General features: G+C 49.1%; 2 protein-coding genes across 4 annotated transcripts; both read left to right on the plus strand.

Annotated features, from left to right (window-relative positions):
- Nucleotides 1–1487: 1487 nt before the first annotated feature.
- On the plus strand, nucleotides 1488–9880 carry GJB6 (gap junction protein beta 6). Of its 3 annotated transcripts, XM_070800314.1 has the most exons (3): nucleotides 2232–2394; nucleotides 3203–3247; nucleotides 8509–9880. In XM_070800314.1, exon 3 carries the CDS (start codon nucleotides 8523–8525, stop codon nucleotides 9306–9308), a length of 786 nt encoding a protein of 261 aa, XP_070656415.1. In that variant the 5' UTR covers nucleotides 2232–2394; nucleotides 3203–3247; nucleotides 8509–8522; the 3' UTR covers nucleotides 9309–9880. The 3 variants fall into 3 exon arrangements, with proteins under 3 accessions (XP_019827087.1, XP_070656415.1, XP_070656414.1); XM_019971528.2 differs by lacking the exons at nucleotides 2232–2394; nucleotides 3203–3247 and adding an exon at nucleotides 1488–1821; XM_070800313.1 differs by lacking the exon at nucleotides 3203–3247 and having other exon boundaries at nucleotides 2233–2394.
- Nucleotides 9881–26725: 16845 nt separating this feature from the next.
- GJB2 (gap junction protein beta 2) lies at nucleotides 26726–31823 on the plus strand. Its single transcript, XM_019971529.2, has 2 exons — nucleotides 26726–26896; nucleotides 29685–31823. The coding sequence occupies exon 2, from the start codon at nucleotides 29707–29709 to the stop codon at nucleotides 30385–30387; it is 681 nt and encodes a 226-aa protein (XP_019827088.1). The 5' UTR covers nucleotides 26726–26896; nucleotides 29685–29706; the 3' UTR covers nucleotides 30388–31823.
- Nucleotides 31824–50495: the final 18672 nt, after the last annotated feature.

Genomic DNA, 50495 nt, shown 5'->3' on the forward strand with positions numbered 1-50495 from the left:
CCTTCCTGACCCAGGGATCAAACGAAAGTCTCCTGAATTGCAGGCAGACTCTTTACTAGATGAGCCACCAGGGAAGCCCAGAAAAGGTCTTGAAATGCTTATAATCCCCAAAGATGTTTACAGCCTGCTTATAAAGTTGAGGTATTTTACTACACTAATGCTGTGCCTGGCTGGAACATTTGTCTGGTGGGGAGGCGGGGAAGGAGACTGGAAAAGGGCCTGTTGGAGGAGGGTGGAGGGTGATAGAGGACCCGCCAAACCTTCAAAGCCACAAACGCATGATGGCAGCAGGTCTGTCTCCTGGAAAAGCCCTGGAACAGATTTTTATCTCTCTCCACCCCTACCTACAAGACATTCCAGGGGCCCAACTGTGTTCTCTCTCTGTCTCCAAAGCAATTTTCAGAGAACTTCCTTCTCTTCAAATACAGTATTTAGGAAGAAGGGTTTTTAATATAGAGTCTTGGTTCAGCTTCCACCACCCCAGAGAGACATCTCAGGCCTCACCACCAACCCTCTGCCTTGGAGAAGTGCAGATGACAGCCCCTGGTTTGGGGAAGAGGGTAGGACTCAGTTACCAGTTCATTGAAATAAGCAAGACATGTCCCCTGTCTGCAGTGGGACAGGTTTGAACCTGTAAAGCCTGGTCTCTAAGTGGCTTCCACCATTCCCACCGCACTGGACCCTGTGGCCACTACCTGGGGCGCCCCTGGGGCTCCAAGGTGACCTGCTGGAGGTGGTGCGGGGGTGGCGGAGAAGGCCCTCTCTGCTTCCTCCGGAGGAGGTGGCAAAGGGTGGAAGTGACCAGTAAAACAACCGCTTTAATTCTTTTTTTTTTTAATTGGAGGCTAATCACTTTACAATATTTTATTGGTTTTGCCATACATCAACATGAATCCGCCACGGGTGTACACGTGTTCCCCATCCTGAACCCCTCTCCCACATCCCTCCCCATACCATCCCTCTGGATCATCCCAGTGCACCAGCCCCAAGCATCCTGTATAATTCTAACAAGCCGTCAGTAATGAATGAAGACCCACAGTCTCTGTGCCTCCAGGCTGCTCTCGGAGAGAGGGCCCTGCAGGCACCTGGCAAAGCGGGGGTGCGTCGGGCAAAGACACCGCCTCCCTCACGCTGAGCGCAACCCGTTCGGCCTCGGAAGCCTCGCTGCGGGCCCACCAGCCCGGGAGGTCCCTGGGGGACCCCAGTCAGGCCCCCAGGTTCTCAGTCGAGAAGCCGCCCTGCCCCAGGGCGGGCTCTGGCCCCCCAGTCCCCGGTGTTGCGGGGAGACCTGAGCCGCTTCACTAGTCCGGGACCAGACTGAGCCAGGCCGCGCGCCCCGCGACCCCAAATGGAGGAAGAAGAGGAGGCCTGCCCCGCACCCCGAGCCCCGCACCCCCGTGCGCCCCACACCCCGTGAGCCCCGCACCTCCATGCGCCCTCGTGAGCCCCGCACCCCCGTGCATCCCCGTGAGCCCCGCGCCCCCAACCCCCGTGTGCCCCGGGGCGGGCGCTCTCTGATCCCCGCGCGCTGGCCTCTCGCCTCCCGCCAGAGAAGCGTCAGGACAGAGGCGGGGTGGGGCGCGGTTAAAAGGCGCTGCAGGTGGGAGCCGGGCCATCCCCAAGAGGAGCGGGCGGAGGGCCCTGCAGACGCCCCATACCGCCGAGCCCGCGGCGCCCGGCCCTTCCTGCCAGTCCGGCTGCGACCGAGGCGGGGGCGCCGCCCTGGGACCCCGCGCCCAGAGCGCGCGCAGTAGGCGAGCGGCGGGAGCGGGGCGCGCCATCCATCTCGGCCGCAGAAATTGCATCCAGAAGCCGGAGCAGGTAGGTCGGCGCCCGCGGTCCCCTGGCCCTCAGCAACCCCCCTCCGCGCCCCTGTCGGCGACCCTGTTCCGGCGTACAGTCGGCCAGATCCTCCTGCGCCCCGCATCCTCCCGCCCGCCGCCGGCTTGCTCGCAGGAACGAGGATGGACTGGTTTGACTTTTCCCCGGGTCCCCCCGTACTTGCACAGCAGGTTTTATAGAAGCCTCACGCCGAGTGTGTTCAAGGGCCCCTTTTCCCCACTTCCTCTGCTGCGGTTTGGTGTGTCTTGGCTTTCACGGGTCACTGGCAAGGTCGGGCTCGCGTTTGGGGCCGCGGGACTAACCAACAAGCCCAGGGAGAACTGGCGGGAGTGGCCCGTGATGTCAGCCGGAGCGCCTGTGGGCCACACGTGACAAGAAAACAGTCACTGGACAACAGTAATTAAGTGTCACTGGTGACACATCTCAGTTAAAAGGCAGAGGCACCAAAGACCTCTTCCCTCTGGTGGGGGAGACGGGCCGGGTATCACCTGGCACAGGTGTGTGGTTGTGACCGGTTTGGCCGCCCTTCCTGGAGAGTGGACAGAGTGTGAGGTGAGTGCGGACGGAGTGTAAGATGAGTGTGAGCTGGACACATCTGTGGACCCCGAGGGGCTGGGGGCCTGCAACCACACAGGCAGGGGCCAGCGACCCTGGCATCGCCTCCCCAGGTGGCATTTCACTGTCAGTTGAGTGCCTGGTTGAATTCATCCAGGCGCCCTTGCTCTCTTTCTCAGGCAGACTTGATGCCACAGAAGCCTTTTCTTGCCCCAGCTCTGGCCAGTGTTCTAGAAGAGACTCCTGCCCCAGCCAGGCTCCTTAGAATTGCAGGACTCACAGAGCCTTGTGTGCTGCTCGTCCGGAGACTCTGGGGTGACATGGGAACCCTGCCAGGCAGGGGAGATGGGTTATGAAGAGAGGAGCCTGCGACATAACTGGGGGGGTCCCACTTGCCGTCACCCCGTTGACCCAACCCGGAAGATGCCAGTCGGTTCAGCTGCTCCACTGTATGAAAACAAAGTCTGATACCGGAAACGGGCACTTCATTCTCCTTTTCTGACTTTTCTGAATTATGAGAGCTTTAAGAAGGAAAAGAACCAGCAGAGGTTCTGACTGAACAATTTCAATAGGGTGTGAGGAGACTCACCACACTCCCCAGCTAGTTCTCAGTGTCCCAGGAGCTGTGAGTGGTTTGTATACTTTTGTTAAAATGTTAGAATGAAATTGTGGGAAAATAATTTCCAGCCCAGGGTTCCAAGTCTGCAAAGGTGACTCCATTGTCATGTTAAGATTTCTGTTTGACACACTTGATCCGTGAGAATGAAACTGGGTCCCTGAGGGCTTTTTCTGTTTTTATTCCCAGGATCATTTAACTCCAGCTGGACCTAAATGTTTGGAAGGCACACAGGTTTGCTTGAATGAACAGAAACGGCTAAATGGGAAAAAAAAAATTTTTTTTTTTAACTCTTTGAATTCTTAAATGGATTAAGAAGTACATATAATTCTATGAAGTATCCACTTTTATATTTAGACTCCATAGACTGGATTTTTTTTTTTTTCATTTTTACTGAGTTAATTTTGAAGAAGTATATGAGTCCTAAATCCATTTTATTTTTACTGGTCATTACTTTGAATGGACAGTTGATGAATTTTTGAGTACTAAAATTTAAAAATCAGCTATCACATTGTCCCCTTGGATGACTTGAGATTTCTAGAGACAAAAGGAAAAGACTCTTTTTGATTAAGGAGAGAGTTTAAGGTTGTTTTTTTTTTTCAGGCTGCTGACCTGGGGCTGAGGGAGTATATTTGATTCCTCAAATTCCATCTTCTTTTTCTTAAAGAAGGGAATGGGCTTGAGGTTCAGCATTGGGCATTCTTATCATTATTGTTTTTTTGTTATTATTATTTTGATAAGCAAAAGAATCCACACTAAAAATTTTATTTTTATTTTATTGTGTATTTGAAGTACGCAGCATCAGGAAACTGGCAGGGGCTAGACAACCCCCATAACAGTTCTGGGGATGAAGGAAAACTGGCACACCAGGGTCGTGCAGTGGACACCCAGGGAGGAGCCGAAGGGCTGTGCACAGCTACTCTTTCTCCCTCTTGGGTCACATACTCATTGCCCTCGAAAGGTGCACTGGGTTCCTGTTCCTGGGGGATGCTGAGTGCCACTGGAGGCGGGGTGATGGGTGATCGGTAATTGATGGTGCAGGAAAACAATGGCCTGGAAGAGGGACCCTCACCTGGAGTCCTCTCTGGCCGAAGAGCCGTGAGTCCTTGACCGGAGCCCAGGGTGCTGGTTTTGCATTGGCCTGATTGCCTCTTATCAGCACAGGCTTTTCCATCATCCAGAGCTGATGCAGACGCAGTGAGGAGTGTCCTGTCCTCAGGTCCATCAGAGACTCGGGGATGAGTCATTGGAGGGAGTCCTGCCCTAGGAAATCTTCGCCTGGAGGCGGGTGCTGAAGGATGCGGTCGTTCCTGGGCCTTTAGTTTAGCTTCTGTTACCAGTGACACTGGAACAGCTTTGTCAGCCAAACTAGTTGTGAATAAATAAGTTTTAAAACAAAAAACTATTGCTGAGGCGGAATGTTAATGGACCTAAACTATTTGAATTGTAAGAGGGAAGCACAGTCTCTCTTCCTAGCACTGTCTCTTCATAAGTCAGGTCCCTGGTTCCCTATTTTCAGAGCAAAGCACTTGGGCTGCAGCCATGTGTCCAGTGAATACAGACACCACACAGCCCAGTGGTCTTTGCCTCCAGGAGGTTGAGCGTCACCATCTTCCTACAGCTGGAGACTGGGGCCGAGCAAACCTACTCTTTCCTTAAAGGAGAGTCAGGAAGGCGCCAGTTGAAAGAAACCAATCTGGGCCACAAGGAAAGAGTTAATATTGTACTTTTTATTGAAAAAGCTCCTCCCGTTGGCTGCAGCCTGCTTGAAGCCTGAAAGGAAAGAGGCGCTTTGTTTAATACTAATTGTGGTGGTTCCGAGGCAGGCAGTTATTATGGAAAGTAATTTCCCCTGCAGGTCTCCTGCAACCAAAATGTTTCCAACAGGCTCAGCCCTGGCTCTCCTTCAGGGGATGGGGGGCTGCCCTCGGTCCTGGCGTGGAAGAGGCCTGGGGGCAGCAGCTACTGCCCAGCTGCTGGGTCCACACCCCCAGCTAGTCCCCTAGTGCTCCTAGTACAGAAGCCTCCAGGATGACAGACACCAGGAAGGGTGCGGACAGCCTAGGAAGATACTCTTTCTTTATTTAAAGGCAAATTGCTGATTTTAGTCAAAGTCCCCAGAGAAGTTGAAAGAAATAAAGCTGCCGCCAGGATAATTGTCCCTGTTTCTTAAGGAGATGCTCCAGGGGCAGGAGTGAAGGAATCTGCTCTAGAAAGTGGGGTCCTTACTTGGGGGGTGACCTCCTGACCTCTCCCTTGACGTCAGCCTCTCTGAATCCCTCCTAACCAGTGTGGCCTCTGGCTCTTGGGTTGGGGGGTGGGTGGGGGCTGTGCCTTTCTCAGGCAGCTGTGAAGAGAGAACTCAGGGAGGAAAGAGCCTTCTTACCAGTGGGAGAGTTTAAATTCTCTACACTTCGAAGAGTTTGAGAAACTGTGACCTTTATTTGATCAATCAAAAGCTTGCTGGTTGGGCATTGAGTCCACCCCACTTTTGTGGGAGAGGTCTTCTGGTTAACCGGAGAACATCTCCACCTTGTGAACAGACAGAAGGGACTTTCCGGGTGAGCGGCCACCGTGAAGTATGTCCAGACATCAGACGACCACGTTTCTTCCTCCCACTGGGCGTATCCCAGTGCTTCCAGAGGGCGAGGATGATGGCTGGGAGGATTTATTCTGACAACTTTCACCAGGAGCTGAGTCAATCCTACAGTCCACATCGTCTCCAACAAGGCTTTTAGATCAAAGACTCATTACCGTGGACTTGGAAATTCATCAGCCCATGGGGTCAGTGGTCTGAGCCTGGGACCAGTGTTCCCCACCAAGGTCCCCATGTCCCCACCCTCTGGGCACTCATACCGACTCCAATCAAAACTTTAAGGACCAGAAACTGCAACTTTAAAGAGTAGAAACTGCAACTTTAAAGAGTGTGCTTTTAAAGAGGTGTGCTTGTTTTTCCTCAGCTCTTTTTTCCAAAAAAGCAAAAACCTGGCTTTCTGACTGCAGATCTGCCTTTGGGTCCTGTCCTGGATCCACATAGGAGTCAAGCCTCTGGCTGCGAGCACCCACGGGGCTCCTTCCAGCTCTGCCCCACCTCCAGGTCGATGCCCCTCTGCGTACAGGTCTTTCCGGGAACATGAGTGAAGAGCTGCCTGGGGAAACTGGGCTCCACTGTCCTCACCAGCCTGAGCTCTCGAACCTTTCCAACACCTTGTCATGCGGGTGTCCCTCATGAGGGACACGAGAACACTGGCTGCAGCAGTTGGCACACCCTGGACACACAGCCAGCTTCTCACAGTGTGAGAGCCCCCTTGGCCGGGACCCTGCTGGGCCCGGGGATTAAAGGGTGATGGCTGATGTCTGCATCCAGCAGATGCTCAATGAGTGCTGACCAGCGCTTAGGGTCTGTCGTTTGGTTGGCCCTGGTGACGGAAGGGAGGGAGGGAGGGCTTTCCCTGTACTTGGCTCTGACTGTTCTGGACAAAGAAAAAGACAGAAGAGGATGCTTCCAGCACTCTGTGCTCCATCCCCCTGCCCAGTGAGCGCCCATCTCACCCCCACCAGACAGTAGAGGAGGGTCCCATGCAGGGTGACGTGGATGGAGGCACGGCCTCCTGAGACCTTGAGTCTTCCCAAGAACATGTGCTCTAAAAGTCAAACCAAGGGCAAAAGACGAATTTCTCAGACTGCCAACCAAAATGGGGGCATCCTTTCACAGTATAGGATGTGAGAGAGCTGGCTTCTGAACACACCTGGGTATACCTGGGCTCAACTGGATACACTTGGACTCACCTGGGCTCACCTGAGTGCAACTGGGCACCACCTCCACCTCCCCAGTTGCCTCCTAGTATTAGCCAGTATGATGCCAAGGAAGCAGGTGGTGGACAGAGTGGGGGACCCTAAAGAGACTGTGGGGAGTCAGCCTGAAAGAGAGGAGCCTGACCCACATTCAAGTGCAAGAAAGTCTCCTGGGGTGGTGGACAAAAGGTTTTTGGGGGCATCTCCCTGTAAATGGGCATGAGAACCTGGTGAGCATGTTTTTTCTGAGGAGATGGTCTTTCCCTTTTAGAAGATTCTCAAAGGGTCCATTCTCCTCTGTTCTGAGTAGATGCTGACCAGCTCTCAGGTCTGCTTTTGGCGGTGCGGAGGCATCCACCATGTGAACTGTGCAGGTTCACAGTGGAGGCTCTACCTCAGGATACTGGATCAGGGTGTTGTCGGGGGGAACCCCACTGCAGGAGGGGCTGGCCCTCCACTTGTAGCTCTCGGTGTGAACTTGGAGCCCATCAGCATGGACCGGCACTTCCAGTGACGGGAGAGCAAAGTCAGCCTGTTTGTAGAAGCCTGTGGTTCTCTTCTGGAAGAGGGTCTTGGAGTAGCTATGGTACTAGGCTTCCTGAGAGCACGTGATTATGACAAATAATGTTGTTCGAGTCCCTTCTTAGTTTGCTGGGTAAAATGAATGATTTTTTTCCCCTCGGATAAGCCATTTAATGCATAAAATCTACTGAGAAACCTGTGATCCCTTGACCAGAGTGAAACGAGAATTAAAAGGGAGCTTATAAACGAATGTGTTTGCCTGTGTTCCTGGGTCAGTGTCAGGCAGCAACCTAACTTATAATTCGACTTCAGCTGAATCAAGATGAAGTCAGAAGGAGAAAAACAAAAATATCCTGTGTTAATGCATGTATGTGGAATCTAGAAAAATGGTACAGATGAACCTATTTCCAGGGCGGCAATAGAGACACAGACGTAGAGAACGGATTTGTGGACACAGAGTAGGAAGAGAGGGAGGGACGAACTTGGAGATTAGAATTGACGTCTATATACTGCTGCTGCTGCTGCTAGGTCGCTTGAGTCGTGTCCGACTCTGTGAGACGGCAGCCCACCAGGCTTCCCTGTCCCTGGGATTCTCCAGGCAAGAACACTGGAGTGGGTTGCCATTTCCTTCTCCAATGCATGAAAGTGAAAAGTGAAAGTGAAGTCGCTCAGTTGTGTCCGACTCTATCGACCCCATGGACTGCAGCCTACCAGGCTCCTCTGTCCATGGGATTTTCCAGGCAAAAGTACTGGAGTGGGGTGCCATCGCCTTCTCCAGATGTCTATACACTACCATGTGTAAAATAGATATTAATAGCTAGCAGGCAGCTATTGTATAACACGGAGCACTCAGCTCTGCTCTGTGATGACTAGACAGGTAGAATGGAGGGTGGGAGAGAAGGGATTTATGTATACATATAGCTGATTCACTTTGTTGTACAGCAGAAACTAACACAGCATTGTAAAGCAATTATATTCCTTTTTTTTTAAAAAAAGATGATCCTAAACCCTTATGAGAACTTGAGAGTGTTCTCAGGGTGGGTATTCCCCGCCACCAGAGACCTGCCTACTCGCAGGCAAGAGGGTGATGTCAAGAGAAAGGCTCCCGTCTGTGACATTAGAGCTGTTTTACACGGAGGGACCATCCCACTCACAACGCTTTGTTCTCACCTGAGCAGGGTGAAGCGGCAGCATGGACTGGGGCACTCTGCACACGTTCGTCGGGGGCGTGAACAAGCACTCCACCAGCATCGGGAAGGTGTGGGTCACCGTCCTCTTTGTCTTCCGCGTCATGATCCTGGTGGTGGCCGCCCAGGAGGTCTGGGGGGACGAGCAGGAGGACTTCGTGTGCAACACCCTGCAGCCCGGGTGCAGGAACGTGTGCTACGACCACTTCTTCCCCGTCTCGCACATCCGGCTCTGGGCGCTGCAGCTCATCTTCGTGTCCACGCCTGCCCTGCTGGTGGCCATGCACGTGGCCTACTACAGGCACGAGGCTGCCCGGCGATTCAGGCGGGGCGAGACGAGGAGTGAGTTCAAGGACCTGGAGGACATCAAGCGGCAGAAGGTCCGGATCGAGGGCTCGCTGTGGTGGACCTACACCAGCAGCATCTTCTTCCGCATCGTCTTCGAGGCTGCTTTCATGTATGTCTTCTACTTCCTGTACAATGGGTACCACCTGCCCTGGGTGCTGAAGTGCGGCATTCAACCCTGCCCCAACCTGGTGGATTGCTTCATCTCCCGGCCCACCGAGAAGACGGTCTTCACCATCTTCATGATCTCCGCATCCGTCATCTGCATGCTGCTCAACGTGGCCGAGCTGTGCTACCTGCTGCTCAAAGTGTGTTTCAGGAGGTCCAAGCGAGCGCAGACGCAGAAAGCACCCCCCAACCACGCCCTCAAGGAGAGTAAACAGAACGAGATGAACGAGCTGATTTCCGAGGGCGGGCAGAACGCCATCACCGGGTTTCCCAGTTAAACAGTGGAAGGCACCGCATAACTGGCTTTCCTAATTCATAGACACCTGAGTTAACTTCCTGTAGAATAACCGGGACGGGACCATGTGGTCCGTTCTTGACAACCAGGCCATGGTGTGACTTTACATGTGGGTTTCAATGGACAGTCTGACATGGGGGTATTTCCTGAAAACTTAAGGACATAACTGATGTCGATAAAGGACATTCATCTAGAAATCGATACTTTTATTAGGAGAAGATATTTTTATAGGATTGAATGTTTTAGTTCTGAATTTATATAAAGTATTTTTATAATGACTGGTCTTCTTTACCTGGAAAAACACAGTTAGTTTTCGAATCATCCCATAAGTGTCTAATATTTGAACTTACTCTGTCCTGTTGTAGATATCTGCATTGTCGTGAGCTGTCGTGGCTGTTAGGGTGGAAAGTGTTTGCTGTACAATGTATTTTCACTGCTTTCTGGGCATGGCCAGAGCTATATGGAAGGGGGAAGCTTTTCAAATGGGTGATTTGCAATCCTTATGAACAGCTGATGCAAGAATACACTCTCAATAAAGATGAGTCCGTTGCTGAAGCCATCTGGCTCAGGGTTTCTGTTCCATCTGGGGTGTCACATCCCTGGCGACCTGATCAGTGGGTTGGAGCAGTTGCCGGGGAGGCTGCGGGCTTGAGGCCGGAGTGGCTGGAGTCCATGGACTCCTGCTCTCTCTTCACGTCCCTTGAGGAGGGGAGGGTTAGGGTCAGTTGCTCCAGGACAAGGAAAGTGTCCTCAGGGTCAGCCCAGCCTTGACGGAGGCGGATGGGGAGGTTACACCCTTCTGTTGGGGGAGGGGCCCCTTCGGTCCATGGTGACCAGCAAGCACCCAGCTCTATGCCCACAGGTGGTATTGGGGTTCATGGGTGGACACAGATGCTCTTAGTGAGGGCATTGGGGCACCACCCAGGACCGGTCACTCCGCAGATGTCGCACACTAGGGCCACCCCTGTGAAAGCATGCAGTTGGCACACGGGCTAAGTGTAGAGACACCTAGAAAGCAAGGGATGGTCTCCAGGGTTCCAGACCCTGGAGTAGACCCCAGAAAAACAAAACGGTAAGTCTCATTTCCTTCAGAGTCTGAATTTCAGACATACTCTCTCATCCATAAATATTTAAGTAGTGATCCACAAAAATCAAGATCTAACCTATAAAAACAAAGCCACAAGGACTTCCCTGGCAGTCCAGTGGTCAGCACTCTGAGCTTCCGCTGCAGGGGACTTGGGTTAGATCCTGGATTGGGGAGCTAAGATCCCACAGGCCACATGGCACAGCCAATAAAAGCAAAACTACAATCTCCACGTGCAAAATCCAGCCGGCATCCGTAATCCCGGTGACGGTTTTTCTGGATAAACGGCTGTTTGCACAGGTCTCCGGAAAAGCCCACAGACAGGAAGGGGGAGCATTGGGAGGTGGGTGAGACGGCCCTGGTGGCACCCCTCCGCGTGGGAGAGGTATTTCCTCTCGGGGCTCTCAGCCGGCCCCTGCCTCTTCCATTTTCCATCTCTTCTCTGCTCCTTCACCATCCTCAATGCTCCTGCTCCCAGAGCCGTCTCTGGCCACCCATCAGGGTCTGAGGCGGTGGTTACACTGCCTACCTCCCCCCGCCCCCCACCTCCCAGCGCCTCCCCCCAGCCCGGAGGGCCTGTGACGCTCTGACACCAGCGCAGTGGCTTCTCCTTGAGGCACTGCCCCAACCCTGCACTGGCTCCTCCCCTCCTCTGAGGGAGACCTTTCCTTCCCTTCCTGCACCCTTCCTTATGAGATGTTATCCCCACTTGACAGATGAGGCCACTGCGGTCAAAGAGGTCAAATAACTTGTCCAAGCTCACCCAGCTAATAAGCAGCAGAGCCAAGGTTCAAAGCAGGCTGACGGTGTCCGGGGTCGGTGCCCTCACTGCGGGCTCCCAAAGCTCCTTGCTTGGGGACCATGACACCACGAGGCCATCCCCTCCCACCTGGCTCCAGCAACCACCTGGATGACTCTAAAGCAAATCCCAGACAGATGATTTCATCTGGAGATATTTTTGTATGGATCTTTAAGGAGTATAGACTAAACTTTTAAAACAAAAACACAATGCCACCTTCACACTAAAAAGCCAGTCTATGTTCATAATTCCCAAATTGTCCTATTGATGCTCTTTTCTTTTTTAAATTAAACTTATTATTTTGAGGTAATTATAGACTCACATGTAGACATAGGGCTTCCCTGGTGGCTCAGTGGTAAAGAATCTGCCTACAATGCAGGAGACCCCAGTTCAATCCCTGGGTCAGGAAAATCCCCTGGAGAAGGGAAAGGCAACCCACACCAGTATTCTTACCTGGAAAATCCCATGGACAGAGGAGCCTGGTGGGCTACATCCATGGGGTCTCAAAGAGTCAGACACAACTGGTGTGCTCCTTTCCTGAGTGTTCAGTCATGTCTGACTCTTTGCAATCCTGTGGACTGTAGCCTGCCAGGCTCCTCTGTCCAGGGGATTTCCCAGGCAAGAATGCTGGAGTGGGTTGCCATTTCCTCCTCCAGGGGATCTTCCCCACCCAGGAATGGAGCCTGCATCTCCTGTACTGCAGGCGGATTCTTTACCACTGAACCAGTGGGGAAGCCCGTGGCCCTTTTATACCCACACCCAGTAACCCCCTCTTCCGATCCCACCCACTCCTAGAAACCACTAATCTGCTCACCATTTCTCTGATTTCATCATTCCAAAAGTTGCATGGAAGGAATCATGCAGTGTGCAAGGACTGGGACTGGACTTTTTTTCCTCAGTGTTATTCTCTGGAGGTTTACACGGGCCTGACACCAAGAGCTTGTCCCCATGGCTGGACTGCATGGTGGTTGCACATTTCAGTTTTTAAAAATCACCAAGATGTTTTCCAGAGTAACTGCATCATTACACATCCCCACCAGCAACATCTGAGTCACCAGGTCTTTCTTGAGCTTCTTTAGCATTTGGTGTGGTCACTACGTTCCATTTATATTTCATTTAGCCTTTTTTTTTAGTAACCATTTTTCTAATTGAAGTATAGTTAACAGTTAATTTACAGTGATGTGTTAGTTAGCTTCAGGTGAACAGCAAAGTGATTCAGTTTATATATATAAACTGAATATATGTATATTCTTTATCAGATTGCTTCACATTATAGGTTATTACAAGACACTGAATATAGCTTCCATGTCATTTTGTCATTGTGATAGGCATGTTTCATGTGCATTTCCTAAATGGCTATTGAACTTGACCACATTTTGGTGTTTATTTGCCATCTCTCTGTCCTCTTCATGTCTTTCACTCATTCTCTAACTGGGTTGTTTTTCTACTGTTGAAGTTTTGAGAGATTTGGACTGTGAAGAAGGCTGAGCACCGAAGAATTGATGCTTTTGAACTGTGGTGTTGGAGAAGACTCTTGAGAGTCCCTTGGCTGCAAGGAGATCCAACCAGTCCATTCTGAAGATCAGCCCTGGGATTTCTTTGGAAGGAATGATGCTAAAGCTGAAACTCCAGTACTTTGGCCACCTCATGCAAAGAGCTGACTCATTGGAAAAGACTCTGATGCTGAGAGGGATTGGGGACAGGAGGAGAAGGGGACGACAGAGGATGAGATGACTGGATGGCATCACTGACTCGATGGACATGAGTCTGGGTGAACTCCGGGAGTTGGTGATGGACAGGGAGGCCTGGCATGCCGCGATTCATGGGGTCACAAAGAGTCAGACACGACTGAGCGACTGAATGAACTGATATACTGTAAATATGAGTCCTTGGACAGAGATAGTGGTTTGTAAATATTTTTCACTCTGTGACTTTTCTTTTTGTCTTTTTAATAGGGTCTTCTGAAAAGCAACAGATTTTCGTTTTAATGAAGTTGAAAGTTCTTTTCACTTTATGGGTTGTGGCTTTGGTGTCAAGTCTAAGAACTCTTTGCCTAGTCCTAGAGTCCAAAGTTTTTTCCTATGATTTTGCTAAAAGCCGTCTAGTTTTATGCTCTACATTGAAGTCTGTGGTCATTTTTTTTGTTAATTTTTATAAAAGGTCTGAGACTTTTTAACAGATGAGGTTCATTTGTAGCCTGCCGGCATCCAGCTGCCCAGCATTACGTGATGAAAGGTGCTCTTCCCCTATTGAGTGGCTTTTGCATTTTGTTAAAAATCAACAGGGCACTTTTTGTGTGGGGCTACTTCTCGGTTCTCTGTTCCTCTGACCCCTGTTCTCTCACCAGCACCACGGACCAGATTCTTGTGCTACATAAATAAGTCATGAATGCCAGAGCGATTCCTCCCTCTCTATTCTCCTTTTTCAAACTTTCTCAGCTATTCTATTTCCTTTGTCTTTCCATATAAACTTTATAATAATTTTGTCTGTATTTACAAAAAAATTTGCTGCATTTTTTATTGCTGTGTTTTTTTATTAAAAAACATTAAACTTGTATATCAATTTGGAGAGAAATTGACATCTTTATTTTGTCAAATCTTATCCGTAAACACAGCATGTTTGTTTATTTACATCATCTTTGATTTCTTTCATCAGCATCTCATAGTTTTCAGCATAGGAGTCACAAACATTTTATTTTATGTAAAAAGTAAAAAGATTTACTTTTAAGTATTTCATTTCCTTTGAGTGATCATGAATAGCATTATAATCTCAGTGTTCACATGTTCATTGCCGGTATATAGAAATAAATGTACTTCTTGGTTTATTTGCTGTATCCTGTGATCTTGCTGAATTCATGTATCAGTTCTGGAGTTTTACAGTTTCCCCAGGATTTATGTATAGACAGTCATATCATCTGCAAATAGGGGTAGTTTGTGTTTTTGTTTTTATTTTGGCTGCGCTGAGTCTTTGCTGCTGGGCGTGGGCCTTCTCTAGTTGCGGAGAGTAGGGGTTACTCTTCATTGTGGTGGGTGGGCTTCTTGCTGCAGAGGCTTCTCTTGTTGCAGAGCACAAGCTCTGGGTGCCGGGGCTTCCGTAGTTCTGGTGAATAGGCTTTGTTGCCCCATAGCACATAGTCACGAAGAGTTGGACACAACTGAGTGACTTCACTTTCACTTTTCACTTTCATGCATTGGAGAAGGAAATGGCAACCCACTCCAGTGTTCTTGCCTGGAGAATCCCAGGGACGGGGAAGCCTGGTGGGCTGCCGTCTATGGGGTCGCACAGAGTCGGACACGACTGAAGCGACGCAGCAGCAGCAGCAGCAGCAGCAGCACGTAGGATCTTCCTGGACCAGGGATGGAACGCACGTCCCTTGCGTTGGCAGGTGGATTCTCATCCACCAGGGAAGTCCTCGAGATAGTTTTATCTCTTCCATTATGGTTTGTGTATCTTATATTAATTTTTCCTGCCATGTAGCCCTGGCTAGAACCTCAGGCACTGTGTTGAATAGGAATGGTAAAAGCAGAAATTCTTGCTCCTGATCTCAAGGGGGAAGGTTCATTCTTTCACCACTAAGTATGATGTTAACTGTAGGGTTTTTGTTGATGCTTGCTATCAAGTTGAGAGAGTTCTCCTCTGTTCCTATTTTTCTGAGAGTTTGTATCATGAATAGGTGTGGAATTTTGTGGAAAAAACTTTTGCACTGCATGATATGATTGTGTGACTTTTTCTTTAGCCCATTAACATGATGGATTACCTTATCTTCATACAGAAACAACCTTGCATCCTTGAAATGAACCTCTTTGGTCACGGTGTGTGATCCTCTTTATATATTCAATGAAAAATTCATTTGCTAATATTTTATTAAGCCTTTTTACATCAACATTTGTGGGGGATACTTGTCTGTAGCTTCCCCCTCCCTTTTTTTTTCTGTCATTGTCTGGTTTGGTGTCCAGGTAACACCAGCAATACAAAACGAACTGGGAATGTTCTCGCCTCTTCTGTCTTCGCAAAGAGGTCATGCAGAACAGGTGTGATCCTTCTTTAAACGTTTGGTGGAATTTCCCAGTAAAACTATCTGGGTCTGGACATTTCTTGAGAGTTTTAAGAAACTCTCAAGAAATGTAATTAAGATTACACATTCAAAATCCTTAATAGTTAAAAGGATCTTCATATAATCTATTTCATATTTGGTGAGTGTTTTTTGAGAGAATGACCCAGTTCATCTAACTTGCAAGTCTATAAGTATAGAATTGTTTACAGTACTCCTTGTTATCCTTTTCATGTCCTTATGGTCTATACTGATGTGCCCTCTTGATGCCTGTTACTGGTAATTTGTCTTCTCTCTCTTTCCCCCTTTGTCAGTCTTGCTAGTTCATCAATTCTATTGATATTTCTGGCTCTTTGTTTATTCAATTTGCTCTATTCTTTTTCTGTTTCAGTTTAATTGATTTCTGCTCTTTCCTTTATTATTTTCTTTCATTTTCCTTGGGCTTATTTTTCACTTTTCCATTTATTGAAATGGGAGCATAGATGGTTGAGTCTTTCCTTCTTCACTCCTGTTTGCATTAATCTCCTCTCAACACACTTGTACTGTATCCCCAAAATTTTGATACAATCAATTTTTAATTTTCATTCAATACACTGTATCAACCCATGGTTTATTTAGAAGAGTGTTTTAGTTTCCAAGTGTTCAGAGATTTTTCTGTTTTCTTTCTTTCCATTTTTTATTGATTAATAATTGTTGATTTACACTTTGATTCCACTGTGATCAGAGAACACACTACCGTTTCAATTATTTTAAATGTTCTGAGATTTTTCAGTGGCCCTGTATTAAGCCCACCTTTTCCTTCTGATGTTTTGGTGCCTGTGGCCTCCCTAACTCTGGGGAGATGGCCCCTCCCAGGGCTGGGGAATTCCTAGAGACAGCAGACAACTCTTCTGTGATGTGCACTTTTCATGAGCCACTGACCAACCCCAAACCCTCTCCCACTCCTGCAACCTCCTCCCTCAGGCTGTCACTTGCCCGGCCAGTGCCCCCCTGCCCTCACACCCACCCCCCCTGCCCTCATCACCCCAGGCCAGGCCCCAGCTGAGCCACCAGAACACTTCACATTGACCCACCCTCAGCCAGGCTGTCACCTGCCCTCCCCAGGACCACAGGCCAGGGCCTGCCTGGACTTCTATCCAGCATTTACAGCTATTGCTTTTTTTTTTGGAGTAAAGTACATTTATTTTTTATCTGATTTCCAGGATTTAAGTTTTACTTGGCTAGAAGAATTGGAAAAGTACATCAAGCACCTTCCTGGAAGTGAAAATTCCCTTTTGAAACAGCAGCCAACCCGAGGTCACTGAAGCCCGGGCAGCAACTTGTTCCTGCGCCTCTTTATGCTGCTCATTACCCTCCCCTTCTGTTTTCCTGCGAGTTTTTTTTCCTCAGAATCTGGGTCATTTGTCTCCCAGAGTTTCTCACAGGCTGGACTTTGTGGCTTGCATATTCATGGTGGTGTACATGGTCTTCCATCCTCGTGTTTTCTACAATATAAACCAAGAGTCGATGTGACATTGGGATTATTCCAGAGTCTCTCTTACTGGTGTCTCGGTGCTCCCGTATGGAGCATTCCTGAGGGCCATTTATGCCACCCCACCCCTCCATCAGCCCCCCAGCCCCCACCCCCCTCCACTCCTCATCCTTCCCTCAGCCCCCTCCACCCCCACCCCTCACCCTCCACCCCCCACCCCTCACCCCCCTCCACCCCCCACCTCCCGGGCATCATGCCAGCTCCCTCCTCCCATCTGTCCTCCTCCTTCCCAGGACACCCCCACCACAGGGTCACTGTGGGCTTTGTGCTCCAGGGTCCTTGCTTCTCCACTAGGGTGGGGGCTCTGTGCAGGGCAGAGCCAACCCTGCTCCCTGTACCCCCAAGACACAGTCCTTCACACCGCAAGCACTGGCACTGGGCACCGAGCACTGAGCATGAGCACCAGGCACCAAGCAATAAGCACAAGCACCAAGTACCAAGCACGAGCACTAGCACTGAGCACGAGCACCGGTGGGGGTGTGTGTGCAATCCGCTGGGGTCTTGCTCACAACCCTCTCTCCCCAGCTTGGGGGCCAGGGCTGTGGGAAGCTTATCCCCCACCCTCCCAAGGGGGACTAAAGTCTCAGAGAAGACCTCCCAGCCGAGGCTGCCTCAGCACCCAGGACACCTATCTGCAGACAGCCTCAGCACCCAGGACACCTATCTGCAGACACGGCTGCCCAAGGCCTTTTCAGGTCACTGTCAGAGGGGACATAGGAGAAGTGACAGAATGCCTTGGAGCCATTCAGATGTAAGAGCACAACAGGAAACTCTCCACCGTGAGGAACTAAAGTTAACGGTGAAACCAAAGCCAAGAGTCTTTGTAAAGATGACATTGCAGACCTCATAGACTCCATCATTAATCAACCTCAGAAATGTGAAGCTTCTTGTTAACCTAAATCATTTCTGGGTGTGATTTATTAGACAGACACGAAAATAATTTATTTCTAGCTTTTCTGCTATCATACCTGGATTTGGGGTTAAGGTGGTTTAAAATGTAGTTAGCACTCAGCTGTAAGTGAGGTTTCTTTGTATGCGGTTACCCTTACTCACCTCATTAGCTAAGAGATTAGTTTCTACCCAAAACATGAATACAACCAGAGACAGTGTTGACATTCAGAAAGAGGAAGACCTAAGTCAAGAAGGGAATTGGTTTTCTCTGGATGAACTTCAGCCCCGAAAGGACCTGGAACGGCCTGGATTCTGTTCTGGGGGCCAGGGGCAGGGGCGCCCAGCAGTCGTCAGGAGCCAACATCTGTGTTCAGTGCTCACACCACAGAGATGATCCTGGCCACCTGCCAGGCTCCTCCTCACCAGACGCTGGGGTCTGGGGCTTTATCCCATTGCGCCTTTGCCCTGGACGCCATGGTTCCGATCCAAACAGGAGGCAGACACTGTGCAGGCAGAGTGGACATCGTAGGGTCAGGATCCGAGTTTCTCTGAAGCACGTCTGTCAAGACAATGCCAAGTTCAGGCACAAAACCATGAGGACAAACTAACGTGGATCACAGACCACGGTTCCCACCTCTACTGGGACAGCCTCTCCGGCCCCACAGCCCGGGAATCTGCATGTTTAACAAGCTCTTGAGCTGGTTTTTACATGGCCAGCCTGGTTCCACCTTCCCACAGAGCAGTCAGATCTCAGTGTCATTCATAGCACCTGTCCCAGGGTCACTCCAGGGTCAAGTTCAGCCAGCCCAGGGTGGGGGGTCCTACATTCCCACCTCCCCTGCATGGGGAGCCTCATGCTAGACTCACAGACACGTGGAATTTCAGGCAGGAACAATTTCAAAAACAATTGTATCCCATACCTCTGAGACCCTGGCACGCAGGATGATAAAACCTGCACCTACCCGAGGGCCTGACTCTTCCCTTTGCAGCCCCATGGACAGAAGATGAGTCTGTCCTCCCAGCGGCTTAAGCAGCCAGTCCCACTTGTGGGGAGTGTCTTGGCTGTCCTGTCTCTGCCCTGGGAGGGCGTCCGGTGTGGTCACTCAGCACATACCCTGCGGACGGCCGGGCCCTCACTCTCTGCATAGATGAAACCGCACTAAAGCTGCTGAGAAGCGCTCTTGGGGACCTGCCGTCCTTCTTCATTCCTCGGAACCAGACCTCAGCCGCCCTTTCCTGCCAGCTCCTTTGCTTTGTTCTCTGACTGCTATCTGCTTTCTCCTCCCTTTCAAAGGGTTCTCCTTATCTTCCCCGACATAGGCAGGAGGTCAGGAGCCAAGTCCATCATGCGGTGACAGCCCGTTGTCCTAGTTTGCCCTGGGTCAGGGGGCTGCGGCTCTGGCAGGTCCAGAGCCGGGGCCTGGTGGCAGGTGAGCCTGGGCCCGCGGTTTCAACCACAGTGGATGTCTGGACCACATCTTCCCTCGAGGATGGAGGCAGATGTCTCCCACAGCTGTCTCTTCCCCAACACTTATTCCCTCCTTTATCAAATCGAATCCCTTTAAACCCAGGAGGACTCTAATTTCTCTAGCTTCTCCTGCAAGCCGGGTGCTAGGCTGGACTAGAAATACCCTCTTGGAGTTGTGTGATGAGGTAAATCTAAAGCACTGAGCACAGTTCAGGAAATCCAGCCACGTGTCAGTGGCTCACCCGTTCGCACTGGATATACCCAGGGAGTCCTCCCTTTGTGTCTGTGCGTTCTGTATGTCAGTCACACAACCTAGTTAGTCATTCAGATCCATTACCTCTGCAACAGTCTATCTTTTCCTTTGGTAAACTGTAGGCAGGGACTATGTTGTTCCAAAGCCTAGCAACCTAATAACCTCGTGTGCAATGTCATGGAGCCTGTGAGGAAAGATGGATGTTTCCCACCAGATGATGCTCAGATCCTCCAGGCTGACCCACAGCATCTCCACCTACCACCCACTGAACAGATGGAGCATCACTAAGGAGAGGGGGTCCAAGCGCCACCACCACGGATCAAAGGCCACAAAGAAACAACGAAAGGCTGTATATTTATCTCTATTTCCCACAGCACAGTAGTCCAACCCACACTTTTGACATTAAATACGTGATCCACTGAAACAGCTGACCCATGACTCCTGAGTATGCTGGATACCAGACCATTATACGTGGCTCCTTTTTTAGACAAATAATTTTATTAAGTTTGTAAAAGATTCAATCAAATGGTGCTGCTGCTTCTCCTCCACCCCTGGAACCTACGTCCTCAGACCAAAGAAGAGTCCTGGAGAAACAAGTCTAATGGAGGCGGTCCGCTGCCAGCCTGAGAAGGGTCTGCAGCACCTGGGAGCCAAGCTTGGAGGAGGCCCAGGAGAGCAGGCGGCCGAGCTCGGGGCCGGGGTTCTCTCCTGCTGTGACACCGCTTCCCCTGAGGCCACAGGGACTATCTTGTCACCCTGGGAATGACAAATCTATAGCAGCAGGTACATTTTACCCTGGAGCCAGCACCCACGTGAAGATGAAAACACTCATGAAACAAACACTGCCTGAAACATGACTTAACTCTTATTAAGAGCACCATGTTCTGATTTTTCCTATTCTATTTCATTCCATTGTGAATGAAAGAAAGACATTTGTTTCCCAGTCTGTTGAGGAGCTGTTCACAGTAATGCTAGGACTTAAAGATACTCTTTGGCCCTGGATCCTCCCGGTGTCCCCTGGTCGAGTCCTCCTAGTGCCATCTACTGGGTACTCTGGGTGTTACAAGTGCCTTTTTCCCAGCACTGGGGCTGCTAAGTCACCTCAGTCGTGTCCGACTCTGTGCGACCCTAGAGACAGCAGCCCACCAGGCTCCGCGGTCCCTGGGATTCTCCAGGCAAGAACACTGGAGTGGGTTTGCCATTACCTTCTCCAATGCATGAAAGTGATTTTGCAAAAATGAGATGAAATCAAAGAACTCAATACACCACTATGTACTTCTTCCCCCAAAGTAGAAAGGTTCTGAAACAGTTCAAGGAGAGGTTTAGGTGGGTGGCTAATGGACAAACCCAGCTCTCAGTTCTAATATCAAAGACTCCATGTCCATTTCCCAAAGAGGGCTTTCAACCAGAGAACAGATAGCCACCTGGTGCAAGACTGACCTGGAACAGTGGACTCCAGATAATATCAGATTTAAACCAGAACAGTCCACACGAGCATTGCACAAAAATCTGCCAGGGTCCAGCAAACTCAGTTCACACCAGGACTCATTGCTCTGCTGCCCTTTATCAAACCTATGTCTCTCTCTTTTTTTTTTACTAAAGCAATCCATATAAAGTGTTAGTTGCTCAATTTTATCCAACTCTTTGAGACCCCATGGACTGTAGCCCAGCAGGCTCCTCTGTCCATGGAATTTCCCAGGCAAGAATACTGCAGTGGGTTGCCATGCCCTTCTCTAGGAGTTCTTCCTGACCCAGGGATCGAACTAGGTGGCCTGCACTGAGCCACCAGGGTGCTGTGTGTGTGCTGTGTGCTAAGTCACTTCAGTCGTGTTTGACTCTTTGGGACCCTATGGACCACAGCCGCCAGGCTCCTCTGGTCATGGGATTTCCCAGACAAGAATAGTTGCCATCCCCTCCTCCAGGGGATCTTCCTGACCCAGGGATCGAACCTGCATCTCTTGGGTCTCCTGCATTGGTAGATGGGTTCTTTACTACTAGCACCACCAGGAAAGCCAGTGTATTTACTAGATCCTAACTTATTCTAAGTTAGGGACCTCTTCAAGATGATATATAACACAATATTGTCCTAACACAACTAAAATGTACAACTCTCTTTTGTTCCTTTATGAGTTGTGCAGAGTTTCCATTTGACCAGCTCACCAGAGCTTACAGAATTTAATTTTTATATTTAATAGAAGTCAGTTCTCCCTACCAGTTTGCCTGGGGAGTTACAGCTTTGTATTCACTTCCTGCTGTTCAAGCTGGTTTTAGAAAAGGCAGAGGAACCAGAGATCAAATTGCGAACATCTGCTGGATCATGGAAAAACAAGCGAGTTCCAGAAAAACATCTATTTCTGCTTTATTGACTATGCCAAAACCTTTGACTGTGTGGATCACAATAAACTGTGGAAAATTCTGAAAGAGATGGGAATACCAGACCACCTGACCTGCCTCTTGAGAAATCTGTATGCAGGTCAGGAAGCAACAGTTAGAACTGGACATGGAACAACAGACTGGTTCCAAATAGGAAAAGGAGTACGTCAAGGCTGTATATTGTCACCCTGTTTATTTAACTTTTATGCATCATGAGAAACGCTGGACTGGAAGAAACACAAGCTGGAATCAAGATTGCGGGGAGAAATATCAATAACTCAGATATGCAGATGCCACCACCCTTATGGCAGAAAGTGAAGAGGAACTCAAAAGCCTCTTGATGAAAGTGAAAGTGGAGGGTGAAAAAGTTGGCTTAAAGCTCAACATTCAGAAAACGAAGATCATGGCATCCGGTCCCATCACTTCATGGGAAATAGATGGGGAGACAATGGAAACAGTGTCAGACTTTATTTTTTGGGGCTCCACAATCACTGCAGATGGTGACTGCAGCCATGAAATTAAAAGACGCTTACTCCTTGGAAGGAAAGTTATGACCAACCTAGATAGCATATTCAAAAGCAGAGACACTACTTTGCCAACAAAGGTTCATCTAGTCAAGGCTATGGTTTTTCCTGTGGTCATGTATGGATGTGAGAGTTGGACTGTGAGGAAGGCTGAGTGCCGAAGAATTGATGCTTTTGAACTGTGGTGTTGGAGAAGACTCTTGAGAGTCCCTTGGACTGCAAGGAGATCCAACCAGTCCATTCTGAAGGAGATCAGCCCTGGGATTTCTTTGGAGGGAATGATGCTGAAGCTGAAACTCCAGTACTTTGGCCACCTCATGCGAAGAGTTGACTCATTGGAAAAGACTCTGATGCTGGGAGGGGGCAAGAGGAGAAGGGGACGACAGAGGATGAGATGGCTGGATGGCATCACTGACTCGATGGACGTGAGTCTGGGTGAACTCCGGGAGTTGGTGATGGACAGGGAGGCCTGGCATGCTGCGATTCATGGGATTGCAAAGAGTCGGACACAACTGAGCGACTGATCTGATCTGATCTGATCTGATTCACTTCTGACCAACACAAGCTCTTGATACAAATACATCTGGAAACATCTTTGTATTTTCTCCACAGTTTGCAAACAAGAACTACACAATGCATTTGCCAGTAGGAGCATGTACCCATCCAGTAAGGCCAAGGAAATCAACTTGTTTACCACTTCCTTGCCACCAACACATCCAACAATTCAAACTTCCCCCAAATAGTTTATGTATGAACATAAGAATAGAGTGAGGGGAATTCCCTCCTGGTCCAGTGGTTGGGACTCTGCGTTCTCACTGCCAAGGGCCTGGGTTTGATCCCTGGTCAGGGAATTAAGATCACACAAGCCATGTGGTGGGGGGCACCCCTTGCCCCCAAAAATAGTATGAGGAAAACGGAAAGGCCTTTAACAGTTTCAGTCACAACTCAGAAGTTGGAATTTTTATGACTTTAATTTGAAAGTGAAGAAAACAATTAAATAGTCATATCTGAAGTCTTTTTCTGTTCTACTTACTTGGAATGGAACAGTTTGTCTTTTTCCCCAAAATTATTTGACATTAACAATTTTCAGGGTGTACAAGTGAGGGTGTGGGTTGCTAAATATGGTGCAGGGATAAATCTCAGTGTGATGCTGTTCTCCTGGGATAATTTTCCACAAGACTGTGAAAGGATCACACCAGGGCCATTCCTGCTTTAAAATGATATTATCATATGTAAGTCATTATTAACTAATTACACAGAGACTCCAGGGCTTCTTAATATCTGCCCATCTGAGGGTTGAATTTTCCCTTTTTGTCAATTATTAATATGATTAATATTTCAACAGCAAAGTCAAGAAAGTGCATGCAGACCAGTAGCTAATGGCTTATAACCAATAGCTCAGAGACATCCAGTGACCCCCAAGCTGCCAAGAGTTAAGGCAGGGCGCCCACCTCTCACAAGTCCCTTCTTGTCTGGAGCATTTCTGATATCACCTACATAGGATTTGTGAGTCAGAAATTTCACTGACACGTTCTTTACATGCATTCAGAGCATCCTCCCCAAGGGAAGTTCCGGGGGCTGCCCCATCAGGCAGCTGGCAGGCAATCATTCATTACAATATGTTAAGAAATACGTATTTGTCTCACACTGATTTCTTGCTCAATAGCAACTTTTTTGGTTTACTGATAAAAACAACTGTCAAATTAAAATATCAAATAGCTTTTTACATTAGCATTTCCCTTTACAGCCCGACAATTGCACAAAGGTTCAGCTCAATTGTGAACACCTGGGATTTGACTGCTTGCTACAAAGCATGCTTCATCAACGCAGCGCTGACACTGTGAAGTGACAGGTGCGCACCAGTTAGTCATTAATAGTTACTCAGTAAGGAAGGGCCTCAGAGAAGGCAATGGCACCCCACTCCAGTACTCTTGCCTGGAAAATCCCATGGACGGAGGAGCCTGGTAGGCTGCAGTCCATGGGGTTGCTGAGGGTTAGACACGACTGAGCGACTTCACTTTCACTTTTCACTTTCATGCATTGGAGAAGGAAGTGGCAACCCACTCCAGTGTTCTTGCCTGGAGAATCCTAGGGACGGGGCAGCCTGGTGGGCTGCCGTCTATGGGGTCGCAGAGTCAGACACGACTGAAGTGACTTAGCAAGGAAGGGCCTGGCCATCCCTGGAAAGGGCCAGTCCTCCATATCAGCTTCATTTGAGCCCTACCCCGGAGACACCAAGCTCTTCCATCAGACTCCAAACCTATCCTCTATTGTGTTCGGCGCCCAGTAGACAAGGCCAGAGAGGTGTGCCCATCAGGCTGGGGAGGCTGGAGCTGAGGTCAGGGTGGGGGTAGGCAGCCTTCTCCGGGGGCTGTTATATTCAAAATGAAGACCTGAACCCAGGGTCACAGGATGAAGGCTTATTTTCAATGTTTACGTATAACACAGTAATGCTTTTAACCAAAAATAATGCAGCAACATGAGTGTACTGTTCACAACATAATTACAGGATTTATAAAGAAAAATGATTAACCCCTGGTGTGATCTGCTAAGTGCATACCCATCTAAGATCATGTGATGGTGACTCCACGTGTCCAGACCTGAGACCCTGTTCAATCACTTCCTCTTCCCCTTCTCTGCTCTGGAGGACACAGAAATACCTCCAGGGGATTTCCTGCTCCACTGGAATCCAAGTCTGGTTGGGAAGAAAGCACCCACACAGAAAATAACAAAAGTCACAACAAACAGAAGGAAATCAAGTGCTGAGTTGTAATTAAGAGTTAAGAGCTGTAGGCATTCTAACTATAAAACCCAAAACGCAGAGTGGCTAGATATACAATTAGCCAACAACCCGGCAGTCATTATGCAAATCAGGAGAATAAGTCAGGGAAAACAGGAAAGAGAAGCTGAACAGCAACCTGCAATCTTGCTATAGACACAAAAAGCCAGGAGAAATTTGTCAGTGGGAGAAAGCGAATCAACTTTCAATCTGCAAGCCATCTTTATCAGCTGGCTTTCTACAAAGATGCCAGATCCTTCCTTCACTCCAATGTGAGACCCCCCATAGAGCGCTGCCCCTGACCACCTGAAGGGTGGCCCCAGGCTGCGGGTGGGCAGCGAGCTCTCCCCCAGCCACCCGCCTTTGCCGTCATTTCCAACCTGCCGATTCAGCACATCTTTCAGATGGGCCTTCCTGGACTTCCTCTGTTTGTGAACACTCCCTGCCGAACTAAGACCTTGGGCAGCAAGGTCGGGTAGTGACCGCGGGACAAAGTCAGGTTCTCCAGGCAAGAAAGGTCCAAGCTGGCCCGTGACGATGGGGTACAAATTTTACAAGGAAAAGTCAATATCTTTACGCCAGTGTTGGCACTCATGGGAAACTCATTTGTAAGGCCAGATCTGCCCTGTCAGGGTGAATCATCTCTGCTCAACTTAAAGACGACTCAAGTAAAGCGGAGGTGGGAGAGAGTACGCCCGCACCTCGCGGCGGCCCTCTTTGAGGGAATCCTGGAGCCAGATCCTGGCCCCCACTCCCACCCCTCATGCTAGACACAGGTTCCCAGACCCGGCCCAGTCTTGCGATTTTAATTCTCCATCCGCTGTCTGTGGACCTCAGAATACCCAACCACAGGGGAACAATGAACCCTGTAATCCGAGACCAGGCTTCCGGGAGAGGAGCTGGCTCCCCAGGATCGTCTCCAGAAACCCCAGTCGAGCTCCCCTTCCCGGCGAGTGTGCAGGGCAGGGGTCTGGGGACTTCATTCGTGGCGGCCCCCCGACCCCGAGTTGGGTAACGTCCTCGCGATTTCTCGGCCGTGGGAGGCGGAGTACACCGGCAGGGCCCCGAGCACCCTCGCTGGGGCGCAGGCCTGGGTGCGCCCGCAGGGTCTCCCCACCACCGCCAGCCCCGGCCCTCGGCGCATAGTTGAGGGATGGAGTCACACAGGAAACTCAAGGAGACGTTTGCCTGTGAGTCTGCCTGTGAGGTTTGGGGGAGAAACAAGCAGGCACTCGGCCAAGCGCAGCGCTGCCCCTCCTCGCCCACCGCGAACCCACATTCCCAGGAGGGAAGCGGCCCGGGCACCCGCGCGCCCGCAGAGCCTCGGAAGTAACGGCCCTCCGCGCCTGAACACTCTCTTCAACTATTTTGCAGTAATTAATTAATTAAATCCGAGCTTTGACCACCACAGCACTCTAGGACCCGTCCAGGCAGAAACCACAGTAACAGCAACGGCACCAAACCTTTCACTTCACACACACACACCCCCCCCAACCCTGCGCCCGAGACGCTGGGAACCCCAGCCTCACCGCGCTCGGGCCGGGGGAAGCGCCGCGGACCCCCGGCGGCGCGCCCCGCCCCTCGGCGCTGGGGGCGGCCGGACGCCGAGGAGCCGCCCCCTCCGAACTTTCTCAACACCTCTCGGGAGGAGGCGGGGTGCGGGGCGCGGTTAAAAGGCGCCGCCGGTCCAACAGGTGTCGAAGGCCTGAGCGCCCCGCGCGCCGCGCTCTCCGGACTCAGACACCCCCGCGACCCCCGCGATCCCCGCAACTCCCTCGCAGCCGCCGCGCGTTCCGCCCGTGCGCCCCGCTCCCACCGGTAAGGCCGGCGACCACTCTCGGCTGCCCAGAAAGGCAGGGGGCTGTGGGACCCCTTGGGGAGAGGGACCTCAGAGAGGGAGCCTGGGACCACCAGGGACTGTGGAGCCCCTCGGAGAGGGACCCCGGGACCGCCAGGGGCTCTGGAACCCCGCGGGGAGGGACCCGGGTCCCCAGGCTGCACCCGGCGCGCACCGAGGCCCCGCGCCCGGGCCAGTGGCCACAGCGGCTCTGGGCTCCGGGCGGGAGGCGATCGCGAACCTGTGGCCGGAGCTCCTCGGGCCGAGTCTGGTGCGCAGCGCGCGGTCGAGCGGGAGCAGGGCCGGGAGCGGACAGGTGCGCGGACTCGCCCGGGGTGTTCGCGGCTCCTCCGGCAAGGCTGGCGCGGCCGCCGGGCTCTTCACCCGGAGCCTCCGGTCGCCGGAGGTTTCGCTCAGAAAGAAAACGCGGTCTCGGGCTTGAAGCGGAAGCTCAACCTGCAGGAAGCTGACCTTCCGCGGCCGAGCGGGAGCCCAGCGGCCGGCATGGCCTCTTTCCCTCGCCGAGCTCGAGTTCCTAGCTGGGCTTCCAAGCGCAGTCGTGGGGGCGGCTTTCGGGGCGCCGGTTACACACGGGGAGCCGTGCTTCGGGGCTCCCCCGCCTGCCGGGGCCCAGGCCTCACCGTCCTCCCGCATCCTGAGAGCTGACCCCGCGCCCCCCGTCTCTAGATGCGGTGACAGCCGCGTCCCCATCCCCTCTTTGAGTCGGGGGCGGAGTCTGTGGAGACAAGGGCCACCACCCAAAAAGTGAGGGTTGAGGAATTAACGGGTGAAGGACTCCTGGTGACCTTTATACAACCTGCGCCTCACCCAGCAGCAACCCCCCCACCCCCCGACAAGGTCGCCCCTCCGCCCACCGAGCAGGTGGTGTGGACAGGTCAGGAAGGGCAGGGGTCAGTGCCAGGATGAATGTTGAGAATGCTTTTGTCCGGCCTGGTCACCAGGCCAGCCCTCCTCTCCTGTCACCCTGTCCCATGGGGTCAAACTTTAATTAGCTCCTCTGCCTCAGGGATCTTTGGACAGGAAGCTGCCGCCCAACCAAGAGCTTTTACAAAAGGACAAGGATGGAGGGTTTACTTTCCACTTTGTTTTCTGAACATCAGCCACTGGTTGACTGGTTAAAGGAATGCGGGTCCTGAGCTGGCACCCACCCACCCCGAATCTTTAGCCAGATGCACTGATACAAGTCACACGGGCTAATTCAGAGAGTGTCCTGTTGGCCCTTAGTAAATGAGGCCGAGAAGTGGAGGGTCTGATTTCACAGGGATGGTGGTCACGCTGCCGGCCAGGACGGGCCAGCTCAGAGGAACTCAAGGCCTCCAGGCCATCTGTGTTCAGGGTCAGGGCTGAGCCTTTTCCAGGTGACATTTCCCTCTTTCAAGCCAAGCTGCCCAAGTGTCTCAGTGCTCATAGCTCTCCTGTCCTGACTTTCTCGTGTCTGGGCTGCCTCCTCTGAAGGAGTGGCCATGGATGGTTCAGCCAGGCCTGGGTGCCCCAAGCAGTGCCCCATAGGCGGCTGGGTGATCAGACTGCACACTCCCCCTACCCTGGCTACTCGGGAAGTCCAGCGGGAAACAGGACCCGACTTGCTCAGAATAAGGAGAACACTAAGCTTTTAAGCAAGAAGAAGCACTGAGAACCAGTTCGGAAGGTGTAGACACAGATTACTCATCAGATTGTGTGGAGGGTGGAGCCTTGTTATAAGAGGCTTGATTGAGACAGACGGGTGTGACTGCACGTAAATGAAGACAGTTCATACCCTGCGATGAGAAGGCCACCAGCTCCTGGAGGCGAATGCCCGGGCTCCCCAGGTCCTCTCCAGTGAGCAGCATGTCACCTCCCAGCGTCCACATTGACCCTCAATACCGTGAGGGTGCCTGCAACGGCCAGTCCCTGGGGACTCACTGAGTTAAGCTTTTATTTATTTTCTTACGATGCACCTCTTTAGAAGCACGTCTAAATTAAAACCATAGCCACAATAAAAATGCACCATCTGAACAGTTTTCAAACCTGAGTACTGACTGACTGGTCAGTCCCAGCAGGACAACGAGAACCCCAGCCCTCACACAGAGCGCACACAGAAACCCAGGCACACACTGGCTCTTCCCTGAGGAAGGACCGTTTCTAACTGGCTCCCTTTTGTACAGGGAAAGGAAGTGACACCCATTGGGAAATGTTAAACATGAATTTTACCCTTGGGGACAGTCATTTCGCCACTGCATCCCATGTCCAGAAAACTGAAATAACTTAAGGAAGGAGGTGCTGTGTGGAGACATGGCCTCTTGGCCTTGAAGGCGAGGTTGGCCCCAGCAGGCACGAGCCCAGAGTACCATCCAGAGCTGGAGGCCAGCAAACACTTGGGAGTGCTGAATGCTGCTGGAGGGTCAGGGAGACCCAAACGGGGTGTCTGCTGAGGGTTTGGTCAGCACACCCAGGGCCCTGGGTCAGTGGGCACATTTGCTGGGGTGCTCCCTCCCCACCCCACGAGTTCATTGTGCTGAAGGCTGGGTGCGTTACTGGGGTGAGTACACCCCTCTTTACTAGAGAACAGAGAACGCGTCCACGGTCAACTGCCTGCTGCACTGCAAACCCCATGGCAAGCCTGGTTGCTCTTGTTTCCCCTTGTTGAGGGAGGCTGTGTAAGAACTGGCCCTTTGAGATGGCTGGTGCTCATGGGCCAGCCTCTCTGAGCCTCTCCAAGCTGGTCCCACATGCTTACCCCGTGTTGTGCTGTGTCGCTCTCTTTTCCAGCACAAGCCGCCCAAACGAGACGATGGACTGGGGTGGACTGCACACGATCCTGGGGGGTGTGAACAAGCACTCCACCAGCATCGGCAAGATCTGGCTGACCGTCCTCTTCATCTTCCGAATCATGATCTTGGTGGTGGCCGCCAAGGAGGTGTGGGGGGACGAGCAGGCCGACTTCGTGTGCAACACCCTGCAGCCTGGGTGCAAGAACGTGTGCTACGACCACTACTTCCCCATCTCGCACATCCGGCTCTGGGCGCTGCAGCTCATCTTTGTGTCCACACCTGCCCTGCTGGTGGCCATGCACGTGGCCTACTACAGGCACGAGAAGAAGCGCAAGTTCATCAGGGGAGAGATAAAGACCGAGTTCAAGGACATTGAAGAGATCAAGAAGCAAAAGGTCCGGATCGAGGGTTCTCTGTGGTGGACCTACACGGGCAGCATCTTCTTCCGCGTCATCTTCGAGGCTGCCTTCATGTATGTCTTCTACGTGATGTATGATGGCTTCGCCATGCAGCGCCTGGTGAAGTGCAATGCCTGGCCCTGCCCCAACACGGTGGACTGCTTCGTGTCCAGGCCCACAGAGAAGACCGTCTTCACAGTCTTCATGATCGCAGTGTCTGGAATTTGCATCCTGCTCAATGTCACTGAGCTGTGTTACTTGCTGATTCGATTTTGTTCCGGAAAGTCCAAAAAACCAGTGTAACTATAGTGGTCGTCGTGTTTAGATAGAAGAGGAGTGCGATCTGTGCTCGGCCGTGGGGCACAGTCAGCCGGTGGTACCCCCCACCCCACCCCGGGTACAGCTCGGCTTCAGGGCCACCTTTGACCCCCTCCCCAGTAGATCGCACATGCAACCCCAGATGCCCCTAGAGGCTGTGCCCCCTACCCCACCCCTGAAAGTGTCACATTGAAGGCAGACTCAGAGCCTCTGCCACTTTTCTCTAAAACCAGTCCTCGTGGGGCAAAGCTGGCCCTGGTGGCCATGCCTACTTAGGCAAAGGACATGGCATTTGTCTCCGTTTCTTTGAGGAAAGGAGAGAAACGCCAGGGCCTGAAGAGCACAGGGTCTGGTTGATCCACTTAGGGCTCTCTTTGCCATTTCCCCTGCATTAAAGGTGAACACAGAGAATCTTGGTTCTTTTATTTGCTTTGACGTTTCAGTCCTCAACAGTGGACGCGCTCCCTAATGCTTCAAACTCTGTTACACGTTTTTTAAGTGAAAATTTAAAATATGACGTGTTCTTTTGATCTGCAAGGAACCATTCATTATAGGTTCCTCTTATTTTCAAAGGCTCAGATTATGATATGTAAACGGGGTATAATTAGATGCTCTTGTTGAATTTAACTATGGCCTTTCAGGTGTGAGTGGTTTACACTGCCCCCAAGAGGCTGTCCATTGTGTGACATGTGGTGTATGCTACAGGAACGCATTTCAGCTTCCCTCAATGAAACAGACTAGGGCTTCTAATAGTTGGCGATGGCTTCTAATAGCAAACAGCCTCGTTTCAAAAGCTTAGATGTGATTTTGCATGAGGAATGAAGACTTTATATACCATGAGTTACTACCAATGGTGGGGTGGTTCAAGACACCCTGAGCTTCCTTACCATGGTGCCTTTTCCACTCCCACGGGTAGAATGCTGACTTACAGAGATTGCTTGGGACTATTTTATTGCCACAGTATGATTTAATGGTGCAGAAGAAAATGGAAAACTGCGGGGGAAGGGGCAGTAACTGTTTCTAAAAAAGAGGTGTAAAAACTAGACTCTAAATTCTGACAATTAAAAATGAGTTTCATCTACTTCAAAGGTTTGTTCACTTCCCTTTTCAGCATCCAGGCTTTTAAAGTGAAAATAGATTTAATAGACATTTTTTTAAAAGTAGAAACTAGGGTTTAGATAACTATTTAGCAGTTCTATAGGACAGACAGAATCCTAATATTTTCATGATGCTTGACATGGTTTCAAAAAAATGGTACTCAGTATACTTCAATGAGAGTAAATACTTTACTGTTGCCAAGAATAGTTTATAAAAACATTTTGTAATAATACATAATAGTTTAAATTACATACTTGTAATTAAAATAATTTTGTAACATCTCATATATCATTTAAATATTAAAATATAATTGATTCATATAATGGTTATTTAAAATCTATTACAGAATGTGTGCTAAGTAGCTTCAATCACGTCCAACTCTTTGCAACCCCATGGACTGTAGCCCTCCAAGATCCTCTGTCCATGGGATTCTCTAGGCAAGAATAGTGGAGGGTTGCCACTCCTCCAGGGATCTTTCCAACCCAGGGATGTGCTGCTTGAATCTCATGTCTCCTGTATTGGCCAGCAGGTTCTTTACCACTAGCACCACCTGGGAAGCCCTTTGAATAGAATAGAATAGTAGCTTCTAATTTCATCAATAGCTGGTTTTGTAAAAGTATATGAAAAATTTCATAACACTAAATGGGTAAGTTACCACTGTGTCTGTCTGAGACTCTGGGATCCTTCTGCCCGAGTTACGGAAAAGCCTGTGTCACCAGAAAGATAGTTGGGGAAGGAGACAAAAGGGTTATTCCTGCCCTATGCTCACCACTAGTGGGTTCCTGAGAAATACGCACAGTGTGGGTGTGGACAGGCTTTGCTGCTTGGAGGATGCTAAGCTGGGGTCATGTGACCAGGCTGGCTCCTAGAAGAATCATTTAAAGATGTTAAAATGTTATTTACAGTCAAGGCTGGCTGAGCCATGAGAAAAATTCCATCAGGTGTCTTTTCTATGGGGTTTTCTATGGGGTTTCATGTCCATTTGTGTGCAACCAAATTGGTCTTATCACCTGCCTTCTGTTCCGGGAGCACCTTCCAGTCCGTGTGTGTGGCCTGCTGCCCAGCGCACTCCTGGGATGCCAGAAACACCCAAGGTGGTCAGAGATCTCATCCAGGGACCTGAAAGCGCTTTACACATTGGTAATTACAAGTGTGTTTATGAGGAACCATACGCTCCTTTGTTGCTGTTTAGCCTCTGAGTCATGTCCAACTCTTTGTGACCCCCTGGAATGTAGCCTGCCAGGCTCCTCTGTCCGTGAGGTTCTCCAGGCAAAAATACTGGAGCAGGTGGCCATTTCCTTCTCCTGGGGATCTTCCCAACCCAGGGATTGAACCCACATCTCCTGCCCGTTAGCAGGCAGATTCTTTACCACTGAGCCACCTGGGAAGCCCATATTTGTAGATGGGTTTAGAAGGACAGAAAGCAGTCACTTTTCCTCCAGATGATAGAGAAGGGGTAAGAAATGGTCCCTGGCCACCTTCCAGGCTGCCCTCCACACAGCCTGTTACAGGAACATGTGACTTTTTAAATAGATGCACTCACAAGCTATGAAGATTATGACTCTTGGGTATTAAAAGACTGGGTCAAAATAATTACAGACGACTACTGACCGCTTTTAAGAGTTTATAGACAGGTTTGGCCTCATGCCTGAAAATTAGAGCTTGAACTCTAAAAACGATCATCCTAATATATATCTCAAGCCACTCATTTCTAATTTGTTGTAGGTGAAAAAAAGCTCTACTTTTGTGTTATTTGTGGAGAGTCCACCCAAGTTCCCTGTGTCAGGTTGGCCACAGCAAGCCCGTAAGAGGCAGTGGGAACAGCCCAGCTGCTAAGGCTTTCTTGTTCAGGGTTTATTAGGACACCTCAACCCTTCCATGCATGGGCAGCTGTGGGCAGGTAAATCTGGGTTGAATCAGGAAGACGAAGGTGGGAATCTGGGGGTGGCCAGGGCCTGAGCGGTCCCTCACGCTGTCCCTGACCTCAGGGAAGAGCCTGAGGAGAGGTAGGGTGCTGAGGGGTCTGTCGTGGGTACAGGGAGCTCACTCACTTGTCAGACTTGGTTCCTCATCTTAAAGCGCCAGCTGAACAGTATCTGAGGGTCACAGAAACCCAATAAGATAATTTACATCAAAGTGTCCATGCAGCAAAGCGCTAAGTGATTACACTTGTCTCTGTTTTCCATCAGGTGGATCCCAGGCTGGGGGGTGGATGGATGGGGTTCTAGAAGAAATGACCCTCCCAAAGCTTGGGGAAAGCGTCCATTTACTCAAAGCCTGAAATAAGTACAATTTGGGGGGGCAGGGGGTGGAGTGGCTGAGACCACCAAGAAGAGGAGGAGAGGCTCTGTTACCCTGCACCTGGAGAAAGATCTCGAAAGAAAAAAGCTTTGATTCACATTGTTAGGGTCACTTCACACCTCCTTCCGAGTTACCAAGTGCTCCTGAGCTGGGGTGGCCACGCCTCCTCCGTGTGGGGGGCGCAGCTCAGGGCAGGGGCGGTGGGGGGCGTGCAATTCTGGAGCTGGGGAGTTACTTCCGGAAGCTGGCAGCCTTTTCACCCTGCACCGGCAGGGCTGAGGGGCCCGCTCTGGTAACACCGCCTTCCGTTCCTGCCTGTCGCTAATTATTTATCTACTCAGCCAAGATTTACAGAGCGCCCACTGAGCACCAGGAACTGTTGGGCAACAGGACTGGGAGCAAACAAAATACCAACAAATACCTGAAGATGAGTGCACTGGAGAGAAATAAGCGGGAAAGAAGTGGTGCCAGGGGCCAGGCGGTACAGCGTGCCCAAGGGGAGGCCTCTGGGCTGGGGTGACGCCTCCTCCAGGACACCTGCTTCCAGCATCTATCCTGCCCTCTGCTGGACCCAGAGGAGTCTGTCTGCCTCTCAGGAACCTCCCGTCACCAAGAACATGTCCAAGTTCAACCCTGACTTCATTCTCCAGCCACATGGGTCTGCGTTCCCGTTAGCAGACTCTGACTCGTTTATTCATCACGATGAAACAGCTCCTGTGTCCGGATCCACCAGGTCCAGGAAGAGAAGGAACAAGACAGGCCTCGCCCTGTCCTCTGCCGTGGAGCCCCGGTTAGTCCCCGCCCAGGTCCAGCAGCAGGGGCTCTTCCCAGTCCTCTGAGCACAGATAGCCCGGCCACAGATGGACGCGGCCTGTGGCTAAAGCAGTGGGATCTCGAGTTTGCTTTTTAACAGCCGCCCCATCTTTCCTCATGATCAATCAAAAAGGCCAGTGATGTGATGTATGAGATTGTGAAATTAATATAGAAGTACATTGGCTTTGAGATTAAATACGGAAGCAAGTCCAGGTGCAGGTCTCCTCTGCAGCCTTACTCAATGTCCGTATTAACCCGTGGATGCAAACCTGCCCCAGAGGTCCTGCACTGCAGATATTCACACACAAACCCGCACAGACGCACACGGCCATGTCGGTCTGCTTTTCTTAGGTCATTTTCTCTGTGATGGTGTCTCACTCAGTAATACGCCCCAGAACTCTCTCCAGGTCTGTGTGTAGCTCCTCCTTTTCCATCACCTCCACTAACTTTGTTCGTAGTGATGCTTCCTAAGGCCCACTTGACTTCACATTCCAGGATGTCTGGCTCTAGGTCAGTGATCACACCATCGTGATTATCTGGGTCATGAAGATCTTTTTTGTACAGTTCTTCTGTGCATTCTTGCCACCTCTTCTTAATATCTTCTGCTTCTGTTAGGTCCATACCATTTCTGTCCTTTATCAAGCCCATCTTTGCATGAAATGTTCCCTTGGTGTCTCTAATTTTCTTGAAGAGATCTCTAGTCTTTCCCATTCTGTTGTTTTCCTCTATTTCTTTGTATTGATTGCTGAAGAAGGCTTTCTTATCTCTTCTTGCTATTCTTTGGAACTCTGCATTCACATGCTTATATCTTTCCTTTTCTCCTTTGCTTTTCGCTTCTCTTCTTTTCACAGCTATTTGTAAGGCCTCCCCAGACAGCCATTTTGCTTTTTTGCATTTCTTTTCCATGGGGATGGTCTTGATCCCTGTCTCCTGTACAATGTCACGAACCTCATTCCATAGTTCATCAGGCACTCTATCAGATCTAGGCCCTTAAATCTATTTCTCACTTCCACTGTATAATCATAAGGGATTTGATTTAGGTCATACCTGAATGGTCTAGTGGTTTTCCCTACTTTCTTCAATTTAAGTCTGAATTTGGCAATAAGGAGTTCATGATCTGAGCCACAGTCAGCTCCTGGTCTTGTTTTTGTTTACTATATAGAGCTTCTCCATCTTTGGCTGCAAAGAACATAATCAATATGATTTCAGTGTTGACCATCTGGTGATGTCCATGTGTAGAGTCTTCTCTTGTGTTGTTGGAAGAGGGTATTTGCTATGACCAGTGCATTTTCTTGGCAAAACTCTATTAGTTTTTGCCCTGCTTCATTCCGTATTCCAAGGCCAAATTTGCCTGTTACTCTAGGTGTTTCTTGACTTCCTACTTTTGCATTTCAGTCCCCTATAATGAAAAGGACATCTTTTTGGGGTGTTAGTTCTAAGAGGTCTTGTAGGTCTTCATAGAACCGTTCAACTTCAGCTTCTTCAGCGTTACTGATTGGGGCATAGACTTGGATGACTGTGATATTGAATGGTTTGCCTTGGAAACGAACAGAGATCATTCTGTCATTTTTAAGATTGCATCCAAGTACTGCATTTTGGACTCTTTTGTTGACCATGATGGCTACTCCATTTCTCCTGAGGGATTCCTGCCCGCAGTAGTAGATATAATGGTCATCTTAGTTAAATAGAAAGCACCACTACGAACAAAGCTAGTGGAGGTGATGGAATTCCAGTTCAGCTATTTCAAATCCTGAAAGATGATGCTGTAAAAGTGTTGCACTCAATATGCCAGCAAATTTGGAAAACTCAGCAGTGGCCACAGGATTGGAAAAGGTCAGTTTTCATTCCAATCCCTAAGAAAGGCAATGCCAAAGAATGCTCAAACTACCGCACAATTGCACTCATCTCACACGCTAGTAAAGTAATGCTCAAGATTCTCCAAGCCAGGCTTCAGCAATATGTGAACCGTGAACTTCCTGATGTTCAAGCTGGTTTTAGAAAAGGCAGAGGAACCAGAGATCAAATTGCAAACATCCGCTGGATCATGGAAAAAGCAAGAGAGTTCCAGAAAAACATCTATTTCTGCTTTATTGACTATGCCAAAACCTTTGACTGTGTGGATCACAATAAACTGTGGAAATTCTGAAAGAGATGGGAATACCAGACCACCTGACCTGCCTCTTGAGAAATTTGTATGCAGGTCAGGAAGCAACAGTTAGAACTGGACATGGAACAAGAGACTGGTTCCAAACAGGAAAAGGAGTACGTCAAGGCTGTATATTGTCACCCTGCTTATTTAACTTTTATGCAGAGTACATCATGAGAAACGCTGGACTGGAAGAAACACAAGCTGGAATCAAGATTGCGGGGGGAAATATCAATAACCCCAGATATGCAGATGACACCACCCTTAGGGCAGAAAGTGAAGAGGAACTCAAAAGCCTCTTGATGAAAGTGAAAGTGGAGGGTGAAAAAGTTGGCTTAAAGCTCAACATTCAGAAAACAAAGATCATGGCATCTGGTCCCATCACTTCATGGGAAATAGATGGGGAAACAGTGGAAATAGTGTCAGACTTTATTTTTCTGGGCTCCACAATCACTGCAGATGGTGACTGCAGCCATGAAATTAAAAGACGCTTACTCCTTGGAAGAAAAGTTATGACCAACCTAGATAGCATATTCAAAAGCAGAGACATTACTTTGCCAACAAAGGTCCGTCTAGTTAAGGCTATGGTTTTCCAAGTGGTCATGTATGGATGTGAGGGTTGGACTGTGAAGAAGGCTGAGTGCCGAAGAATTGATGCTTTTGAACTGTGGTGTTGGAGAAGACTCTTGAGAGTCCCTTGGACTGCAAGGAGATCCAACCAGTCCATTCTAAAGGAGATCAGCCCTGGGTGTGCTTTGGAAGGAATGATGCTAAAGCTGAAACTCCAGTACTTTGGCCACCTCATGCGAAGAGTTGACTCATTGGAAAAGACTCTGATGCTGGGAGGGATTGGGGTCAGGAGGAGAAGAGAGGATGAGATGGCTGGATGGCATCACTGACTCGATGGACGTGAGTCTGGGTGACTCTGGGAGTTTGTGATGGACAGGGAGGCCTGGCGTGCTGCGATTCATGGGGTGGCAAAGAGTTGGACATGACTGAGTGACTGAACTGAACTGAATGTTCAGAGCGGCAATTGTGGCTTGTTAGTGCCTAGCTGTCACACTGTTACCAGTTTTTCACAAAGAGCAACCCCCTTTCCCTGCTCCCTGGCACCTCCATCTCCTTGAAAACTACACTTCCCTTTGTAGCAAGCACCATGTGGATTTTCAAGCCTAACTCAGGGCTTTGCGTTTTCCCAAGTGGATTCCAACCTGCTGACCTTGGCCTATGCCTCGGCTTCATTAGACCCTCCATGGAGAAGGCAATGGCACCCCACTACAGTACTCTTGCCTGGAAAATCCCATGGACGGAGGAGCCTGGTAGGCTGCAGTCCATGGGGTTGCTAAGAGTCGGGCACGACAGAGCGACTTCACTTTCACTTTTCACTTTCATGCATTGGAGAAAGAAATGCAACCCACTCCAGTGTTCTTGCCTGGAGAATCCTAGGGACGGGGGAGCCTGGTGGGCTGCCGTCTATGGGGTCGCACAGAGTCGGACACAACTGAAGCAACTTAGCAGCAGCAGGCCGCATATTCAGTTTATATGAATATGTTGGAAGCAATTCCTTCCAACTTCATGTCACCTGTCAGTTTAATGCGCCTAAGGCCATTTCAGCCAGTAAAAGTGTTGACCGTGGAATGCCTCCAGACTCTTCCTTTGCGCTCCACCACAGTTCATTTACCAGCAGGATTTGAGTTTGGAGTTTTCCAGGTAAATGTATTTAGCTGTCTCTGGTTCCCACGTTTTCTTCTTAAGAGTAAGGATATTATGACAGACTGGGCGAACAGCCTGAGTGCGTTTACGAATCTGGTATCCTCTCCAAGGACACACTCACCGAGGTCCCCGCAGGTGGGGGGTACTGATAAACACAGATGATTCCAGAAGCAGTCATGGTGTGGAGGGCAGGTGTGTCCAAACAGAACAGAAATGTGCTGGGGGTGATGGGCACGCCAAGCACCACAGGAGAGAACTGGGCTGGAAATGGTTTCTTTGGGGCCGAAAGGAGCACAAAGTAAACCAAGGAAGATGCAGCCTTTGGCCAGGAAGGGAGACAGTGTTCAGCCTGGCATTCTTCCTTTTCTTTGAGATGCTGCATGACTTATCAAGGCCTCTTTCTACCACTTGGTGATACGACTGGCTGGCCGGTTTCTGGGGAGTCCAGTATTTTGAAATCTTACCATCCAGGGCCGTAAATGCTCTGCTGAGATTATTTCTTATTCAGGACTCATCTATGGGGCAGGAAAGTCTCGTATTTAAAATGTTTTTTAAACCATCATCTAATATTAACACAGCAGCTCTAAATATTCAGTGTTATTTGGTCTTAATTCTGTTATAGATGGGAAAATCACCTAATAACATTCCACTCAAAATTTTCAGGCACTTTATTAATTGTGATATTTACACAATTAATATTTACAAGACATTAAAAATGGTTTTGGGCAATTGTGACTCACAAGAACTCAATAAAGCATTAATTTTTCTCATTTGCCCTACCTTTTCCAAAAGAAACAGATCTCAGTGTTAACAGATATGTGTTTGCCTGTGTTCGTAGCAGCTTTATTCACACTTGCCAAAAACTAGAAGCACTACAGGTGTCCATCAACAGATGAACAGATTTTTTTAAATGTGGCTCACATACACAATAAAATATTACTCAGCCTGAAAAAAAAAAAAGGAAATTATGACACAGGCTACCATATGGGTGAAACCTGACATTATGCTCAGTGAAATAAATCAAACACAAAAGGACAAAGGCTGTAAGATTCCACTTCCTTGGGGTCCCCAGATTAGTCACATTCACGGAGATAGAAGGATGGCTTCCATGGTCTCGGGCCGGGGGACGGGGCATAACTAATGGGCAGAGGGTCTCAGCTTGGGAGGATGAAAAGCTTCTGGAGCTGGTGCTGGGGATGGTCTCACAGTGATGTGAGTGTGCTTCAAAGTGCACACACAAAATAGCTAATACGGTGAATCTTATGTCATGTATATTTTACTGTAATTTTTAAAGATGTCTTTTCTCAACACAAGAGACAATGGATTGTCTTCACACAAGACACTGCTGGTGACCATAAGCACTAAGAAGAGTTCTGGGCTCAGACATACCTCAAACACTACGAACGTCTCCAAACCAGTTTATTAGTGCTATAATGCCCCCAAATAACTCCCTAAGCCCGTAGATTAACTGTAAACATGACGCAAACACAAGTCTGAGCCTGGAGCCTTCCTGCCCCACAGAGAACACTCCTTTTCAAGTGCGGTCAGGTCATCCAGAGAAGAAGCCCATGTTCAGACACTGGAGGGACTTTTCCTCACCTCAGAAGTGCTCACCGTGGTCTCTGCCGCCTGTGTCAGGAGAACATTGCAAACAGAGGTACTCTCGGGATAGAGATGAAAGGCAGAGGAAATGCCCATGGCCAGGTTGTGAGAGCTCACGCACATCCCGGGCCCCCAGAGGTGGAGCACTGCAGCACTGCATCCCTGCAGTGACGGCCTGGGCTTCACTTCTGCCCTAGACAGACACAGAAGCGCCTGTGACACTCACACAAGTCCAGAAACATGTAGGGGAAGAGTTTGCTCCTGACAGTCAGCACAGCTTTTACTCACAAAAAGCATTTTGATGGGCTTTTTGTTCTCAAGCATCATGACTACCTTTGCATTTCTGAAAACGTACACAAAGCTCCCAGAACAGCAAAGAGAGCCATCATCTTTACAAGAAGCAGAAAATGGACACCTCTGTGGTTGTCGTCCTTTTTTGAAAAGTGATTTGTCTCTGTCTTGTCAGGACAGGAAAGTCCTTCTGTTTATTGCCTGAGGTGGTGAGGCAGAGCTGAGCTGCTGCGTGTTTGCTGCCTCAGCGCCATTCTGAGCGGCCAGGAGGCTGGGGGCGTGGGAGGTGGTGGCGTAGGGGGACCCTAGCCCTTCATGCACTCAGACCCTGGACAGCAGGGGCAGAGCCCCCGTGATCTTTCTGTCCTGACCCGCCCAAGCCTCCCGTGTGCCCTGAGATGAGACCCTAAGGAACTGAACAAAATCCCAGTCTTTTGTTTGAATTGACCAGCCCTGCCTTACCCCCAGACCCTAATGAAGGGCACCCAGGTCCTGCCTCTCCTCCCCACGCTTCTTTCTGCACCTGCGTCAACCCATCCTCCCAGTTTGTCCTCCAGGACCCTCAAGTCCTCAGCTTCTCTGTCCCAACTCCCGGGTCACTGTCCAGACTGCGTGCACTGCTCCACCAGAGCTCAGAGCAGAGGGTGGACACGTGGTCCGGTTGGAAGGAGAAGAGACCTGAACGGGTAGATGTTCAGCACTTGGACTTTCATGCACAGGAAAGCCCAGAGGCCGGTGAGGAAAAGCAGCTGACCCCAGGGATGAAGAAGGAACAGTTCTAGACTCGTCCAGGCTGGCCCCACACAGCTCTCCTTGCAGGAGAGAGGACTGCTCACTTCCTCACAGCCAGGGACAGCGCCGGAGGGAGCAGGCGAGCGGTGCCCCCAGGATAGAGGCAGCAGTGGGCTGGCCAGGCCTCGGAGCCCTTCAGTCAGAGAGGATGGCACTGGGGAGGGAATGGCGCTCACTTGCAGATTCTAAGACAAACAGTTCCTTGGTTCTTTCGCATTTGACCATCCCTGAAGCAGAGAGCTGTGTCCTACCACTGACGACATCTCAGCATCATGACCGAGCCTTTATTCTAGTGGAACAAAGCAGAGGGATCCCTGCCTCTCAAAACTTCACTTTACATGGCTTTGCTTTTACTAAAGACCTGCCTTCGTGACCATTTACCATCGGCTGTGCATTGGAGTCGACGGAGCTCAGCGTGTGTGCTGGGAAGGTGACTGTTTGGTGGCCATCACGTTGGACTGCGAGTTTCCAGGACGCAGTGACCGGCTCAGCCCGCGGCCTCGCCCCTAGCCTGGTGGATGCCTTGCCGGGCTCCTGGCAGATGGGTGGCGGATCCTTCACAGGGAGCAGACAGTCCTCGCCGCTTCCAGCAGAGCTCAGATTCCCTGCGACGGCGTTGCCTGCACTAGGCACTTGCTGAGTTAATGGCGTTCAAGCTGGATGGAGAGCGTTTACCCCCAACAGGCCTGTGCTCATTGAGAGAAAGGAAAGGATTAAACATGCCTCATTCTTCTCGAGGGACAAGTGCTGGCAAGAGTGCACACGGCCTGTGTGTTCTCTTCTTTGGCCAAAGGCCAGCCCAGCCTCTGGAAAGAGAGTGCTGCTTCCTGAAACCTGCACACATGATCTTTCCTGTCACCCTTGTGGCAACACTCTCTGCCTCGGGGACGTTACACGGGAATCACTTGAAAGCAGTGTCAGTTTTTTTTTCTTCTCCAGAGGGTCGGCGATGTGAAGACAATGACACATCTGCATACTCCCAGCAGCTGCAAGCCACTTACAAACACGTTCCCATGCATCAAGTGAAATGAATCTGGAACACGCAGAAAAGTAAGTCTGTCCCCATGTGTGGGGACACGGGGCTCCTGGTCTGGGTGCCTCGGTGTGCATGCACAGGGCAGGGGCTCAGGCCAGGTGCCCAGCATCCCTTCTGCCTCTGCCCTGCTGGCCCCCAGGGGGCCGTGGAGGAACAGAAAGGAGAAAGAGGATGTAATAGGGTGTCCTGTGTCTGCCTGTTCACTCAGAACTGACCTGTGACATTTAGTCCCCAATTGCTTCTTTCAGCAATTTTCTGAGGACTTTACTAACTATAGATGCACCTCTGGCCACTCTAGAGAACTTTCCCCAAGAACAGGAATCATGACGTGCAGACCAGTGTTTCTCAGACTGTCTGCAGTGAAATATTGTTTTTCCCCCTCATCTCTTGGGGACCGATACTCTTGTAAGTTACAATATAAATGTCACAGCATTGATGATAAGTTGCTGGAAAAGTTTCCAAGTACCAGTAATAAGAGCCACTTGGGGGCGGCAGCTGTGTACTGTATTAGACTATTTCATACCCGGGCCACCTGGATTCATCTTCAAAACCATCCCACGGGGATTTCCGTGGTGACACAGAGAATCCGCCTCCCAGTGCAGGGGACACGGGTTCAATCCCTCGTCTGGGAAGGCTCCACATGCCATGGGACAACAAGCCTGTGCACCACAACTACTGAGCCCATGCTGCAACTAAGATGCAAGGCAGCCAAATAAATAAATTAATTAAGGGAAAAAATCTGACCTCTTAAAGAAAACTACAGACTACGTAGATGCTCTCTATTTCGTGCTATTTTGGGCAAGCGAACCTTAATGAATGGGGAGACAATAAGGGTCAGGTCTATGATTTGAGCTTAGACATCCTCTCAGTTATCTGAAGAACATACTTAGCTCTTGTCTGATCATCGCTGCTGAGGGCAGGGACTCTGTAAGCAGGAGTTATCGGGGGGAGGGGGGCTTGCCCACCCACCTCTGCTCATTCCCATCACAGGTGTAGGTGTGGGGTGTGGAGGGGGAGCCGTCCACCCCGAGGAGTCAGGGGAGGAAAACAAGAATGACACGTTAGGCAAAAGTAAAATTAAAATGAGAAGGTGATGAAGAAGAAAATGTAACCGGTAGAAGTCAAGAAGGAAACAAGTAGAAAGCAGTTGAAACAGGTGATCAGTGAAAAAAGTCCAGTTAATCAAGAGCCAGGCTGCGGTGGAGCCGAGCCTCAGACACGGCTGTCCCCATTACGCACCCCAGGGCAGAGGCTGCATCAGGAGCCATCTCAGGGGGCCCAGGGCGGCCAGTGCTCTTCTGGCCCCTCTCGCTCTGTGCCCTGGACGCTCGGTCTCAGAGGACCCCAGGCTCCCAGCGGATGAGGAAGCCCCCCACCTCCTGCCCTTACACAAGATGGCTCAGATGTCCTTCTGACAAATGTCCAAGATCAGCTGGGGCACCTAGTAGGTTTTATTTAATGCACTGACACACCGAGCTGGTATCCAGCCTTGATGGGATCTGAACTCATTCCTCCCTTGTGGAAGGCTGGCCTCCTCACCTCTCCACAGGTGCAGTCCTGGCACCTTTCACTGCGTCCTTCCTGCCCCCCAACCTGACCCTGCAGGGCTTCCAGCAGCGGGAACCACCCCCTTCTAGAGGACTCCAGGCACCTGTGATGGATTGAAGCAAAAGCCATTCTCTTTCCTTGGTGGCTCAGACAGTAAAGAATCTGCCTACAATGCAGAAGACACAGGAGACCAGGTTCAATTCCTGGGTTAGGAAGATCCCCTGGAGGATGGCATGGCAACCCACTCCAGTAGTCTTTTTTTTTTTTTTTAATTGAAGAATAATTGCTTTATAGAATTTTGTTGTTTTCTGTCAAACCTCAACATGAATCAGCCATAAGTATACATATATCCGCTCCTTTTTGAACCTCCCTCCCCATCTCCCTTCCCATCCCACCTCTCTAGGTTGATACAGAGTCCCTGTTTGAGTTTCCTGAGTAATACCAGCAAATTCCTGTCGGCTATCTGTTTCACGGTTCCAAGTAGAAAAAGGAGTACGTCAAGGCTGTATATTGTCACCCTGCCTATATAACTTCTATGCAGAGTACACCATGAGAAACGCTGGGCTGGAAGAAGCACAAGCTAGAACCAAGATTGCCAGGAGAAATATCAATAACCTCAGATATGCCGATGACACCACCCTTATGGCAGAAAGTGAAGAAGAACTAAAGAGCCTCTTGATTAAGGTGAAAAAGGCAAGTGAAAAAGTTAGCTTAAAGCTCAACATTCAGAAAACTAAGATCATGGCATCTGGCCCCATCACTTCATGGCAAATAGATGGGGAAACAGTGGCTGACTTTATTTTTCTGGGCTCCAAAATCACTGCAGATGGTGATTGCAGCCATGAAATTAAGACGCTTACTCCTTGGAAGGAAAGTTATGACTAACCTAGACGGCATATTAAAAAGCAGAGACATTACTTTGCCAACAAAGGTCTGTCTAGTCAAGGCTATGGTTTTTCCTGTGGTCATGTATGGATGTGAGAGTTGGACTATAAAGAAAGCTGAGCACTGAAGAACTGATGCTTTTGAACTGTGGTGTTGGAGAAGACTCTTGAGAGTCCTTTGGACTGCAAGGAGATCCAACCAGTCCATTCTAAAGGACATCAGCCCTGGGTGTGCTTTGGAAGGAATGATGCTGAAGCTGAAACTCCAGTACTTTGGCCACCTCATGGGAAGAGTTGACTCATTGGAAAAGACTCTGATGCTGGGAGGGATTGGGGGCAGGAGGAGAAGAGAGGATGAGATGGCTGGATGGCATCACTGACTCAATGGACGTGAGTCTGGGTGAACTCCGGGAGTTGGTGATAGACAGGGAGGCCTATGGTTCGTGAGTTGGTGATAGACAGGGAGGCCTATGGTTCGTGGGGTCGAGAAGGAAATGGCAACCCACTCCAGTGTTCTTGCCTGGAGAATCCCAGGGATGGGGGAGCCTGGTGGGCTGCCATCTATGGGGTTGCAGAGTCGGACACGACTGAAGCGACTTAGCAGCAGCAGCAGCAGCAATAATGAGCGATGTTGAGCATCTTTTCATGTGTTTGTTAGCCATCTGTATGTCTTCTTTGGAGAGATGTCTGTTTAGGTCTTTTTCCCACTTTTTAATTAGGTTGTTTGTTTTTCTGGTATTGAGTTGTATGAACTGCTTGTATATTTTGGAAATTAATCCTTTGTCAGTTGTTTCATTTGCTATTAGTTTCTCCCATTCCGAGGGTTGTCTTTTCACCTTGCTTATAGTTTCCTTTGCTGTGCGAAAGCTTTTAAGTTTAATCAGGTCTCACTCTACTTTTGTTTTTATTTCTATTACTCTAGGAGGTAGGTCATAGAGGATCTTGCTTTGATTTATGTCATCAAGTGTTCTGCCTATGTTTTCCTCTAAGAGTTTTATAGTTTCTGGTCTTACATTTAGGCCTTTAATCCTTTTTGAGTTTATCTTTGTGTATGGTGTTAGAGGTATTCTCATTTCATTCTTTTACATGTAGCTGTCCAGTTTTCCCAGCACCATTTACTGAAGAGGCTGTCTTTGCCCCTTTGTATGTTCTCTCCTCCTTTGTCAAAAATAGGGTACCCATAGGTGCATGGGTGCATCTCTGGACTCTCTATCTTGTTCCACTGGTGTATATTTCTGTTTTTGTGCCGGTACCATACTGTCTTGGTGACTGTAGCGTTGTAGTATAATCTGAAGTCAGGAAGCTTGATTCCTCCAGCTCCACTCTTCTTTCTCAAGACTGCTTTGGCTATTCAGGGTCTTTTGTGCTTTCATATGAATTGTGAAATTTTTTGTTGTAGTTCTGTGAAAAATGCCATTGGTAATTTGATAGGGATCACATTGAATCTGTAGATTGCATTTGGAAATATAGTCATTTTACTCCTTGGAAGGAAAGTTATGACTAACCTAGATAGCATATTCAAAAGCAGAGACATTACTTTGCCAACAAAGGTCCGTCTAGTCAAGGCTATGGTTTTTCCAGTGGTCATGTATGGATGTGAGAGTTGGACTGTGGAGAAGGCTGAGCACCGAAGAATTGATGCTTTTGAACTGTGGTGTTGGAGAAGACTCTTGAGAGTCCCTTGGACTGCAAGGAGATCCAACCAGTCCATTCTGAAGGAGATCAGCCCTGGGATTTCTTTGGAAGGAATGATGCTGAAGCTGAATGCTATGCTACGCTAAGTCACTTCAGTCGTGTCCAACTCTGTGCGACCCCGTAGATGGCAGCCCACCAGGCTCCCCCATCCCTGGGATTCTCCAGGCAAGAACACTGGAGTGGGTTGCCATTTCCTTCTCCAATGCATGAAAGTTAAAGTGAAGTCGCTCAGTCGTGTCCGACTCTTCGAGACCCCATGGATTTCAGCCTAGCAGGCTCCTCCGTCCATGGGATTTTCCAAGCAAGTACTGGAGTGGGGTGCCATTGCCTTCTCTGGCTGAAGCTGAAACTCCAATACTTTGGCCACCTCATGCGAAGAGTTGACTCATTGGAAAAGACTCTGATGCTGGGAGGGATTGAGGGCAGGAGGAGAAGGGGATGACAGAGGATAAGATGGCTGGATGGCATCACTGACTCGATGGACATGAGTCTGGGTGAACTCTGGGAGTTGGTGATGGACAGGGAGGCCTGGAGTGCTGGGATTCAAGGGGTTGCAAAGAGTTGGACACGACTGAGCGACTGAACTGAACTAAACTCATAATATTGATTCTTCCTACCCAGAAACATGGAATATCTCTCCATCTGTTTATGTCACCTTTGATTTCTGTCATCAGTGTCTTATAATTTTCTGTGTACAGTTCTTTTGTCTCCTTAGGTAAGTTTATTCCTAGATATTTAATTATTTTTGTTGCAATGGTAAATGGGATTGATTCCTTAATTTCTCTTTCTGATTTTTCATTGTTAGTATATAGAAATGCAAGTGATTTTTGTGTATTGACTTTGTATCCTGCAACTTTGCAAAATTCACTGGTTAGCTCTAGTAATTTTCTAATACTATCTTTGGGGATTTCTATGTACAATATCATGCCATCTGCAAACAGTGAAAGCTTTACTTCTTTTCTGATCTGAATTCCTTTTATTTCTTTTTCTTCTCTGATTGCTGTAGCTAGGACTTCCAGAACTATGTTGAATAATAGTGGTAAGAGTAGACACCCTTGTCTTGCTCCTAATCTTAGAGAGAATGCTTTTAGTTTCTCATAATTGAGAATAATGTTTGCTATAGGTTTATCATATATGGCCTTTACTATGTTGAGGTTGGTTCCTTCTATGCCCATTTTTAGAAGAGTTTTAATCATAGATGGGTGCTGAATTTTGTCAAAGGCTTTTTCTGCATCTAATAAGATTATCATATGGCTTTTATCTTTCAATTTGTTAATATGGTATATCACATTGACTGATTTGCATATATTGAAGAATCCTTGCATTCGTGGAATAAAACCAACTTGATCATGGTATATGAGCTTTTTGATGTGTTGCTGAATTCTGTTTGCTAAAATTTTGTTGAGGATTTTTGCATCTATGTTCCTCAGTGATACTGGCCTGTAGTTTTCCTTTTTTGTGTTGTCTTTGTCTGGTTTTGATATCAGGGTGATGGTGGCCTCATAGAATGAGTTTGGAAGTGTTTCTTCCTCTGTAATTTTTTGACAGAGTTTTAGGATAGGCATTAGCTCTTCTCTAAATGTTTGATAGAATTCTCCTGTGAAGCCATCTGGTCCTGGGCTTTTGTTTTTTGGGAGATTTTTGATCATAGCTTCTATTTCAGTGCTTGTAATTGGGCTGTTCATAATTTCTATTTCTTCCTGGTTCCATCTTGGAAGATTGAACTTTTCTAAGAATCTGTCTATTTCTTCCAGGTTATCCATTTTATTGCCATTTAGTTGTTCATAATAGTCTCTTATAGTCCTTTGTATTTCTGCATTGTCTGTTGTAACCTCTCCTTTTTCATTTCTAGTTTTGTTGATTAGAAAAAAAAATTAGTAGAAGGAAAGAAATAATAAAGATCCGAGCAGAAATAAATGAAAGAGAAATGAAAGAAACAATAATAAAGATCAATAAAAGCTGGTTCTTTGAGAAGATAAACAAAATTGACAAGCCTTTAGCCAGACTCATCAAGATAAAAATAGAGAAGAATCAAATCACTCAATATTCTTGCCTGGAGAACCCCATAAACAGAGGAGCCTGGCAGGCTACAGTCCTTTGGGTTTCAAAGAGTTGGACACAACTGAAGTGACTTAGTACACATGTACTGTCTTTGTTGTTCAGTTACTAAGTCATGTCCAACTCTTTGCTACCCCATGTACTGTAGCACACCAAGCTTGCCTGTCCTTCATTATCTCCCAGAGTTTGCTCAAACTCATGTCCATTGAGTCCATGATGCCATCCAACCATCTCATCCTCTGTCATCCCCCTCTCCTCCTGCCCTCAATCTTTCCCAGCATCAGGGTCTTTTCCAATGAGTCAGCTCTTCCCATCACGTGGCCAAAGTATTGGAGTGTTTCAGCTTCAGCATCAGTTCTTCTAATGAATATTCAGGACTGATTTCCTTTAGGATAGACTGGTGTGATCTTCATGCAGTCCAAGTAACTCTCAAGAGTCTTCTCCAACACCACAGTTCAAAAGCATCAACTCTTCAGTGCTCAGCTTTCTGTATAGTCCAACTCTCATATCCATACACGACTACTGGAAAAACCATAGCTTTGACTAGACAGACCTTTGTTGGCAAAGTAATGTCTCTGCTTTTTAATATGCTGTCTAGGTTTGTCATAACTTTCCTTCCAAGGAGCAGGCAAGCATCTTTTCATTTCACAGCACTGTCTTAGTTTCCCCAGTTCTCAAATAGACAAAATAACATAACATCTCCCCAGGCAATGACAGAGGATAAAGCTTCTGCAGACAGTGAGAGATGGAAGTGCGTGAGGACCCCAGAAACACCAGCCCAGCATCACAACCCACGGCCTGACCCTTCCCTGGTGTTACAGGACTTTCCTCATTCATAAACGACAAAGTTCTCCTCATCAGCCTCACAAGTCTTGAGGTGTTACACAAAAAGTACTATGAATAGATTCATAGTCCAAAGTGTTAGCTGCTGAGTTGTTTACCAGCAGTGGTAAAGGTCGCTTCCCTGCAACTCGGCTTCTTTCTCCAGAACACGAGGAAGTGCCCCTGCCCTCACACCTGTGTTGTGAGGCTCAGGTCTGATCAAGCAGCTTGAAAACTAAAAGTTAAAAACCACCGAGCAGCTGTGGGCAGTTGCATTGTTATTGTCGGAGGGAAGATCATTTTCAACCCAAACGGTCTTTATTTCTGAAAAGCATGAAACGCCAGGAAGAGGCCTGTGCTCTGGGGTGATAACCCAGCAAGCAGGGCCTCCCACATGCTTGTTTTATCAGCTGTGTTCTACTTGCTTTAGAAATCACACTCTTCAATTTGAGGAGATGGAATTCGGCCGCCGGGATCACCTCCCTGTTAACCTCTCTGTTCACGTTTCTTTTAGGGTCATACAGTAAGTGTGAGGGCTTTTTCCACTTTTTTATTGTGGTAAAATACACATAACATAAAATGTACCATTGTAAACATTTCTAAGTATGCAGTTAAATGGTTTTAATACATTCAAAATGTTGTGCAATTACCACCACCATCTGTCCCCAGAATTCTGTCCATCTTGCAAAACTGAAGCTCTGCCCCCCATTTAAGCACCAGCTCCCCACCTCCCTCCCTGCCCTCACCCATCCTACCTTCTGTCTCCTTGAATCTGACTAATCTAGGGGCCTCCTTTACGAGGAATCACTCAGTATTTGTCTTTTTGTGACCGGCTTATTTCACTTAGGGTAATGTTCTCAAAATTCATCCACGTGCAGCCTGCATCAGAATTTCCTCCCTTTTGAATTCTGAGTTATGCTCCACTATATGCATGGACCACATTTTGAATTATGAATTATGTTCCACTGTATGCATGGACTGCATTTTGCTAATCCATTCATCTGTCTATGGACACTGGCTTCCCTCTGCCTTAAAGCCACTGTGACTATCACTGCTGTGAACACCACTGGACAAACATCTCTTTGAGACCTTGCTTTCAATTTTTTTGGTAATTCCCAAAAGTGGGATTGCTGAATTGTATGGTAAGTCTATTTTTTTTTTTAATTTTTTTAAGAACTTCCATACTGTTTTCCATGGCTTCCCCGGTTCTTTCAGTGGTAAAGAATCCACCTGCCAATGCAGGAGACACGGCTTCAATCCCTGCTTCGGGAAGATCCCCTGGAGGAGGACGTGG

Source organism: Bos indicus, chromosome 12 (genome assembly GCF_029378745.1).
Source record: "Bos indicus isolate NIAB-ARS_2022 breed Sahiwal x Tharparkar chromosome 12, NIAB-ARS_B.indTharparkar_mat_pri_1.0, whole genome shotgun sequence".
Classification (NCBI taxonomy): Eukaryota; Metazoa; Chordata; class Mammalia; order Artiodactyla; family Bovidae; genus Bos; species Bos indicus.

Bases quoted from the DNA above. Each gene is read 5' to 3' on its own strand.
- GJB6 (XM_019971528.2), top strand. From the start codon at position 8,523: ATGGACTGGGGCACTCTGCACACGTTCGTCGGGGGCGTGAACAAGCAC.
- GJB2 (XM_019971529.2), top strand. From the start codon at position 29,707: ATGGACTGGGGTGGACTGCACACGATCCTGGGGGGTGTGAACAAGCAC.